We start from the raw sequence: 61,961 nt of genomic DNA, 5'->3' as shown, positions 1-61,961 counted from the left end.
ATGTGCCCAATATATGCAGCCAGGGGGTATATGTGCCCAGTCTATGCAGCCAGGGGGTAGGAAGAGTGCAGAGAGGAGAGGCAGGGTGGCAAGGTAGTACTTTTACCTCTCCTGACGGAAGCGGCGATCCTCTTCTTGCGTCAAAATGGCGTCCGGGTGGCGGTGATGGGCGATCCGGGGGCAGCGGCGGTGACAGGCGATCCGGGCAGAAGCGGCGCGGGCAGAAGCGGTGCAGGTGTCCTCTTTGGCGGGCTTCCTCTCCAGGCAGCGGCGGTGACGGGATCTGGGTGGCAGCGGCGGTGAGCAGAGGCGGAGGCAGCGGCGGTGAGCAGAGGCAGCGGCGGTGATGAGGGCTCCGGGCACTCTCCAGGCATCAGCGGCTCCTCTTCCCACAACAGCGGTGGCTGACACTTGTGGCGTCTAGTATAGACGTCACATGCGGTGTCAGCCAACCAGGGAAGAGGAGCGAGGTGGGTGGGAAGCAGAGGAGGGGTGGGTGGGTTAGGAGGAGGGGAGATCAGGAATAAATTATAGGTAGGAGAGCCCCAGGCATTCCAGCCCCCGGCGACGGCGACAATAAGTCCAATGCAGCGTTATGCTGCAAAATAAAAGCAGTCATATTTCTAAAAAAATGGAAATACACTCAGAACAGTTGCTGTTGAAATTTTATTTTTATGGTGACAATACCGCTTTAAAGGATACCCGAAGTGACATGATGAGATAGACATGTGTATGTACATTGCCTACACACAAATAACTAGGCTGTGTTCCTTTTTCTCTTTCTCTGCCTGAAAGAGTGAAACATCAGGTGTGCAGGTCCAGGTCGGGACCGAGTCGGACTGGGTCAGACTACAGCATAACCCTCATTGGTAAGAAATTAAAGCCATAAAACACTTTCCTGTCAGTAAACAGCTTTTCAGAGCAGTAAAGAGATAAAAAGGATCAATAATTCACAATTCAATTCAATAATTCAATTCTAGCATACTTCAATGAAGGTGTCATTGAGCAGAGACAATAAAACAGTAAAAACCTGATAACTAGATTGAAATATAAAGTAAAACATTTGGATATCTAAAAAAAAGTCATTTTTAGGAGAAGGACGATAGATACAATTGTTATTCTCATCAGTTTATTTTCACCTCGGATGTCCTTTAAAGTGTATACGAGGTGACATGTGACATAATGAGATAAACATGTGTATGTACAGTGCTAAGCATATTAATAACCAGGCTGTTTTACTTCTTTTATTTTGCTGCCTGAAAGAGTTAATTTTCAGACATGCAAGTTACAGCTTCTCTCTTGTGGTACCTTTGTCAGGAATATAGTAAACCTCACTGATAAGCAAATTACAGCCATGAAAGTTTTCCTGGCGGAACACAACTTTTGAGGGCTGAAGAGAGATAGAAAAAGGTCAATAGTTCATGTATTTTAACTCTGGGACATGTAAGAGTCTACAACCCTAGGAACAAAAAGCTCATCTGCCAAGCTTTTGTATTGCCCTCAGTCACTTCTCAGTCGCCTTTTTTTCAAGCTAAATAAGCCCAGTTTGTCCATCATTTCTTGGTAAGTGAGATCTTCCATCCCTCTCCTAAGTCCTTCTCCAAGTCTGATGTTCCCAGCCATATGCCATTTATTTTATATGATGATCTACCATTGGTACGTCCAAGGTGCATGACTTTACATTTATCAACATTAAATTTCATCTGCCATGTGCCTGCCCATATGGCCATGCTGTGAAGGTCCTGTTGTAATATGTCACTATCCGTCTTAGTGTTAATAATTCTGCATAATTTTGTATCATCTGCAAAGATGGCTACATTACTCTGTATTATATCTACTAAATCATTAATAAATAAATTGAAAAGAATTGGACCAAGTACTGACCCCTGCGGTACCCCACTGCTAACAGTTTCCCATTTTGAGTATGTTTAAAGTATTCAAAGTATTCCACCTAAGGATGAGCAGAAATTACAACTATGCATAATTATGCACCGTAATTCGCATTTACGCATCGAAATTTAGGGGGAAAGCGTAATTAATTTTGTATGCATTTGTTCGTATTTGTAATTACGCATAATTTCGTGCCGAATATAGCAGTGAATAGCAAAGCCCCCATAAATGCTATTGCTACATATGTTAAGGAAGATAGTGGGTACAAGTACAAAAAAACATTTTCAAAAAGACCTTGTAGTTTTGGAGAACATTGATTTTAAAAATACAAAGAAAAGTGTATTTTAAACTTATTTTCTTGAGTTTAAAAACTATTTTTCTGTGCATTTTTAAAATTGATTTTCTCAAAAACTACAAGTTTTTTGGGAAAAACACTCGAACCCACTATTCTCCTTAATATATGTAGCAATTTTGGTAGCAATAGCATGTATGGGAGCTTTGATATTCACCGCCAAAGTTAGCACATAATTACACATAAATGAATGCGTAATTACGAATGTTTCTACAAGTCAATTGAATTATCAATTCATTATTACGTATAGGCATAAATGTGAAAATGTACGCATAATCGTAATTAGATCTGAACCGAGCAAAAAATTATTTAAAATAAACACATGACGTACCTACAAATAAATATTACATACAGTACTTACCTCGTTGTCAGTTCCTCTCAGATGTTCACCATTTTCTTCTAACAATAATTCCTTCCAGTTCTGACTAGATCTAGTGGGAACTGGAAGCCTTAGGACCCTTTCCACTTTATCAGTTGCTAGCAATTATAACTAAAAGGACAACTGATGTACAATGTAATGTGTAAGTTTCCCTATGGCTCAAGTGGGTAATATTACAGGCTAATGGAGTGCTGACCCAAGGCTGTTATGGGGTCATCACCATTTTTGAAATGGAGGGCAGAGAATTTAATTGATCACAGCGGGCAAACTAGACACGGGGAGGAGAAAGAGATTGATGAGTAGACTACTTAGTAGGTAAGTATGATGTGTGTATGTTTATTTTAATGTTTCTTTTTTAGTTCAGGTTTGCGTTATAGCGGAACTTTAACCCTAGATTAAACTTCATCCTTTACCTTTTCTTGAATAGTGCATCAGGGACATCCATATGGCTAATATTGTGCTGAAACCCATCCCACAATAGAATGTCTGGACCATGGCCCTGACAGATTCCTTTCTGTGAACCTTGTTGCATTGTGGGAAATTTCATTGTGGCCAAGCATGCAGCTGCTCCCTCTGTGTAGATAGATAGATAGATAGATAGATAGATAGATAGATAGATAGATAGATAGATAGATAATGGCAGTTGGTTCTGTAAAGATGCTGTCCTGCAGGGACACAGGGGATCAAACAACATGAACGAATTACACAGTGGGTATATTTTCTTGATCTATCTTCTATTTTTTAAGTTATGACCTTGCAGTGTCTTGCTTTATTTTTCCCCCCTACTACTATCTTTTGGTAAATTTTTTCTCTAACTACTTTCGGATGACGCTAATTGAAATCTACGCCCTGTTTTGAGGCTAATCTGGCTGGCAGGATATAGATTTCAACTCACTGCTGCTGCACTCATCCGCCATTTTTGTTGCTCCCGCCGATCTTGCCACTATCTCCCCGCCGTCACCCGTCTCAGCTCACTCTTACTGCAAGTCTCTATGACTGCAGAGCCCTGTTAGCCCGTCAGGAGCCGATTTCATTGGCTCCTGCCCGTGTCTATCGATGTAAGCAACTCCCATTGGCTTACATTGATAGACACAGTCAGGAGCCAATGAAAGCGGCTCCTGACCTGCGCACAGGAACTCTGCCATCATAGAGACGGCAGAGTGGGTGGCCAAGGTTCCCGACGTGGGGGCAGTTACGGCGGGTATGTGCGACGATTCGTCGGAATTCTGTATTTTCTGTACCAGTGGTCTCTGGTCCTTAAAGAGATACTAAAGCAAAAAAAAAAAAAATATGATATAATGAATTGTATGTGTAGTACGGATAATTACTAGACATTAGTAGCAAAGAAAATATTCTCATATTTTTATTTTCCATGATATAGTTTTTTTTATAACATTGCATCATTCTCTAATATTTGCAGTTTACACACTACTCAGCATCCTAAATGATTTTACAGAGCAGGCCAGTGATTTTTTTAACTGTTCTCTGCAGGAAAAAAAACAATACAGTGCTAGACACTTGAGATAATAAGTTTCAGAAGACAGCTCTCTGCGACTTTGAAAGTCATGGAGCTCAATGGCTCTTTTGCATAGATAACAACTGGAGTTTCTTAACTTTTCCTGTACGGGAAACAATATTAGACTTATGTCTCTGCTCCTAATGTTGTATTTCTTAGCTGTACTACACATACAGAACATGATATCATAATTTTTTTTCACTTCAGTGTCTCTTTAAGGGGGCAGAGACCGCTGGTACTTAAAGCGGAATATAACCCTGCATTTCAACTTTGCTCTAAAACATTATTTACAGTATATTATATGCAACCAGCATTTTTTTTTTACTAGACCAGCATTGGAAGGGTTACACAGGGCTTTAAAGTCCCTAGAGATTTCTGCAACCGAATCCGAACTTGAGTTAGATACTTTTTGTTTACAAATATGTGTTTATTATGACTCATCTCTCTCACTGAGAAGGAGCTTGGAGGACAGCCAAAGAGATGTATCTATTGATAAACAGTTACACACTAACTAAATAGAATGTAACCATCTGAATGTCTGCACGGAACTTAAAACCTCTGTGTTTAACCCTTCCAATGCTGGTCTAGTAAAAAAAAAATGCTTTTTGCATATAATATGCTGTAAATAATGTTTTAGAGCAAAGTTGAAATGCAGGGTTATATTCCGCTTTAAGTGGTTTAATTTGAATTTTCACCACTCATCTGCAATTATGAGAGATGACAGGTTGATAGACATCAGTAATATGGGTACCAGATCAGACACAATGCACCTGTTCATATTCACTTTTTCTTCTAAGTTTTCTCCTTGCTAATATCTTCCCATTATAAAATAAAAATGCCCTTTAAAGCCACCAGCAAACAAATAAACACTACAATCATTGTGATTAGTAGTAGTAGTTTGTTCTCCTACTTTTTGGTACTTTTTCAATCGCGGACTGCAAAAGTTAATTTATTTTAAACAGAAAATGAAAAATTATCTCCTAGAAAAAAATGTTTGGGAGAAAAAGTGAATTGGATCATTATGCAGACATCTGCACATGTATTTACTCCAAATGTGGAAAAAGGTCCTTGTAAAATGACTTGCAGTTAATTTTCAGTGTATGCTTTCATGTACTTTTTTTTACTACACTTATTACCACACTTATTTCATGATATCCTGTTTTAGTTTCAGTTCACTAAAATGTAATTCAGTTCAAAAAAGTTATTTGATCCTAAGCTACATCTCATAGAAGCTTCCTGAGTGAGGTCAGTGTCAATCTTACTAGTTCTCTTACTTGCCATTGGGAAATTCTGAGGTTCAGCTAGAGCTGCAACAAGTCTCTGAGACGAGGGGGGTAAAAGACTTTATACTTACCTGTGGCTTCCTCCTGCCCCATGACCACTGTTGCCTCCCTCGCCATCCCCCTGGGTGCCTCCATTCGCCTGCTATCGGCCCTGGTCAGGTCACGCATGCCCAGAAGACCCCGATGGCAAGTGAACGGAGGTACACAGGAGGACGGCAATGGAGGAAACAGTGGTCGTGGGGCTGGAGCCCTTGTAAGTATGAATTATCTTAAACCTTCCCCCCTCCCCCGTCTCAGCTTAGCTTTAAGTCTATGAAGGTGAATCATTCTTAAAGGAAACATAAACTGAGAGGGATATGGATGTTTCCTTTTAAACAATACCAGTTGCCTGTCAGTCCAGCAGATCTCTTTAGCTTCAGTAGAGGCAGAATCACACACCTGAAACAAGCATGCAGCTAATCTAGTCTGACTTCAGTCAGAGCACCTGATCTGCATGCTTGTTAAGGGGTTGTGGCTGAAAGTATTAGAAACACAGGATCAGCAGGAAAGTCAGGCAACTGGTATTATTTTAAAAGAAAAAAATCCATATCCTTCTCAGTTTCGGTTCTCTTTAAGTCTTGCCTGTAGTTAAGCGTGAGCAAAAGTCTTTTATAAATTATATTTTTGTTTTTACACCAATGCATATGCTGCATTACTTGCACAAAAAAGTAACAACACTATTGTATATTGTATTACAGAAAAAGCTTATCATCCATTTACTGATTGCTGTACTTCATGTGTTTTAAAGAGGAACTGTAACCAAGGATTGAACTTCATCCCAATCAGTAGCTGAAACCCTCTTTCCCATGAGAAATCTTTTCCTTTTCTCAAACAGATCATGAGGGGGCTCTGTATGGCTGATATTGTGGTGAAACCCCTCCCACAATGTGATGTCAGGACCTAGGTCCTGACAGTTTCCTGTCTGTGAATCTTGTTGCATTGTGGGAAATAACAGCTTTTTCCAACTGCCAAGCAACCAGCATCTCCCTCTGTGCATGTGTATATATAAAAAAACCTTTAGCCTATCGCAATGTTGGTGGGTGTGGTTATAAATAATGGCAGTTGGTGCTGTCTATTTTTTTTATGTCTGTCAGTAGTAAAGATGATGACATGCAACCGATTGTGGATCAAATAACATGAACAAATTACATGGTGAATATCAATCAAATTTCTTGTTCTCTCTACTATTGTTTAACTTCTCACTTTGCAATGTATTGATTTTTTTCCCCTTTTTGCTAAAGTTCCTCTTTAAAGAGGAGCTGTTAGGTATAAGGTCTCAGGGAAAATAAACACATATATCAGTAGCTAAAGATTGGCTGTACTTACATTACATATGCATTTCACTGTCCATGTTTGTACTTCACATAATTTTTATATAGTATTTGCAGAGAATGATGCTCCTGACAGCTCATGGCAGGTTCCATGTTTGTCTGTCTCCTATGAAGCCAAATGTGTCGTCATGTCCTGCCTGCTTCCTGATGATTCCACTCTCACAAACGCTGGTAATGAATAACACTACTGTGCAGTGAATATTAATTAGCCATGTGGCTAGGAACAATAGCGGACTCCTGCAGTGTACTCTGCCCGAGATTTATTAGTGCTGTGAGCTAGACTGTTACATGCTGTTGAAACTTGAGCCTCACTAGCAGCCAGGGGAGGGCCCCAGAATGCTTTGCAGTATCTGTTATTCGGCTTGCGTCCTCCTGAGGAGCCTGGGAATACGGAGCCTTGCTGTCAGCAAACATCTAAAGTCAGAGGGATTTTTAACTGCAGTATTGCCTTTTTGGCTTCCTTCTAAACTGTTTAACACAGGAGAATAGAGGTTTAAATTAGCTTTTGCAGCCTGACAGTTACTCTTTAAGCCATGGTATAATTGTTGTAACCCTCTAAAAGAGGGTCACAAGATTTTGCTAATGCTTTTCTATGTGTGTGGTGACTAAGATTTAAGGCTAAATTTCACCTTGGATGTTAGCTTGTGGAACTAAAACGGCGCATGAGAGAGGAACTGAATCGCTGAGACGGTCGCATCAGACTGGTTGCTAGGCGACCCTGTCCACAGAGCAGTGGGACTTTCCAGAAGCCCCGCGCGGCGTGTCAAAAAAAACTACAGCGCAGGCGTGGAGGGGCAGAGCACGCGAGACCTAGCTGGAGGGAACTGGGTGTAGCCAGTTTAGAGCGCGCCAGAGTGTGAGTCAGAGAGGCGCGCTGAGAGAGCGGGAGAGGAGGCAAAGGGAAGAACGGGCGAAGCAGTCACCCCACGAGGTTGAGGGGACCCGGCGGCACTACAGAGGCTACAGCAGAGTGAGGAGGACAGCGGCAGCCAGGCCCGACGGTGACCGGAGGCAAGAGGCAGCATGTACAGACTAAATCCGAGCTATCCCGGAAAGAAAGAGACTCTGGAAACCCAGATGAGTATAGGCCTTAGAGCCAATTACAAGCCACAGTGTGTGTTCAGATAGAGGCCAGTGTTCAGTGGAGGTTTGCTGAGATAGAGAGATAGCAACCCAGAGTACTGAAGAGGCATATGCTGATCAAAGTGGTGTTACTAGAGACTGTCTGTGTGAGAAAGTTTTAAAGATGCAGAGACATTGTGATGATAATTCAGTTGTTCAAGATAGAGCTGCCAGCTAAAGTAAAGGAATCTGCTGCTGACTATATGAAGTATATTAAGTGTGTAGGCCTTGCTGTCATCAAAGACATTATCAGCCTCCATTAAGTTCCCCACAGAGCTGACACAGCCAACTGCTCGCCGTAATCCTGATTTAAAGACATTGTTACTGTCAGCCCGTTTCCAGTCAAGAGTTTAAAGTTCATGTGCTCTTCAGCTGGTGTTCGGAAGTGTTACTATATTAGAAGTAAACCAAAGGGTGATTTATGTGTGTTACTAAGTGCACGTTCTCAGAGAAGAGAAAAGATAACAAAGGCCATGAGAATAAAGAGAACCTGACAGTGAGAGATAATTGAGTCTGCAACTTGTCAGCATTAAAGAAGATAAGTGAAGGAGGCGTTTCATTGCATCTATTGTTGCTAAAGTGAACTGCAGTGAAAGGTGAAGTGACGCCTGACAAAGATACAGAGTCAACCAAGTTGGATTGGTTTTGCAACGTCACAAAATTAGAGCTTATTCAGCCTAAAAGTTTAAAGTGCATATAAAGAGAGTTATACTGTAGGAGGGTGATATTGGTGGTATAGCTGGGTGCATTGGTCACTTTTGTGCTTTATTTTCCTTATTTTTATTTTTCTAACCCTTTTTGAATATTTGCTTTATATTTTGTTTTGTTTGTTATTTTGGGAGGCCCTATTTAAACAGGTGGTACTTAAAAGTAGAGTGATATAGTACAAAGGGTAAAGAGTCTGAGAGGTGTCCGGTGGTTTCCCCTCAGCTGGGGCCGAGTGCTAATGGATAAATCAGGTTACATTGTTACCTTTATTCACAGTGGCACTTACAGTATATAGAGGCAAAATGCATGTTTTCCTATGAATAGCCAGCTGGCAGCAAATACAGTCCATAATATAGGGTGGTAGATTTACAAAACTTATTAAATGTACCTGTGGTGAAAAAAGGGTCAAGTAAGATATTAACAATATTAAAGGGATAGTCCAGAGGCTTCCCCCATCCTCTTGACCTTGCTGGTCCAATGTTGGGTCTGTATGAACAAATTCTATAAACCTTGTTGAATAAGTTCTCACAGCTGCGCAAAGTACAAGCAGCTTTGTGCTATTGCGCAGATGTTCGCTTTAGTTACGCGTAAGCAGTGTAGCTGCGCTTGTACAAGAATGAGAGTGCAGCTGCAAAAAAAAAAGAGGGTTCCAGCAAGCAGCATGCAAAATCTTAATGCAAAATTTCGGGGAAAGTCATAATTAATTTTTGTCTGTAATTGTGATCATTCGTAATTTTTTTTGCACAATTTTGTGCCAACTTTAGCTTTTAATAGCAAAGTCCCCATACATGCAATTGCCACCAAACTTGCTACATATGTTAAAAAATGCCAGATGCGAATAAAGCTAGAGAAACGGTGGGATCAGGCATATACTGCACGGTGGCAGCATGGTGGCGTAGTGGCTAGCGCTCTCACCTTGCAGTGGTGGGTCCCCGGTTCGAATCCCAGCCAGGTCAACATCTGCAAGGAGTTTGTATGTTCTCCCCGTGTCTGTGTGGGTTTCCTCCGGGTACTCCGGTTTCCTCCCACATCCCAAAAACATACAGATAAGTTAATTGACTTCCCCCTAAATTTACCCTAGACTACAATACATACACTACACAATACATACAAAGACATAGGACTATGGTAGGGATTAGATTGTGAGCTCTTCAGAGGGACAGTTAAGTGACAAGACAATATACTCTGTACAGCGCTGCAGAAGATGTAAGCGCTATATAAATACTAAATAATAATAATAATAATATACTGTCACCTGCCCTGATGCCCACCGCTCCCCCTGTTCTCCTCTCTGGCCCCCATCATACCTAAAAGACCCCCGGGATCCTCTTCCATGTCGTCAGAGTCAGGCTTATTGCACAAGCGCTTGCCAGGAGTGCACTGTGCAAGCATGCATGTGACGTCATTACCTCGCGCTCATGATGTCATACACATGCGCAGTGCGCTCCCGGACACTGGCGCACACTGTATGCCTGCACCCCCCTTTAGCCCTGTTTCTCTACCTTTATTCACATCTGGTATTCTTTAAGGAGAATAGCGGGCACAAGGCAAAAAAACCTTATAGTTTTTGAGAAAATTGATTTTAAATATGCAAAAGAAAAATGGTTTTTGAACTGTCATTTTTCTTTAAAAAACATTTTTTGTCTTTGTATATTTAATTTCAATTTTCTCAAAAACTACAAGGTTTTTTTTGAAAAAGTCTTCTTTTTTTTTCTTGTACCCGTAACATGTGTAGCATGTATTGGGGCTTTGCTATTCCCTGCTAAAGTCTGCATGAAATTACGCAAAAATTATGTGAAAATTACACAGAAATTATGAATGATTACAAAAAAATCTATTGAATTTACAAATCGCAATTACAGACTGGCATGATTGTGAAAATGTATGCAAAATTTTGCATGTTTGTAATTAGCTGATTACAATTATCACAAAAAAAAAATGTAAGAGGAAAAGACATGTGAAAGTTACTCAGGAACAACTTATTTTGAGTAATTGATTTTGCATGGAAAGTGCAGAGGAGATATTTTATACATTAGGTGAAAAATATGTACTGTATAAGGAGTAAATTTGTGAGATAAGTTTTGTGAATCAGCCCTACAGAAACTCTCAGTCTCAAGTATACTGTATAAATATACAAAACTCCACAGTAACAGCCCCCAGAACCACAGTATTGGTGATATGCCGGGGTCGGGCTTCGAGCGGATTGTGCTGACGGTCCTGGAACAACCAATATTTAAAGAAAGAGGCGGCACACCACTGGCTACAAACGAATGCTTGAATTGTGGAACAGACACTACATGTTACGGACCATGCAGGACCTTCCTCAGGTCTATAACTCTCAACCTCAAGGTTTGATTGCAGTTTGTGTTGCACAGTGGTTTTCCAAAAAGGACCATATTCTGTTCTGCTGTGTTCTTAAGATTGTGGTGCGAAGGCAGCGTAATGTCTGTAAGGATGCACTGTGTTCAACATTTCTGTACCAAAATATGATGGTAACTAAGATGATCCTTTCTTTACAGATATAGAAACATGGAGCTAAACCAGCTAAACGAGTGCTTAGGTATGTACTTTATATGCTTGTATGTATGCCAGTAGGCTCTTTCACACTACAGGCAGCGGTAAAAGGCTAAAACCATGCGTTTTGGCTGCAGGCGTTTTGAAGGCGTTTTAACGCCAACACATTACTATCAATTGTAATGAAAAACGCCGCGGTCAGCCCTAAAAAAGCTCCTGGGAGTTTCAAAACTCAACGCTCCAAAACGCAGCATTAAGTGTGAAAGGTAAAATGAAAGTCTATGGACGTTCATTTTACTTTGGAAAACACCAACTATGGCCGTGGCGTTAAAAGCCCTCTAGTGTGAAAGGGCCCTTATTTAGGGATGGTCAATGAGATCCAATTAATTCCAAGTTGATGTAGGATTATGAAAATTCTGTAGATGTATGCAGATTCTGTAGATTCTGTAGATTTATGCAGCTTAAATAAATTGGACCAATCAAATTCCACCTCCATGGAGTTTTGTGTCTTTACTAAAAAAAAAACGTCAGTCTTTAGAGCAGCAAATGAGACGCAGCAATAAAAACTAATCACAGATTATTCAGAGTTTTCACTATCACAAGTCCAAAAAAGGGGGTCACACATACAGTAATGAATGACAGCGCTCCTCTTCTAAGAATCTTTGGATCTGCAAAATTCAAACACATAGTGCATTACTGCAGGATAAGCAATTGAACAAGCACCCCAGGTGGTAGGTGATGCACGCATGATTCACACAGCAATATTAACCGCTCACCCATCCAGCGCACTTACATAATCACTGTGGTAAATCGGGCTAATAAGCCCAGCGGTTTCACTCCCTCTGGTGGTGTTGGCGTCCCGTTCCTCCACCGCGGTGTGTCCACTGTCCGCTGTTAGATTAGATGATCCTGACCGGCCAGCAAGCACTTCTACAACCAGTGACGTCAGACACACCTGGCTCCGCCCTACGCATTTCATCCGTGCGGACTCATCAGGTTGCGGAAGTGCTTGCCGGTCGGGATCATCTAATCTATTAGCGGACATGCCACGGTGGAGGAACGGGACGCCGACACCACCAGAGGGAGTGAAACCGCTGGGCTTATCAGCCCGATAGGCGCTTTTACCACAGTGATTACGTAAGTGTGCTGGATGGCGCAGGCTGACTATTGTTGATTTTATAGAGTTGCGCTATGAGCGATTTTATTGTTCTATTTTACATGGATACTGGATTAAAACCTTTTGACTACTTGTGATGGAAAGCTGCTGATGCCTGGTTATTTTGACATCATACGATAGACCCACCTGGATCTGAGGTGGATATGATCTGGTGAGCGGTTAATATTGCGGGAGAGTCTGCTGTGTGGATACACTGGGCTTGATTCACAAAACGGTGCTAACTGTTAGCACGCTGTGAAAAGTGCTTCGCGAAATTTCACGTGATAACGGTTATCGCTAGCGTTGCGATTTCGCGTGAAAAATGCAAATGAGAATTTTTGCGCGCAAAATACGGTTTCCCGCAAAAACACGCATTTTTGCGCGAAAAGCAGTGCTAACAGCCGTGCTAACAGTTAGCACTGTTTCGTGAATCAAGACCACTGTGTGAATCACGCGTGCATTACCTACCACCTGGGGTGCTTGTTCAATTGCTTATCTTGCAGTAATGCACTATGTGCAGTATCTTTGAATTTTGCAGATCCAAAGATTCTTAGAAGAGGAGCGCTGTCGTTCATTACTGAATATATTTTTAATTCGGCACCTGCTGCAGGCATTAGTGCACATATGCAAACATTGTAACGCCTGCTGCAATTGATAGATTTAACGCACTGCTGCACTATTTTAGCCTAACACACCATGTCATACCTCAACGCAACATGTGCACTCTGAATGGCGCATAGGTTTTTCATTGTATTGCTCTGTTCTGAGATATATATGTTTATAATGCATGACCATAACATCACACTGTGAACCTGGCCGTAGGTGTTGTGAGATCTCTGTCCTGTTGAAGTGGTGGTCAGGTCACTACTGGTAATTTGAGTTTTAAGGTGGTGTATGCAATTTTATGCAATATTTAATATTCAGATTTGAATAAACCATATTAATTTCTGAAAATAAAGCTCTTTTTTTATATTTTGAACTTTTTAATCTTGACAGAAATCATCGCGTTGGTTCTGTACTATTGGTGGTGGCCGAACAATGCAACTTTAAATTCATGTGAGTGAGATTTCCCTAACAGGGACACCATCAAGAATTTCAATCTGCCTTAAAGAGACACCAAAGCGAAACAAATTATGATATAATGATTTGTATGTGTAGTACAGCTAACAAATAAAACATTAGGAGCAGAGACATAAGTCTAATATTGTTTCTAGTACAGGAAGAGTTAAGAAACTCCAGTTGTTATCTATGCAAAAGAGCCATTGAGCTCCACAACTTTCAAAGTTGCAGTGAGCTCTGTCTTCTGAAGCTTGTTATCTCAACTATCAGTCACTTTATTTTCTTTTTCTCTCCAGGGGACAGTTCAAAAGTTCACTGGCCTGCTCTGTAAAATCATTTAGAATGCTGAGTAGTGTGTAAACTGCAAATATTAGAGATTGATGCAATGTTATAAAAAAAAAACTATATAACTGAAAATAAAAATATGAGAATATTTTCTTTGCTACTAATGTTCTAGTAATTATCTGTACTACACAACCAATTCATTATATCATAATTTTTTTTCGCTTCAGTGTCTCTTTAAGGTGGCCACTAATGATACAATTTGCTGAACGATCGATTACGAATGGTTCTTCGTATGAAAGATCATAAATGATCCTTTGGGACCACTAATGGACAAAAATCTCCTAACCAATCCGATCAGATGGATGGGTTTGAACCGAAATTTGGATTGATTTCATTAATCTGATTGCATTTATTAGGACATTTTTGTCCATTAGTGGTCCCAAGCGATCATTTATGATCATTCACATGAAGATTCGGCCGTGATCGATCGTTCAGCAAATAGTATCATTAGTGGCCACCTTTACTCTGGAAATTAAAATCATATTTATTGCTGTGTATGTCTCTGTCTCTCTAGTGGAATTTATTTATTTCTTGCTGTCCTGTGTGACCCAAAATAAAAGATTTGGCTGGAATTGTAATCTCCTGAGTGGAGAAGCTCATTCAGATTCCACAGAATTGAAATTTCCGCATTTCCGATCGGAATTCTGAAAACAGAAATCGGAAAATCCGTTTAACCACAACTTGGCAATTTTAGCCCAGTCAAAGAACTCAGAAACATTTCACCAATCAGAGAATGCAGATTTTTTCAGCAAAAATCAGATCACTTAGGTTATTTTAGAATAATCACATGACTGATTTTTTGTTTTTTTCCGATATCCGTTACACATAGTACAAACGTTCATGGCTTGATAAAGGAGCAAGTCCATCGCTCCGAAACGTCGTTTGTACTATGTGTACCCTGTGACAGTCTGTAATAAAACGTAAAAGAGCTATTGTTGGTGCCGGCTTCACTTCTTTCCTTCTCTGATGATTTATAAAATACTCGAAAATCGTCAAAAACTGAAAATCTGGCATCGGAAAAACAGAAAATCAGAAATTGTCATTGACAGAAATCGGAATTTCTGCAGAATCTGAAGTGAGCATTTCCAACCATCCTGATTCCCTACTCCTGAGTAGATTTGGTCAATGAGATGCAAATAATTCTGATAGAATGTATGGAAATGATATGCAGCATGCAAGCCCACATAATTAGCATATCAAAGACCATCTCTACTCCTGATCATACATGCTAAATTGTATTAAAGGGAACCAGAGAGGATCAAGAAAAGGTTTTATACATACCTGGGGCTTCCTCCAGCCCCATACGCACGGATCGCTCCCACGCCGCCTTTCTCTGCTGCCTGGAGCCGCCGGTACCGGGTCCCGTCATTGCCGCGAGTCGGCCAGTCGGCCGGCGGACGCGGACGATTCTCCGCATCACACGGAGCTCCCTCTATATATGTACGCATGAGACTGCCTACTGGAGGGAGCCCCTGTGATGCGGACAATTGGCCATGTCCGCCGGAAGGGACGGCCCGGTATCGGCGGTTCCAGGAAGCGGAGGATGGCAGCGTGGGAGCGATCCAGGCTTATGGGGCTGGAAGAAGCCCCAGGTATGTATGAAATCCTTTTCTATTTTAATAAACCATTCCTCTCTGGTTCCCTTTAAAGGAACGGCGCTATCACGAAAAATTATAACATTTTAAATACATGTAAACACATACAAATAGGAAGTACATTTTTTTCCAGAGTAATATGAGCCATAAATCACTTGCAACACTTACAGTAGTTTGTAGAAATCTGACTAGTCCATCTCTTCATGGGGGATTCTCAGCATGACCTTTGTTCTTTAGAAAGACACTGCTTGAAAAGGATTTATACAAAGACGCTGGCCAGCCTCCCTTCACACTTCTTTGGCAGTTGGACGGAGTAACTGCCATTTGAAAACAAAGAAAACCCAGAGAATCACCCATAAGGAGATCGGCTAGTCCAAAACTCGTCGGTTTGGTCAGATTTCTACTGCCTATTGTAAGTGACAGTTATTTTCCACAATCGTCACTGCACTAATGGTTTCCACTAGATGTGCTGGAATCGTCTCTGGAGTCTCAAGACACTGCAATTTAACTCCTTAAGATTCGCACCATCTAAAATTCTTTATTAAGTTTCGTTTTTTTAAAAAGGTTACATCATCATAAAAGTCATATGTAGGTATCTGTAAGATGACGCACAGGCGTTTCGGGCTGTCTCAGTCCTTTCTCAAATCATGACAGACCCACATTGAAGAGCAAACCAACACAGAACACTTATAAAGCTTCAAGGAGGACCACATAGGGAACTAATCATTTACATATATACATATTCATATAGTGTCATCCACCAATCACTATTGACCACCTAGTCATTAAGTCTCAGAACTCCACAAATGTTATTAATTCATTCAAAGGCAATCTATGTAAAATAAGGGGGAATTATAGATTGCACACTCGCCAAAAAAGGTTTCACCACATGAAATACAACGGGAAAACCAAAAAGTAAAACCTAGCTCATTGTGTCCAATAAAAATTCAGCCTACAGCGTCCGCATAAGGACTGAATTCCCCCATCCAATCAGGAGGCGCAGCCAGGGGCGCCTCTAGCCAGCGAGAAAATCTGTGGCACCCCCGACCCCATGGCGCCCCCACCATAAAAATAATCTTAATGCGGCAGTATTTCACCGGGAAATAATTGTAATGCGGCATTGTTTCACCAGAAATTACTAATTGCGGCAGCATTTCACCAGAAAATACATGTAAGTAAGAAAATACATGTAAGGAAGAAGGCACATGGGAGGGGGGGGGGGAGCATATGGAGGCACAAGGGTAAGAAGAAGTCACAAAGGAGGACAGAATGAGGCACACAGGGGGACAGAGTGAGGCACAATGGGGGACAAAAGGAGGCACAATTGGGGGCAGAATAAGGTACAAAGGACAGAGAAGGCACAGGAGGACAGAAGGAGGTACACAGAGTGGCAGAAAGAGGTACAGTAGGACAGAAGAAGGCATGAGGGCCAGAAGGAGGCACAAAAGCTGACAGGAGGCACACGGGGACAGAAGGAGGCACAAAGTGGGGGAGAAGGAGACACAAAGTGGGGAAGGAGGCGGCACAATGGGGACAGATTGAGACACAAAGGGGGACAAAAGGAGGCACAGGAGGAAAGAAGGAGACACAGGGGGATTGAAGGTGGCACACAGGGGACAAAAGGAGGCACAATGGGGGACAGACAAGAGCACAAATGGGGGCAGAAGGAAGCACAGGGAGACAATAGGAGGCACAAAGGGGGACAGAAGGAGACACAAAAGGGGGACAGAAGATGGCAGAGGAGGATGTAAGGAGGCACAGGGAGACAGAAGAAGCCAGAGGGGGACAGAAGCGAGGACAGAGGAAGGCGCAGGGGACAGAAGTGGCACATGGGGACTGAAGAGACAAAGGGAGGCACAGGAGGACAGAAGGAGGCAGATTGGGAGTGAAGGAGGAAACGGGGCAGAGGTAGCACCAGGGGACAAATAAAGGCAAAGGGGACATAAGGAGGCAAATAGGGACAGAAGGAGGCACAAAGGGAGACAGAAGGACAGACGGGATCAGACATGGCACAAGGGACTGACAGAGGCACAAGGAGACAGGAGGCAGAAAAGGGACAGAAAAAGGCACAAAGAAGAAAGAAGCTGCCTGCAACTTGCGCTAAATAGATGCAGCAGAAGCAAGTAATAGAACACTCACGGGGTGGAGCTTATACCAGGGTAGGGCTTAATTTGGAGGCGGGGCTTAATCCAGCAAGATGGCACCCCCCAGGACCAATGGCACTCCAGGCAATGGCCTGTACTGCCTATGCCTAGAGGCGCCCTGGGCGCAGCCGTTCCCCACACTATCCACACAGCATAATGCACAGGGCGCTGACCAATAGAAAAGGAGCCCGCAAGGTTATGAGGAGGAATCACCGCCAATAGAAAAAGCGCCGACAACGTCCGCCGCACAGCAAGCAGAGGGACGCGTGATCGGACTTCTCCACATCACGTGTCCCCACTGTCCAATCGCATAGCCACCTACACAGTCCACTGAAAAACCTCAGCCAATGCTTGCCGCTGGGTGGTGAGGCGGGAGTCACGTGATTGGACCTCTCCGTGTCACGTGCTCCCGCCATCCAATCAAGGCATAGCCCACATTATCATCCAAACCAGGGCGGAAGGGCATAGCGGTCTGTATAGAAAAAACAACACGGACACGTGGTGGAACACCATGGGCTCGATTCACAAAGTGGTGCTAACCCAGTTAGAGACTTTAGGCGGGATAACCATTGCACCACGCTGGTGAAAAGCCAGTTTAGGCATGATAAGTTTAGGCATGATACGTTTAGATAAGTTTAGATCGCGTGCAAATTCCCGCACGCAAAGCAGCGCCATTAAACTCTATGCGAAGTGCACTAGACTTTGCTAGCGCAAAACTTTTGATCAGCTGTGCACTGGTGCTTAAACTTATCACGCCTAAACTTATCACACCTAAACTTATCATGCCTAAACTGAGTTTAGGCGTGATAAAGGGCTTTTCACCAGCGTGCTAACTGTTAGCACCGCTTTGTGAATCAGGCCCCATGTGTCCCAGTAAGCGAAATCATACGGCAGAAATAAAAATAAACACCGCATATGCAAATTAGTCATGTGCTTCTGCGAGAAACGGACTGCTAGGGATGCTCGCTGGATTCCGCAGAATTCTGAATTCTGCGATTCCGGACGGAATTAGGTCAATTCCGGTTCCGACCGGAGGAGGAGGAAGAGAGAGAGAGAGAGAGAGAGAGAGAGAGATTTTTCCGACGGAATCCGGAATTCCGCGGAATTTAGTATAAATCCGGCGGAATTTTCATAGCGACGGAATTTAACACTGACGGAATCCGTGATTTCCGGCGGAACGGAATTTGCTGTTTCCGATCATCCCTACGGACTGCACCTCTATCCCTTAGCCATACATTGACAGGAGACATATGAGTGGCAAGATCTAAAGTCGCAGTGACAAGATATTTGTCACAAAGCCTCAAATAAGCCAAAAGGCAATTCTTTACCAGTCACATGCCTCCCATATCAAAAATCATCCCTGTGGAAAAGAGAAAGCAACATCACTATGGAGTTTTACTGAGTCTTCAAATTAAAGTTGTTAGATCATAATCCCTATTAAGACCTTCAGGTTCTAACTGTCAAGTTTGTTTATCCAGTAATTCTCCCTTAATGATAAAAGTTTCTCCCTATTCTCCACCGTATCCATGGAGAGGGGAGAATAGGGAGAATTTTTTATCATTAAGGGAGAATTATTGGATAAACAAACTTGACACTTTAGAACCTAAAGGTCAAAAATCAGGTGTGGTTATAACCAAAAATGGGTGTGGCCATAACCGGATGAGGGCGGAGCTAACTGTAATTGCAAGTGAACCCGGGGTGAGAGTGATATGGAGGCTGCCATATTTATTTCCTTTTAAACAATACTAGTTACCTGGCAGCCCTGCTGATCTAGTTGACTGCAGTAGTGAACTGAATTACACCAGAAACAAGCATGCAGCTAATCTTGTCAGTTCTGACAATATTGTCAGAAACCTCTGACCTGCTGCATGTTTGTTCAGGGTCTATGGTTGAAAGAATTAGAGGCAGAGGACCAGCACGGCAGCCAGGCAACTGGTATTGCTTAAAAGGAGATAAATATGGCAGCCTCAATATTATTCTCACCTTGGGTTCCCTTTAAAAGTGAAATGCAAAGACAGTGGGCCCAAGTTTTGGTGACCCTTTCCCCCGAATATTCACATAATTGTGCAGGTTTTCTCAATAAAATACACATAATGTGAACATATTTGCCCAGAAAATACGTTCAATCATGTCAGCAAATTTGACCAGAAAACATGTGTAATCATGTCGTCAGATTTGACCAGAAAATACGTTCAATCATGTGGCAGATTTGACCAGAAAATATGTGGAATCATGTGGCAGATTTGCCCAGAAAATACATGCAATCATGTCGGCAGATTTGCCCAGAAAATACGTGGAATCATGTGGCAGATTTGACCAGAAAATGCATGCAATCATGTGGAAGATTTGACCAGAAAATACGTGCAATCATGTGGAAGATTTGACCTGAAAATACGTGCAATCCTGTGGAAGATTTGACCTGAAAATACATGCAATCATGTCAGCAGATTTGCCCAGAAAATACATGCAATCATGTAGCAGACCTGGCCAGAACATACACGATACACCTGGCTGCTAATATAAATAAATTTAAAAAAAAACATTTACTCACCTACAGCACAGCAGACCTCCTGTCCGGGCCTCCGTCCGGGCGCACAGCTCCCACGATCCTCTGCAGCCAGCAACTGAAACTCCCGCGCTGAGAGCAGGGATACGGGAAGATGGCGCCCGCAGCCCTGCACTGCGGACTCGAAGTCTCCAGAGCAGGGCTTCGGACGCCATTTTACCTTAGCCCTGCTCTGCTCCTGCTGGAGCTACTGGCTCCTGCTGTGGTGAACTGACACGTCGTCTATTAGATGCCGAAATTCAGTTCACGCTGGAGGGTGCTTTGGGGGTGCTTGGAGAATTTTTTCAGCACCCAAAGCACCCCCCTGGCGCCGCCACTGGAAAGTGGGGACACGTGATGCGGAGCAGTCCGATCACACGTCCCTCTGCTTGCTCTGCATCGGACGTTGTCGGAGCTTTTTCTATTGGAGGTGATTCCTCCTCATAGCCTTGCTGGCTTCTTTTCTATTGGTCGGCGCCCTGTGCATTATGCTGTGTGGATAGAGTGGGGAACGGCTGCGCCTCCTGATTGGATGGGGGAGTTCAGTCCTTATGCGGACGCTGTAGGCTGAATTTTTATTGGACACGATGAGCTAGGTTTTTCTTTTTGGTTTTCCGTTGTATTACATATGGTGAAACCTTTTTGGTGAGTGTGCAATCTATAATTCCCCCTTATTTTACATAGATTGCCTTTGTGGGAATGAATTAGTGACATTTGAGGAGTTCTGAGACTAAATGACTAGGTTGTCAATAGTCCTTCTGTCCTCCTGTGCCTTCTCTGTCCTTTGTACCTTATTCTGCCCCCCATTGTGCCTCCTTTTGTCCCCCATTGTGCCTCATTCTGTCCCCCTGTGTGCCTCATTCTGTCCTCCTTTGTGAGTTCTTCTGACCCTCGTGCCTCCATATGCCCCACAGACTCCCGCCCCCCCCCCCCCCCCCCGATGCCGCATTATAATTATTTCCTGGTGAAACGCTGCCGCATTAAGATTATTCTCATGGTGTGTGTGTGTGTGTGTGGGGGGGGGGGGGTGTGCCATGGCGTCGGGGGGTGCCACAGGTTTTCTCGCCTGGAGTGATAAAGTGGCTAAAGGCGCCCTGCTTCTATGAACTCACCATACTCCTAACAGAATACCTTGGGGTGTCTTCTTTCTAAAATGGGGTCATTAGTGGGGTTCCTATACTGCCCTGGCATTTTAGGGGCCCTAAACCGTGAGGAGTAGTCTTGAAACAAAAATGACCTGTGAAATCCTAAAGGTACTCATTGGACTTTGGGACCCTTAGCGCAGTTAGGGTGCAAAAAAGTGCCACACATGTGGTATCGCTGTACTCAGGAGAAGTAGTATAATGTGCTTTGGGGTGTATTTTTACACATACCCATGCTGAGTGGGAGAAATCTCTCTGTAAATGGACAAATGTGTCGGTACCACATGTGTGGCACTTTTTTACACCCTAAGTGCGCTAAGGGGCCCAAAGTCCAATGAGTACCTTTAAGATTTCACAGGCAATTTTGCGACATTTGGTTTCAAGACTACTCCTCACGGTTTAGGGCCCCTAAAATGCCAGGGCAGTATAGGAACCCCACAAATGACCCCATTCTAGAAAGAAGACACCCAAAGGTATTCAGTTAGGAGTATGGTGAGTTCATAGAAGATTTTATTTTTTGTCACAAGTTAGCGGAAAATGACACTTTGTGAAAAAAACAATTAAAATCAATTTCCGCTAACTTGTGACAAAAAATAAAATCTTCTATGAACTCACCATACTCCTAACAGAATACCTTGGGGTGTCTTCTTTCTAAAATGGGATCATTAGTGGGGTTCCTATACTGCCCTGGCATTTTAGGGGCCCTAAACCGTGAGGAGTAGTCTTGAAACCAAATGTCGCAAAATTGAAACAAAAATGACCTGTGAAATCCTAAAGGTACTCATTGGACTTTGGGCCCCTTAGCGCAGTTAAGGTAGCCATACACTGGTCGATTTGCCATCAGATTCGACCAACAGATAGATCCCTCTCTGATCGAATCTGATCAGAGAGGGATCGTATGGCTACCTTTACTGCAAACAGATTGTGAACCGATTTCAGCCTGAAACCGTTCACAATCTGTTGTGGTGGTGGTTCTGCCGCCGCACCCCCCGCCCGCATGCCCGCATACACGCATACATCACCTGCTCCGCCGGCGCGACTCCAGTCCCCAGGTCTCCGCTGTCTTCTCCGCTCTGGTCTCCAGGTCCGGCATGCTTTACTTCTTCCTGCCCGGCAGGAAGTTTAAACAGTAGAGCGCCCTCTACTGTTTAAACTTCCTGCCGGGCAGGAGGAACTGAAGCATGCCGGAGACTAGAGCGGAGAAGAAGCAGCAGTGACAGCGGGGGCAGTCGCGCCGGCGGAGCAGGTAATGTATTGCCTCTCTATTGCGTCGGTCGTCGGGCACTGGAACACCGCTAGCGACGCGCTCCCTACCCGCGGGTGATCGATGGTAATTTTTCACACGGAGTGATCGACGGGATCGGACGAAATGGATCGAAATTCGGCGTGTAGCGCGAACGATTGGCAGCAGATTCGATCCCAGTGATCGAATCTGCTGTCGAAACGGCGGCAAATCGGGCCAGTGTATGGCCAGCTTTAGGGTGCAAAAAAGTGCCACACATGTGGTATCGCCGTACTCAGAAGAAGTAGTATAATGTGTTTTGGGGTGTATTTTTACACATACCCATGCTGAGTGGGAGAAATCTCTCTGTAAATGGACAATTGTGTGTAAAAAAAAAAATCAAAAATTGTCATTTACAGAGATATTTCTCCCACCCAGCATTGGTATGTGTAAAAATACACCCCAAAACACATTATACTACTTCACCTGAGTACGGCAATACCACATGTGTGGCACTTTTTTGCAGCCTAACTGCGCAATGACCCCCTTTAGGCTTTATAGGGGTGCTTACAATTAGGCACCCCCCAAAATGCAAGAACAGTAAACACACCCCACAAATTACCCCATTTTGGAAAGTAGACACTTCAAGGTATTCAGAGAGGAGCATAGTGAGTCTGTGGCAGATTTCATTTTTTTTTTGTCGCAAGTTAGCAGAAATGGAAACTTTTTTTTTTTCTTTTTTGTCACAAAGTGTCATTTTCCGCTAACTTGTGACAAAAAATAAAATCTTCTATGAACTCACCATGCCTCTCAGTGAATATTTTGGGATGTCTTCTTTCCAAAATGGGGTCATTTGGGGGGTATTTATACTATCCTGGAATTCTAGCCCCTCATGAAACATGACAGGTGGTCAGAAAAGTCATAGATGCTTCAAAATGGGAAAATTCACTTTTTGCACCATAGTTTGTAAACGCTATAACTTTTACCCAAACCAATCAATATAAGCTGAATGTTTTTTTTTTAATAAAAACATGTTTGTCCACATTTTTCGTGCTGCATGTATACAGAAATTTTACTTTATTTGAAAAATGTCAGCACAGAAAGTTAAAAAAATCATATTTTTGACAAAATTCATGTCTTTTTTGATGAATATAATAAAAAGTAAAAATCGCAGCAGCAATCAAATAGCACCAAAAGAAAGCTTTATTAGTGACAAGAAAAGGAGGAAAAATTCATTTAGGTGGTAGGTTGTATGAGCGAGCAATAAACCGTGAAAGCTGCAGTGGTCTGAATGGAAAAAAAGGGTCTGGTCCTTAAAGAGACTCCGTAACAAAAATTGCATCCTGTTTTTTATCATCCTACAAGTTCAAAAAGCTATTCTAATGTGTACTGGCTTACTGCAGCACTTTATACTATCACTGTCTCTGTAATAAATCAATGTATATTTCCCCTGTCAGACTTGTCGGCCTGTGTCTGGAAGGCTGCCAAGTTCTTCAGTGTTGTGGTTCTGCTATGAACTCCCCCTTCCAGGCCCCTTTATGCACACTGCCTGTGTGTTATTTAGGATTAGAGCAGCTTCTCTCTTCTCTCTTATCTTTTACAAGCTGGATAAATCGTCCTCTGAGCTGGCTGGGCTTTCACATACTGAAGAATTACAGACAAGGGCAAAGCTGTTTGCAGGAAGAAACAAGCAGCCTGAAACTTCAGTGCATGAGAACAGAGGGAAAGAAACACACAAATGATCTCTTGAGATTCAAAAGGAAGGCTGTATACAGCCTGCTTGTGTATGGATGTATTTTCTATGTGTGGACATACTGTACATCAACCTACTTCCTGTTTTGGTGGCCATTTTGTTTGTTTATAAACAAACTTTTAAAAACTGTTTTTAACCACTTTTAATGCGGTGAGGAGTGGCGAAATTGTGTCAGAGGGTAATAGGAGATGTCCCCTAACGCACTGGTATGTTTACTTTTGTGCGATTTTAACAATACAGATTCTCTTTAAGGGGGGTAAAGCCCACGGTCCTCAAGTGGTTAATAAAGAATTTTAGATGGTGCGAATCTTAAGGAGTTATATTGTAAGTGACATTAACATAGGAGAAAAGTAATTTGTGGTTCATTTTACTCTGGAAGAAACTTACTTTTCATTTGCATGTATTTACACGTATTTAAAATTTTATGGTATTCGCAATAGTGGAACAATTTTCCTTTATTTGTCACCCTACCATTATTTTGCTCTACTTTCTCAGTAGAGAGCAGTGGGAGAGCCATGTTCACTTTCTTTTAAAAAAAATGCTTGTTACTTGGCTGCTATGCTGACTGTCTGGCTAGAATAGTCCCCTTGAGCAAGTATGCAGATCAGTTGCTCTGACTTTCCTTATCTTCATTCTTGTTAAAAAAACATAACCTATAGAGCAGGGCAAGCCCATTTAGTAGATTGTGATCTACCGGTAGATCACAAATGACTTCTGGGTAGATCCCACACCACCCACCTGAGTGATGTACGTATTGTACTCTCTCTCTTTGGATGAGCTTAGTGCGATATGCTGTCCTGCAATTTTGCACAGCAGTGTAGAGGATTGTATGACGTTGCAAGGTGGGGAGTCATACATTTTGAAGCACAATGTGCTACTTACTGCTGATTACAATTTTGCCGGACACTGAATATGGTATTGTAAGAATGATATTGTGCCTCTATTTGGTCAAGCACTGTTCTATTGGGCTTATTGAGGAGGACTCTATGAAATGCATCTAATTGACTGGGGGCTTGTGGTAATCACTGATGGACTGCTGCTGTCAGGGGCGTAACTAGGCCCCACCGGGCCCCCCTGCAGAATTTCAGAGCGGCCCCCCCTCCCTCCCTGGGGCCGTTTTGTGGGGGCTGGAGGGGTGGCAGCATGAGGGGAAAGCCTTGACCACAGTCGGCGGGGAGAGGGGAAGTTCCCCCCCTCTCCCTCACCTCTGGGCTCTCCCCTCTGCACTCCCCTCCAGCTTAAGTTACAGTGTGGACAGCGGGCAGCGGCAGGCAGATACATACCTTCCGTGTGTTCCACCGCATATTCCTCGCTCTAGTGTCTGACGTCACTTCCGGAAGTGACGTCACTCCCGGAAGTGACAACAGACGCTAGAGTGAGGAGTATGCGGTGAAACGCATGGAAGGTATGTATCTGCCCACCGCTGCCCACACTGTAACTTAAGCTGGAGAAGAGCGCAGAGGGGAGAGCCCCGAGGTGAGGGGGAGGGGGGGGGACTTCCCCTCTCCCCGCCGACTGTGGCCAAGGCTTTCCCCTCATGCTGCCACCCCTCCAGCCCCCACAAAACGGCCTCGAGCGGCTTGTGGTAATCACTGATGGACTGCCACTGTGCATGTGCTGCAGTTGTGGCTTGTGGTAATCACTGATGGACTGCCACTGTGCATGTGCTGCAGTTGCGACTTGTGGTAATCACTGATGGACTGCCACTGTGCATGTGCCGCAGTTGCGACTTGTGGTAATCACTGATGGAACAGTGATCTAGAAAAGATACATAGAGCGCTCCATAGTGTAAAATCATCAAACGATTTAATATGCGCAAGTTAAAACACACTTACAAGATCACAGATGCAATGAAGCTCATAAATAGCCTGCAGGCTATTTATGAGCTTCATTGCATCTATGATCTTGTAAGTGTGTTTTAACTTGCGCATATTAAATCGTTTGATGATTTTACACTATGGAGCGCTCTATGTATCTTTTCTAGATCACTGTTTCTTGCTGTTTACCCTATTGGAGAGCGGCTCCTTGATCACCATCTGATATTTTATGCGGTGTGGACTGTCTATTGGAGCGCTAGACACACATTTTTTCTTTTTTTGGTAATCACTGATGGACTGCCACTGTGCATGTACTGCAGTTGCGGCTTGTGGTAATCACTGATGGACTGCCCCTGTGCAGGTGCTGCAGTTGTGGCTTGTAGTTATCACTGATGGACTGTTGTGGCTTGTAGTAATCACTGATGTTATGGCTAGTAGTAATCACTGATGGACTGCCGCTGTGCATGTGCTGCAGTTGTGGATTAAGGTAATCACTGCTGGACTGCCACTGTGCATGTGCTGCAGTTGTGGATTAAGGTAATCACTGCTGGACTGCCGCTGTGCATGTGCTGCAGTTGTGGATTGAGCTAATCACTGAAGGACTGCTGCTGTGCATGTGCTGTAGTTGTGGCTTGTAGTAATCACTGATGGACTGCCGCTGTGCATGTGCTGCAGTTGTGGATTGAGGTAATCACTGCTGGACTGCCACTGTGCATGTGCTGCAGTTGTGGATTGAGGTTATCACTGCTGGACTGCCACTGTGCATGTGCTGCAGTTGTGGATTGAGGTAATCACTGAAGGACTGCTGCTGTGCATGTGCTGCAGTTGTGGCATGTGGTAATCACTGATGGACTGCCGCTGTGCATGTGCTGCAGTTGTGGATTGAGGTAATCACTGCTGGACTGCTGCTGTGCATGTGCTTTAGTTGTGGCATGTGGTAATCACTGAAGGACTGCCGCTGTGCATGTGCTGCAGTTGTGGATTGAGGTAATCACTGCTGGACTGCCACTGTGCATGTGCTGCAGTTGTGGATTGAGGTAATCACTGCTGGACTGCTGCTGTGCATGTGCTTTAGTTGTGGCATGTGGTAATCACTGATGGACTGCTGCTTCTCATTCTACCCAGTAGATTATTTTTAATTCATAATTTTCTAAGTAGCAAGCTGGAAAAGTGTGGACACTTCGGATATAGAGAGTCAGCATTACAGTCCAGAAAACAGGAGGCTAATCTACGCACTTGGTGAGCAGTTCAACATTCTGAAGCATAGCCAATCCAGCGATATATCTTGTGATCAACTGATTCAATCAATTTCGGCAAAAAATGATCAGACATGATCAAAAATGATCAAACAATCAACAAGGCTGACACCACCAAACGTAAAACAATGCTCTTTTATTTCAGAACATCATTAAAATGACATTCAGCCAGTGTAGAAATAGAGTAAATGTGGCCATGGCCATATTTCTGCTGGCTTAAAACTGATTCTGATTCTGATATTTGTCTTATAAATAGCAGCCATTCACTCTTGTCACCCTGCAACAGATCAGCTGGACGGACCCATTGCAGTAAGTGGGCTGCACCCTCATTGTCTGGCAGCAGATGGGAACTGAGCCTTGGCAAGACAATACAGTCTAATATTCACAATCTTGTCATGATAATAACTAGATTGTGAGCTCCTGAGTGACAGTCACATCATACAATTAGAAAATCCAATTGTACACCAATTTGATATATACGATCGGTTGTCCCGAAAAATTAAAAGCTTTTTTTTGTTTTCAATTGAGAAATCTGATCGAATTTCCATTTTTTTCCAATTTTTTGAGATTAGACATGTTGCAAAATTCAGACCAATTTTATCAAGAATTGTATGGGGTGTGATGGATTGTGAAATTGTATTCAACCAAAATTGTACGTAACTATTCAGTACATTTTTCTCTTGATTTATCTAATCAACCAATTTTTTCGGAGTTTACAATCTTTTATCTTTAAATTGTGCCAATCTCAAAAATACACGTGTGATGTCTCGAAAATTCTGGTTAAAACTGATCAATTGGAAAACTGGATCTGAATGCTCGAACTGAATCAAAATAAAAATTGTATGGTGTGTGGCCACCTTTAGGCTGTGTTCCCACCTAAGCTGAGAACAGATATGCGTCAACTGAAAAAATTTGGCATGCTGCGGGAGCTGTTGACCAGCTTCTACACTGCAACCATTGAGTCCATCCTTTGTTCTTCAGTCATTGTCTGGTATGCCAGTGCGACGGCCAGTGACAAATATAAGCTGCAGAGAGTCATTACCGATGCGGAGCGGATAATCGGATCTCCGCTGCTACCTCTCGATCTCCTCCGCGCTGCTAGGATGAAGGCGAGGGCCACCAGGATCTCTCCCAGTCCCACCATGGCAGTCACTACTTTGACCTTCTCCCATTGGGTCGCCGCTATAGAACTACCCCATCCAAAACCACCAGGCGCAGGAACTCCTTCTTCCCCCAAGCAGTCCGGATGCTAAACTAGGGAAGTACTCATTTGTGGTCAAGAAACCTCTCAGCCGCTCACTTGATGCTCACACCACACGGGACAATACGGCCACGCAGCCAGCTTTTTAAAGCTTTTGATACTTTTTGAACTAAATGACTCTATGCAGGACTCACAGGCTTTCTCATACTGTTGAGCTGCTGGTAAATGTCTATGTACTTTTGCACACCTGTTAATGTATGTCTCGTCCACGTATCTGTTTGCCTGTCTTTTTACTTGCCTATGCCATGTGAACCACAAACAATTCCGAGTACGACTTCCGTCGCACTTGGCGAATAAAACTGATTCTGATTCTGATATTTGTCTTATAAATAGCAGCCATTCACTCTTGTCACCCTGCAACAGATCAGCTGGACGGACCCATTGCAGTAAGTGGGCTGCACCCTCATTGTCTGGCAGCAGATGGGAACTGAGCCTTGGCAAGACAATACAGTCTAATATTCACAATCTTGTCATGATAATAACTAGATTGTGAGCTCCTGAGTGACAGTCAGTGACATGACCATATACATTATGTAAAGCACTGCAGACAATGTCAGCGCTATAAAAATATCCAATAATAAAACAAATAAAGGCATAGCTCCCAACTGTCCCCTTTTCAGAGGAACAGTCCCTCTTTGGGAACTGATCCCTCTTTCCCTCTTTCTTCCTCAATTGTCCCTCTTTCTGGACTGATTTACAGATTTATGTAATATATGTAATTTTTCTACTGAAAAGTGTTTTTAATTGGTTCAAAACGTTATTCCCACCATTTGAATTGATATATTTCTTATTTTTAAATGTTAAAATGAAGAAAAACTAATGATGAGAGGAAAGACCAATGTGGTTTGAATGATAAAACAACATCTTTGGCTTCTAAGTTTTTTGTGGTATCATGATGATGGGCATGATGGGGGCGTGGTTAGAGGTGTGGCAGGGAAATGTCTTATTATAGTGTTTCTCTTTCTTATCTCAAAAAGTAGGACGGAATGATAAAGGGCAACATTTAACTTTTTGATATTTACATTCCAGGTGCCAAAATACTTTTATTTATAGTCTGGATCGGATTAAGCATAGCTATGATTGTAATGGGTAAGTGGGTAAATCTTTTTTTTTCTTACAGATTATTTCTGGTTATTGTTAAAGTGTACCAGTGCAGAAATAAGTAAAAAGTTTAATACATACCTGGGGCTTCCTCCAGCCCCATCTGCCTGGATCGCTCCCACGCAGCCGTCCTCCGATATCTGCAGCTTCGAGAACCGGTTCCCGTCACTTACGTCAGTTGGAGCCAGTCTACGCAGAAGTGCGTCCTCTATGTATCTCTCCAGCGGCTGCTGGAGAGATACGCAAACAGCACATTTCTCTTACGCTAGACTGGCTCCGACTGACGGAAGTAACGGGACCCAATACCAAAGCTACAGGCAGCGGAGGACGGCGGCGTGGGAGCGATGCGAGCGGATGGGGCTGGAGGAAGCCCCAGGTATGTAGAAAACGTTTTACTTATTTCAGCTCTGAGTCACTTTAAGTGATGTATATGCAAAACGTCCAATACTATAAACTGTCTGCTTCTAATAAACAAAATACCTAAATTAGAATTAAGGGGAATTTGTTTTTCTTAATTTTGGAGTAGAGAAAGCTGAGAACTTGTGTTAGGTTTTCAAAGTTGTCTGTGTTCCTGTTGGTGATATTTTCTTTTTTCTTATGTCCTGCTCTGTCCTTGTAACAAAAAAAAAATGAACATAGTACAGGAAGAGGTGATTGTGCTTGGTAATCAGGTTAGGACTGGTATGACTTTGGGGGTGGGGAGGGGGAGGGCATACATGGGGTGATTAGGAAAGAGAAGTGCTAAAAAATAAATAAAATAGGTGGCACCATGAGTGTCAAATATAATGTGACAAGGTTCTAGTGGCTGAGATTTTTAGTGGGTCCCAGTCCACTTCCTGCCTTTCAGTGCCCACGTTGTGTCTGATCTTATCCCGGATTGTATTACAGCTTCCTGGTTTACTCCACAGTATTTCCACAACTTTGTAATACTTCTAACCACTGACAAAGGCAGGGATCACTTCTGAGAGACTGTGGACCCCATGACTGCTGGGAGATGCTGGCAGCCATCCATAACTGCCAGCTGATACTGGGGATCACCTATGGCTACTGGCCACCCATGACTGCTGTTCAAGGTGAGGGTATCCCAGTACCCCCAGTAAGTGATTAAGATGTAGGTGCTCTATAAGTGCTGCCAGTCCACACTGTCACTCACGTGGCAATTGCTCCTGAGTGGCTTCCTCTCTAAGAAGCATTTCCTCTGAACTTGATCTTCTCAGCTGCCCCTCCCCAAAACTGTTGTGCAATCAGTAAGGGAGAGGAAAGAATTGGGAGGCTGTGTCCTCGATAGCTGCCGCTTAGCAAGGAGGAAGCCACATAAGAGCAACAGCTGAATTAGTAAAAGAGTGGCCCTATCAGCATATGTAAGCTACGGAAGCAGCAAATTTGGACGCCCATTAGTGGCGGATGTTTGGGGGCTTCCGTAGGGACCCAATGTATTATCGGTAAAGAGGGGAAATTTGGGAAGGAAGAGTTTTAGTAGGATTATTGTGCTCCTTCACCTCTTCTTCAACAAGTAGAAAAGGTGGTCACTGTGGGGATACCACAGTCACCTATATGACAAGGAGAGACCAGGAGCCAAATGGTGCAGTATTGTGGGGTATCAGATGTTAGATTGTAGTACAAGAATATTTATACTCACAAAGGTGGGTTGCAGTCCCTGTAACCACCATATATTTTCAACGGAAAAATAACCGTTCCCGCTCGGTATTCCAGGTCCTACTGGAACTGGATGGTCGCACTCCTGGTTGGTCCTTCTTGGTTGTAAAAAACACGACACCCGGAAGGTGAACACCTCCGAGGAGATGTAATGTATAGTACTGGGGGTGGAGGTGCCCAAAAATAGGTAATGTGATGAAACAAAAATATGGTGGAGGGAGCGTGTCTTTACCACTCAAGATGAAAGAACCCAACCCACAGGGTTAATGTAAAAAGATTAAATTATTTATTCAGCACGAATAAAAGGACAATGTGTTTCACAGGTCTCAGCCCGCTTCTTCAGGTCAATACAAGTGCCTTTAAAATATGGTCACAAGCATGGACGCCAGAAATCTTGTGCTTGTGACCATATTTTAAAGAGAACCAGAGATGAAGCACCCTCTTGTATTTTACCTTATAAATCAGTGGGAACATGACAGTAAACACCTAATCTGCCCTTTGTTTCATTGTTCTCTGTGTAATCTGACTGTTATCACCTCTGATAAGAATCCCCGACTGAGCACTCCGTCTAGCTTTGCTACAGAAAGATTATAGCTAAGTCTGTCTTCTGTGGTGTTATTTCAAGCCCACGCCTGCCCCCTTGTGGCTCTGCTATAATGACTCAGCAATAATCATTCCCAGCAAAGCCAGATTTAATTGCTCAGTCTGGGATTCTTGTGACTGCTGATAACAGACACTTTTAACAGTGAGGATGAAACAGAGAGCATGGTAAGTGTTTTCTCTAATGTTCTTACTGATATACATGGTAAAATACACAAGGGTGCTTCGTCTCTGGTTCCCTTTAAAGGCACTTGTATTGACCTGAAGAAGTGGGCTGAGACCCGTGAAACGCGTTGTCCTTTTAATCGTGCTGAATAAATAATTTAATCTTTTTACATTAACCCTGTGGTTTGGGTTCTTCCACTATATTTTTGTTTTATCACATTACCTATTTTTGGGCGCCTCCACCCCCAGTTCTTCTTCAACAAGTTTTACTTAGATAAATTAAAGGCCACAAAGGATTAACAGCAAGATAAGAGGGTGTCAGTGCCCCAACATGTAACTGAATTTATATCTGCATAGTCAATTATAATTTAGAACAGTGCCATGGAAAGGGATGGTGCTATATAAATTAATAACAGTAATAATGTGCATACAGTACAACACTTATCATTCTTGACGTTAAGAATGCTGAATACATTTTGCATAATGATCAACATGGTTAAGGTGGTGAATTAACTGCCTATCAACTGCTCCCGTCCACCGGGCGTACATGGAATTTCCAGGGCTGTGGAGTCGGAGTTGGGGTTGGAGAGTCGAGGCAATTTTGGGCACCTGGAGTTGGAGTTGGAGTCGGAGTAGTTGATTTCATAATCTGAGGAGGCAGAGTTGGGAGTCGGATGATTTTTGTACAAAATCCACAGCCCTGTTAAGTATTAGACTAAGGAGTCGGAGTCAAGGAGTCGGAGTTGGAACCATTTTGGGTACCCGGAGTTGGAGTTGGAGTCGGAGTTGTGGTTTCATAAACTGAGGAGTCAGAGTCAGAGTTGGAGTTGGAAGATTTTTGTACCGACTCCACAGCCCTGGGAATTTCAGTGGCGGGTTATTTTGTCGCATGGTGAGCCAAATGATGACCCATCCTGCTGCTGCACAAATTCAGAGGGGGAGGGTATTAAATAGGGTATTAAATACCCGAATCCCCAAATTACCCATGCGCACGGCGCAGACAGTCTATAGCATTACTGCTATAGCCGCACAAAGCATTGTCACTATGGGCAATATGGCAGGCGCCAAAAAATAAATAAACACCTCCGGCTGGGCGCTTGCTAGTGTTCGGTACTGTCGCATTTGAGCACTGCAACTGCTGTGCTCAGACACGACATGAGATGGGTTTTTGCTGCCTTGTAATGCTGTATGTCAAATGTGACATGCATGGTTTTACCAAATGCTGCCATTCCCCTGCATGCAATTGCAGCCAAATAGCGCTTGTGACTCCTAAAAGTAGGATTCACCTGCATCTCATACATGGGAGAGCACCAGCAGTTAATAGACAATCTTGACCAGATTCTTTTCTTTCCTAGGTGTCATATATCAAGACAAATGCCCCGCCCAACCTTACATACCTATCTTCCTGATTGTGATGGCAGCCACACAGTTGGCATCTGTTGCTCTCTTGGGTCGGAGAGACTTGGAACTTGGTTCTGGGACATTTAGCAACATTCCAGTGTTAGAAACTTGCACCTTGGCTCTAGAATGTTTGCTTGGATTATTCAACTATGCATGGCTGATAGCAGGTAAATGTTGCAATTATGTCCTGTTGAGTTTCAGAAGGAAAATAATGTCTCAAAATAAATGTACAGAAGCTACAGCTTTTTTTTTTTTTTTTTTAGCAGGAACATTGTAGAGTTCTGATATGGACAACCGATAAGATTTTTTTGTTTGGGTTGCTGCTCAGACTGTTGCTTTGTGCATTTAGAAGGTGTTGCGCGTTGCTAGGATCCTATGCGATTCGGGGCACTTTTGGGCACTCCAGTCGGAAAATGGGTGTGTCCATGCACCAGAATGTGGGTGTGGTCATAGGTGGAGCCAAATTTACAAGAACTTAACAGCAGTCTAAGTAGGCCTGCCCATCAAAATGTTTGATGAAGCCCCCTCTTCATCAATACAAAAAAAAAAACAACACCATAAAATGCAGCATATGATATCACATAGATAGGCAGTGTCACTTAAACATAACTAAGCAGAATTACCTGGCTTCTGTACTGGCTGTTTCGCTGACCTGCTGCCAGATTGCCTGGCAGTCCCCCCATAGCATTTCCTTGACCTTCTAGTGGACACCCTCCCATGCTCACAGGGGCCTCCCATTGAGGCACCACAACTCCCAGCATGCCCCATAGAAGACCCACAGCTCAATGCATACCCCTATAAAGGCATCACAGCACCCAGCATGGGAACACAGCACCCAGTATGCCTACATAGAGGCATCACAGCACCTAGCATAACCCCGATTGATACACCACAGCTTCCAGCATGCCTGCCATTGAGGCACCACAGCTGACTCTGCCTAGGGGACATCTGGGGCACCCCAGAATAGATTGGGGGCATGTGCAACTGATCTTTGGGGATAGCAACGCCCCTGCGTAATTTTGTCCTCCTCCCGCATGTTGAAGGACTAAATTGGTGCAAAATGGACTGTCGTGGCAGGCATATTTTTGGTAGTTGTGCATTATGTAGATAGTGTAACTCGCGTGTTATACATGTGGCAAATACGCTGCTTGTATAACATGCGTTACTGGCTGACGTAACACTGACCAAGTCAGCGAGTAACGGACGTTATACAAGCAACATGTACTTTATGATGCGTGTATAATAGGAGTTACACTATTTATTTCATGAACGGGGACACTGAGGACCTGTTCAATTGAGAGATTTACCAGGAATTAATTTTTTATCTTACCTAAAATATATGGTAACATATTCAGCAAGTAACAACTACAAAATACTAAAAAAAAAGAGTAGGTGGAAAAGTAATGTCAGACATATTAAGGACATAGAGTACTTTCTATGAAGCAGTCCTTTTTGGTGAATGGCTACCTGTTACATATCGTCAGCTTCATAGACTCCAAAACAAAAAAGGATTTGGGTTAGTACCACCAATGTAGTAAAAATAGTAAAACGCTCTTTTATTCAAGTAAAGTAAAGTCCATAGCAGTATAAAAGTAAGCCAATTAATTCAGCATTGATAGTCCAAGGTGCAGAGACTGCAGGTCCTAGCACACCTCTATCCCCTTGCATGAGTGCTGCCCCATTGTCTATTCCATAGGCTGCAATACACATTGTGGCTATGGGGCGCCGGGGACCAGAATTTTTGGGACACAATCAGTGCACAGTAGTTGCGCTTAATCGTGTAACCGAATTGTTATTTCAGGCCTGGATTTACATCACAGGAGCCTATAGGCACACATGTCCCGTCACCCTGGACTTTGCCCTTCATAAACCTTCAAACCCCCATCCAACTGCACTGCAAGTGTGCTGGCTGGCTCAGCTGTCACTTTCCCCTTACTTCCCTTGCCCATAATAGGTAGCTACAGGTGCCACTTAATATTCGGTAGCCAGAAGTACCCTCCATATTAAGTAGCTAGAGGTGCCCCAAGTATTAGATAGCTAGAGGAACCTCAATACTAGTAGCTAGAGGGGCCCCTGACTGAAGGGAGATCTCGTCAGTGGAATGCTGAAAGGAGGGTGAATAACCTCACATTTACACTGTGATCAGGACTCTGCAAAGAGAAAGAGGCGCTCTGGGAGGGGAGTGAGCAGCCTTTGCATCTTCAGGTGCCTGTAGGCACGTGCCTATAGTGCCTTATGGTAAATCCGGCCCTGGGCTATTTGGTTGAGCGGCTCTAAATTCGGTACACATATAGTGGTAACAACAAGGGGGTAGGTGTAACGATCGGTGCAACACAGAGAGGATCTGATTACCGGTGATCTGCAGTATCACCGAGAATGCAGAATATACCCGATTATTGATGATCTGCAGTATCACCGATAATCAGATATATCTACTAACCTCTGGACACCTGAGAGAGAAGTGAGTGTTTGGGTGTAACAGTAACACTAGAGGACTGTACCTAAGGAGTAGGTACAGAGGCAGTAAGGAATACTGCACAGAAGTATGCTCCTTCTGTAAGCCTAGACTCTCCCGGGGGAGGAGCTAAGCAGAATGTGGGAAGGACGGAGCGTGAGTGACACCAATGAGTGGGTGTCACGAACAGATCTGGGAACTGCCTCTAACAGTAAGGCTAGTTCTCGAGGTCGGCCAAGCCAGGTCGTCAACACACAGACAGATAAAGTACAGAATCAGAAGGCAGATACGGAATCCAGGAACGAGCAGAGATTGGCAACAGGATATCAGAAATAGCAAGGTACAGAATCAGAGTTCAGGAGGATTAGTCAGGCAAGCAGAAGGTCATAACAAATAATACAGTTCAATATTCCTAACGCTAAGGTGTGAGCTCCGTGATCATCAACACCTTTGGAAACTATGCTAGAACACAGATACTGACAAGGTCTGAGTGCTACCACGTAGTGATCGCAACGCCAGACACCAGAGAAATGACCAGCATCCAGCATATATACATCAGCGCTTCCAGCGCCTCCCCTAAGTGCTGGACCAATGAAAAGTGGTGATAATGTCAGCTGACCAGCTTGGTCAGCTGACCTTCTTCTGGCTGTCATATAAACTCTGCCTCTCAGCGCGCACGCGCGTCATTCTGAACCTGTGTGGACTATCAGTCCCAGCCACACCAGTCACGCTTTGCAATGTCTCTGCTGGCCTGCACGCGGGGTGAGACGCACCGCTATCTGCACATGTGGTGGCCTCCCCGCGCCTGGTCAGACTGTCAGCAGCTGGCCTGTGCGCGCAAACCGCCGCGTCAGACGCGACGGTTTCTCCGCGTTCCGCTATGCCAGCCGCTGAAACAGCCGCCTCATCCTGCGTCCATGCAGCGGTTTTTCCGCATTTCTTCACAGTAGGTTAGTGTTAGGTAAGTAGAGAGGAAGTTAGTTTTATGAGTGGAGACTGGAGGTTAGTGTTAGGCAAAAACAGGGGGGAGTTTAGTGAGAGAAGAGGGAGTAAAATAAAAAGTATTCTCAAGAAGAAGATTCGGTAGTATCATGTGCCAAAAACAATATGAGTTGACAATGAATGCATGCTATTATCCAGCCTGCTTGGGGTTTTAAAAGTATTTTTGATAAAGTGTGAAAATATCTCCTATGCAAAACTTTGGAGAAATGTAAACTTGAGGGGGAAGTGGGGAAGTGGACTTGTATTTACCGGGTCCTTCTTCCAGCCCTTGTAGTCTTTCAGATCCCTTGGTGTCCTCCAGGTCCACTCTGCTGTTCCGTTGTAGAGTCCAAGTAGCGGATGGGTTGCACACTACAGCCTATGCACTGTCCAGCCACACATCTCCTTCATTGCACTCCCATTGCCTGCTTGGAGCATTTTTGTGTGTGCAGTTATAAGTCTATAATATGTATGCATGTGCACAATGCTGAGGGCCCCAGGAGACAGTGCATGTGATGTGGTGTGTGACTTTAATTGGTCTGACAGCAAATCGAGAGCAAGGACAGCATAGCTAGACTACTTAGTAGGCTTCAAAGTGTGGCTAGGCAGATTAGTGAAAAGGAGGTCATGAGGTCACTCCCTACCGGAATGAGGTAAAGTATTATGTTCAGTGTTGCTTACACATTTTTGTATTGAAAATGGCATTTTCGATTTCAAGAACATTTTCTATGGTGAAAATTTGAGAAACATGAAAAATCTTTATTTTTACTGTGTTTTTTTTTATTTTTACACTGATTATGTTCCATAGCTCCTGACTGTCCCTCTTTTGGAGGGACAGTCCCTCTGTCCCTCTTTCTTCCTCTTTTGTCTCTCTTTCAGGACTGATGTCCAGGTCTATGTAAATATATGCCTTTTTCTGCCAAAAATGTGTTTAATTGACTCTATACTTTATTCCCCTCCTTTAAACTGGTATATTTATTTTCAAATGTTAATGTGAAGGAAAATGAACCAGGATAGAAAGGGCCAGTGTGGTTTTAATTATAAATCAACATATTTTTCTTATGAAATCTTTATAGTATGCGTGACTAGGGGTGTGCTAGGGGTGTGGTTATGGGTGTGGCTTAAGTGTCCTTCTTTCCTATCTCACAAAGTTGGGAGGTATGATGTTCTTCTGCAACTGCCTCTGCTCTGCAAAATCTAGGGGGTACCATAGGAAAAAAGTAGAGTTTGGGACTTGGGATTGTACGCAAAGAACCTCCGCTGCTACTGCTCTGCACCCCACGACCAGGCCCCTTAGCCCCCAAGCCCACCCACAATGGCGGGGGTCTCGGAGCCTCGGAGAGGTTTCTCCTCAGCTTGAAGGCCACTATCTATTCTCTGTCCTCATAGTTTAGCTCAAATTCACATCACCAGACATGCCCAGTTGCTTCATGGCTGTTCAGGCCTCAAAGACCACATAAAATTCTCCTCTCTGCACTCTGTTGGTGTAGAGAGGATTTTATGTGAACTTCGATGCTATCACTGATGTTAAAAACAAGCATAAATTGTAGGAAAGATTTTTTTCTATCATTGTAAATTATCTATTCGTGTTTTCCTGTATTCCAGCTACATCATGTCAATTTTGATGCTCCTGGTCAATATTACTTTAAAACATATCTATAAAATAAAAATTGAGGCCCCACTCTCAGCGTCAGCAGCTCAGCTTGTTACACAGCCAATCACCAGATACAAATGGGATCACACGGGCAGAAGTGCATGGAATCTGAGGTTTGAGAATTTGCATAGGAAATTTTATGACCATAGTATCAGCTGTAGACATTAAAATTGGTGATTTAACCTTTCTTTTTGTATAGTTCAGGTATTTTATTGTAAATTAACATTCTTTTTTTTCAATTTTTAAGGCAACTTTTGGATCTGGGGATATAGGTTTGAGGCATTCTGTCAGATGGAGCTTTATTGGTTCGCCGTTTCAATTCTGATAATTCGATATTGTGTTTTAAGCTCATTCCTTTATTGTCGATATTGTAAATGCTGTTCTCCAAGAGCGACTTACGAAAGGTAATATTACTGAAATGTGTTATTGTTGAAGGAGCTCTGAAGTGAGAGAAATATGGAACAGATTTCTCTCACTTCATGTCCTAGAACAGAGGTCAGGAACTTTTTTGGCTGAGAGAGCCATAAACACCACATATTTTAAAATGTATTTCCGTGAGAGCCATACAATATGTTTCAAACTGGGACAGTGCGCATACGCAGCAGAAGACTCATGTCCCTGTAGCCATGGTGATGTGTATACAGTTGATCCGCTGAGCAGCGGAAGTGTCAGACACGTCTTTAGCTTCTCTTGGGTTTCAGCAACATCAGCAATTTCCCCGAGAGCCAGACAGGAGAAATACTGACGAACAGCTTGTACAATTAGCTAGCTGACTTGGGGGTTGATTCACTTTGCAGGACGAGATCAAGTGACAGGCAGCCTATTGGGCCAATCAAAGTACCGGATATCATCCTACAAAGTCAATGGACCTGACAGGGTCCAGAGTGGGACAATTGGAGCAGCTGTTCATTTTGGGGGAGCGCGAGTAAGTTAGTAGTGCACGCTACAGCAGTAGCGTGCCTACTTTGAAAATTTTACTTGCTCTGCCACACTAAGCTGCGCTGCTTGAGCAGTGTAGCTTAGTGAATCAACCCCTACTGATTTGTCTGTGAGCCAGATGTAGCCATCAAAAGAGCCACATCTGGCTCACGAGCCACAGGTTCCCTACCCCTGGCCTAGAACATTGGTGGCAAACCTATGGCACGTGTGCCAGAGGCAGCACTCAGAGCCCTCTCTGTGGGCACACATGCTTTCTCCCCAGCTAGTGGTGTAGGGATCAGATGAGAAAGGGGTCCGCAGCAGACCCCTCTTGCTACCTATACTGGGGGGCACATCTGGCTACTTATACTGGGTGCTTATCTTGCTACTAGTGATGCTCAAATACCCCTTTTTAAAATTCGAGTTTGGTCGAATTCGAATAGTAAATTATTCGAGGTCAGTCGAATATTCGAGTCGAATAATTTTTACTATTCGATTCGACCTCGGACTTCGAGCTCACTATTCGAGTCGGTATTCGAGCTCACTATTCGAGCTGACTATTCGAATTGGCCTTAAATAGCTTCCAACACTTGTTTTGAGGGTGAATGATGCAAGAAACATCTTTTTTTCCAAGTAACAACAGCAAGTGATTATGTGGGGATGTTCCTTTAAAAAAAAAGGTGGAAAGAGAAGTTGTGTCCTTAATTTTGTTCAGTAGTGTTACTGTATATACTTGTTCTTCTTCTTCTTTATCTTTCTTCTTCTTCTTCTAGATCTTCTTCTTCTATATCTTCTTCTTCTTCTTCTATATTGTCTTCTTCTTCTTCTTCTTCTTCTTCATCATCTTCTTCTTCTTCTTCTTCATCATCTTCTTCTTCTTCATCTTCTTCATCTTCTTCTTCTTCTTCATCTTCATCTTCTTCTTCTTCTTCATCTTCATCTTCTTCATCTTCTTCTTCTTCATCTTCTTCTTCTTCTTCATCTTCTTCTTCTTCTTCTTCATCTTCTTCATCTTCTTCTTCTTCTTCTTCTTCATCTTCTTCATCTTCTTCTTCTTCTTCTTCTTCTTCTTCTTCATCTTCTTCATCTTCTTCTTCTTCTTCTTCTTCATCTTCTTCTTCTTCTTCTTCTTCATCTTCTTCTTCTTCTTCATCTTCATCTTCTTCTTCTTCATCTTCTTCTTCTTCATCTTCTTCATCTTTTTCTTCTTTTTCATCTTCTTCATCATCTTCTTCATCTTCTTCTTCATCTTCTTCTTCATCTTCATCTTCTCCTTCTCCTTCTTTTTCAATATCGTCTTCTTCTTCTTCACGTATTTCTCTTTTCAATTTTTTTTTTAAAGAAATGCAGCTATTTTTGAGCGTAACAAATAGCTGGTGGGCGCACGCATGTTGGAAGCGCCATTGTATGTGCTCCCTGGCAGTGGAAACACAAAGACAGCAGGAGGTAAATTCAGCAGCAGGAGGAGGAGGATGAGTGTGTGGCAGCAGGCAGTCAATGAGGCAGGCAGCTCGCCGTGACATAATAGCCCTGGTACCTAGCGGTGATACCAGGGCTGTAAATAAACACAACAGGAGGTCCCAGACAGCGGTCGTGCAGCCCACATTGTGTCCAATACACAACTGGGACAACACAGTTTTCAACCCGGGCACCTCAGAAAAATTAAACCTTTTTTTTTTTTTTTTTAATGGTTTGTTTGGTTTTGGTTTTGCAACCAATATAGCTATTGTTTGACGTAATAGCTGGTGGCAGAGTGGCAGCAGAAGGTAATTCTGTGTACCCTGGCAGTGGGAAACACAAACAGACAGCAACAGCAGCAGGAGGAATGGAGGAGTAATGTGAGCAGCTATTGTTTGACGTAATAGCTGGTGGCAGAGTGGCAGCAGAAGGTAAATCATCTGTGTACCCTGGCAGTGGGAAACACAGACAGACAGCAGCAGCAGCAGCAGGAGGAGGTATGGAGGAGCAGTGTGAGTGTGGCAGCAGGTAGGCAGCGTGACATAATAGCCCTGGTACCTAGCGGTGATACCAGGGCTGTAAATAAACACAACAGGAGGTCCCAGACAGCGGTCGTGCAGCCCACATTGTGTCCAATACACAACTGGGACAACACAGTTTTCAACCCGGGCACCTCAGAAAAATTAAACCTTTTTTTTTTTTTAATGGTTTGTTTGGTTTTGGTTTTGCAACCAATATAGCTATTGTTTGACGTAATAGCTGGTGGCAGAGTGGCAGCAGAAGAAGGTAATTCTGTGTACCCTGGCAGTGGGAAACACAGACAGACAGCAACAGCAGCAGGAGGAATGGAGGAGTAGGCGAGCAGCTATTGTTTGACGTAATAGCTGGTGGCAGAGTGGCAGCAGAAGGTAAATCATCTGTGTAGTGTACCCTGGCAGTGGGAAACACAGACAGACAGCAGCAGCAGCAGCAGGAGGAGGTATGGAGGAGCAGTGTGAGTGTGGCAGCAGGTAGGCAGCGTGACATAATAGCCCTGGTACCTAGCGGTGATACCAGGGCTGTAAATAAACACAACAGGAGGTCCCAGACAGCGGTCGTGCAGCCCACATCGTGTCCAATACACAACTGGGACAACACAGTTTTCAACCCGGGCACCTCAGAAAAATTAAACCTTTTTTTTTTTTATGGTTTTTTGGTTTTTGGTTTTACAACCAATATAGCTATTGTTTGACGTAATAGCTGGTGGCAGAGTGGCAGCAGAAGAAGGTAATTCTGTGTACCCTGGCAGTGGGAAACACAGACAGACAGCAGCAGCAGGAGGAGGAATGGAGGAGTAGGCGAGCAGCTATTGTTTGACGTAATAGCTGGTGGCAGAGTGGCAGCAGAAGAAGGTAATTCTGTGTACCCTGGCAGTGGGAAACACAGACAGACAGCAGCAGCAGGAGGAGGAATGGAGGAGTAGGCGAGCAGCTATTGTTTGACGTAATAGCTGGTGGCAGAGTGGCAGCAGAAGGTAAATCATCTGTGTACCCTGGCAGTGGGAAACACAGACAGACAGCAGCAGCAGGAGGAGGAATGGAGGAGTAGGCGAGCAGCTATTGTTTGACGTAATAGCTGGTGGCAGAGTGGCAGCAGAAGGTAAATCATCTGTGTACCCTGGCAGTGGGAAACACAGACAGACAGCAGCAGCAGGAGGAGGAGGAATGGAGGAGTAGGCGAGCAGCTATTGTTTGACGTAATAGCTGGTGGCAGAGTGGCAGCAGAAGGTAAATCATCTGTGTACCCTGGCAGTGGGAAACACAGACAGACAGCAGCAGCAGCAGCAGGAGGAGGTATGGAGGAGCAGTGTGAGTGTGGCAGCAGGTAGGCAGCGTGACATAATAGCCCTGGTACCTAGCGGTGATACCAGGGCTGTAAATAAACACAACAGGAGGTCCCAGACAGCGGTCGTGCAGCCCACATTGTGTCCAATACACAACTGGAACAACACAGTTTTCAACCCGGGCACCTCAGAAAAATTAAACCTTTTTTTTTTTTAATGGTTTGTTTGGTTTTGGTTTTGCAACCAATATAGCTATTGTTTGACGTAATAGCTGGTGGCAGAGTGGCAGCAGAAGAAGGTAATTCTGTGTACCCTGGCAGTGGGAAACACAGACAGACAGCAGAAGGGCAGTACACAGCAGCCCACTGTAGGTGTAAAATGTGTGGCTGCAGGCGACGTAATAGTCAAAGTGAACCAGGCTGGCTTAGTGAGCAGGAGCCAGGAGGTGGTAAAGGGTGGTAAAGCACATTAACGATGATTCCGGCAGCCAGTTCATGTCCCCCTCTCGCCGACAACAGGGGCCAGGAACTCGCCTTCCACCCACGCCTGGTTCATCTTGAGAAACGTCAGTCTGTCCACAGACTTGTGAGACAGACGTGAGCGTTTCTCGGTGACCACGCCACCAGCTGCACTGAAGCAGCGCTCGGACAGCACGCTGGAAGGGGGGCAGGACAGCACTTCCAGGGCGCACTGCGCCAGCTCGCTCCAGATCTCCATGCGCTTGACCCAATACTCCATGGGATCAACAGGGGCATCGCTGTCAAGCCCGCTGTACGACCCCATGTAGTCAGCCACCATGCGGGTCAGGCGCTGGCTGTGACCGGAGGAGGATGCTGCTGCATGCATCTCCTCTCTAGTCACTGCTGCCGGAGCCTCTACAGTCCTGTAGAGCTCGTGGCTGAGAGACAGCAGGTCTGTGGGGCGCTTGCTGCTGCTGGATGCAGGCACCTGCTGCTGCCTCTGTGCTGGCTGCTGGACAGTGGGGGTGGAAGGCTGGGGGAAGGCTTCCTCCAAGCGCTCAACAAGGGCCTGCTGCAAGCTCCTTATTTGTTGCGCTGGGTCTCCTCCTGCAGGCGGCAGGAACTGGCTCAACTTCCCCTTGAGGCGTGGGTCCAACATCATGCTGATCCAGATGTCCTCCCTCTGCTTCATCTGGATCACCCTGGGGTCCCTGCGCAGGCACGTCAGCATGTGCGCTGCCATTGGGAAGAGGCGGGCCACGTCTGCTGGCACATCGACGTCAGTGCTGTCCTCATCCTCCTCCTCTGCCGCCTCATCCTCTCTCCACCCCCGCACCAACTCAGCTGCGCTGTGCTGATCCCCCTCATCAGCAGCCAGGTCAGGGACCTCCACCAAGTCCTCCTCCTCCTCCCCCTCAGAGGTGGACTGCGCAGCTGGTTGCCGCTCCTGCTGGTCCAAGGCTGCCGCTCCCTGTTCCAGCAAAGCATCGAGGGCCCTGTTCAGCAGAGAAACCAGGGGCACCCACTCGCAGACCATAGCATGGTCCCTGCTCACCATGTTTGTGGCCTGCAGTAAGGGAGCCAGCACTAAGCACACCTGCTGCATGTGCCTCCAGTCATCATCGGGGACGATGGACGGGATGTTGCTGGTCTTGTCCCTTCTCTGAGCTGCGGAAACAGTGGCCAGGGCAAGGTACTGTTTGACAGCGTGCCTCTGTTCAACCAGACGCTCCAACATCGCCAGGGTGGAGTTCCAGCGAGTCGGAACGTCAAGGATCAGCCGATGGCGTGGCAGATCCAGCTCCTTTTGCACGTCTTCCAGGCTCGCACAGGCTGCAGCCGAGCGCCGGAAGTGACGCACAACATTCCTTGCCGTTTCCAGCAGTTCGCCCATCCCCTGGTAGGTGCGCAGGAACTTCTGCACCACCAGGTTCAGCACGTGGGCAAGACAGGGGATGTGGGTCAGGTTTCCCCTGTCTATTGCGGCAATCAGATTGGCCCCATTGTCGGCCACCACCTCTCCGACTCTGAGGCCTCTGGGGGTCAGCCAAATCCTCTCCTGCTCCTGGAGTTTGGCCAACACATGGGTTGCCGTCAGCTTGGTCTTCCCAAGGCTGACCAAGTGCAGCAGCGCTTGGCAGTGGCGGGCCTTCACGCTGCTGCTGAGGCGGGGGGTTTGGCCAGGTGTGCCGGAGGATGGCAGAGGATCGGAGGAACCTGCTGCAGTTCCCCTGACCCTGCGGGGTGGCACCACCCACTGTGTTGCTGCTGCTGCTGTGCCCGCTGCTGCTCTCCCATCCTCACCCCCTTCCACCAAGCTGACCCAGTGGACAGTGAAGGACAGGTAGCGGCCTGTCCCGAAGCGGCTGCTCCAGGAGTCCATGGTGACGTGGACCCTTTCACCAACCGCGTGCTCCAGCCCTCGCTCCACATTGGCCATCACAAAGCAGTGCAGTGCAGGAATGGCCTTGCGGGCAAAGAAGTGTCTGCTGGGGAGCTGCCAGTCTGGGGCTGCGCAAGCAAGCAGCGCACGAATGTCGCTCCCCTCCTGCACGAGCGTGTACGGCAGGAGTTGGGAGCACATGGCCCGTGCCAGCAAGCCGTTCAGCTGCCGCACGCGACGGCTGCTGGGAGGCAGAGCCCTAACCACCCCCTGGAAGGACTCGCTCAAAAGGCTCTGGCGTGGCCTTTTGCTGACACGGGAATCAGCAGACACAGCAGAGGAGGCCACTGAGGACTGGCTGCCAGAACAGGCCTCAGTGTCGGCGGCAGGAGTTGCAGAGGGGGGAGGAGCAGTGCGTTTCCGCACTCCTGCTGGTGCTGCTGGAGGAGCAGGAGGGCGGGTGGCTGCTGTTGCTGCTGCTGCTGAAGGCTGTGCAGTGATGGGTGTGGTGCCACTGCCAGCAGCAGATGCCTTCAGCCTCTGGAACTCCTCATGCTGGTGGAAATGTTTAGCCGCAAGGTGGTTGATGAGCGAGCTGGTGCTGAACTTTAAGGGGTCTGCACCTCTGCTCAACTTCCGCTGACAGTGGTTGCAAGTGGCGTACTTGCTGTACACAGTGGGCATGGTGAAAAACCGCCAGATTGGTGACAGAAACTTCCCCCTACGGCATGGAAGCGCTGCTGCCTGTCTCCCTGTGGTGGTTGGGGGGGGGGGGCTTGGGTGCGGCTGGTGGTGGTACTGGCTGATGCTGCTGCTGCTGCTGCTGAGCCTGAGACACCAGCAGGCTGTGGGACGCTGCCAATGCTTGCAATGATGCGCCTCCTTGCAAGGCCCACAAGCGCATCCTCCTCCTCCTCCTCAGAGCTGCTGAGGACGACATCCCCTGGAGGTGGTGGCACCCAGTCTCTGTCTGTCACCGGGTCATCATCATCCTCCCCCTCCTGAAACATGTCCTGCTGGGATGAGGACCCCCCAAACTCCTCTCCTGATGCATGGATGGGCTGCTTGACTGTCGCCACAGTCTTGCTGTCCAATCCCTCATCCCCCAAAGTGCCCATCAGCATCTCCTCCTCAAGATCGCCAACAACAGCAGACAATTTACTCATGATGCCTGGGGTCAAAAGACTGCTGAATGACAGGTCGGCGAGTGACGGTGAACTGGCCTCCTCCCCAGACCCTGCTGGGCGGCTGCTGCGAACAGGGGTGGTGGTGGTGGTGGTGGTGGTGGTGAGGGTGGAGGCCTCGGATGCAGAGCTGATGGCGGGCTGCTCATCCTCCGTCATCAGTTGCACCACAGTGTCTGCATCCTTTTCCTCAATGGGACGTTTCCGACCCGGCTGGAGGAAAATGGGAGCAGGTGCTACATGCTGCTGCTGCTGTGTCTCTGCAGCGTGAGTTGCAGATGCTCCTGCTGGGCGGCGCCCAAGGCGTCCACGGCCAGTGGCTATGGGAGGAATGTTAGCCACTGACGCTGCTGCTGCTGCTGCGGAACTGTGCATGGTGGCGCGCCCGCGGCCGCGGCTTGCCACAATGCTGCTCCCTCTCCTCCTGATTCCCTTGCTGCCCTTCCCCTTGCCCAAACCGCGCTGGCTGCCACTTCCAGACATCTTCAATGTTTTGGGCGTATAGACAAAAGTTTTTTAAAAGGGCGGGTGAAAAGTGGGGTACTTTAATGGAGTGGGTTGGTTGGTGAGGTGACTGAGTGAGTGTCCCCTAGTACAGTAAGTAAGTAGTAACAGTCAGGAAGTACAACTAGCAGTTACAATAATCAGTAGTAATCACAAGTAAATTTAGTGTGTGTACACTCAGACAGTGAGTGCATGCACGCAGGAGCTAGTAGCCTATGAACACAGTGACTGAGTGTCCTAGACTCCTAGTACAGTAAGAGTAAGTAGTAACAGTAAGTAGAACTAACTAATTACAATAATCAATCAGCGATCAGAAGGAAATGGAGTGTGGGTGGTGTGTGTACACTCAGACAGTGAGTGCACGCACGCAGGAGCTAGTAGCCTATGAACACAGTGACTGAGTGTCCTAGACTCCTAGTACAGTAAGAGTAAGTAGTAACAGTAAGTAGAACTAACTAATTACAATAATCAATCAGCGATCAGAAGGAAATGGAGTGTGGGTGGTGTGTGTACACGCAGACAGTGAGTGCACGCACGCAGGAGCTAGTAGCCTATGAACACAGTGACTGAGTGTCCTAGACTCCTAGTACAGTAAGAGTAAGTAGTAACAGTAAGTAGAACTAACTAATTACAATAATCAATCAGCGATCAGAAGGAAATGGAGTGTGGGTGTGTGTACACTCAGACAGTGAGTGCACGCACGCAGGAGCTAGTAGCCTATGAACACAGTGACTGAGTGTCCTAGACTCCTAGTACAGTAAGAGTAAGTAGTAACAGTAAGTAGAACTAACTAATTACAATAATCAATCAGCGATCAGAAGGAAATGGAGTGTGGGTGTGTGTACACTCAGACAGTGAGTGCACGCACGCAGGAGCTAGTAGCCTATGAACACAGTGACTGAGTGTCCTAGACTCCTAGTACAGTAAGAGTAAGTAGTAACAGTAAGTAGAACTAACTAATTACAATAATCAATCAGCGATCAGAAGGAAATGGAGTGTGGGTGGTGTGTGTACACTCAGACAGTGAGTGCACGCACGCAGGAGCTAGTAGCCTATGAACACAGTGACTGAGTGTCCTAGACTCCTAGTACAGTAAGAGTAAGTAGTAACAGTAAGTAGAACTAACTAATTACAATAATCAATCAGCGATCAGAAGGAAATGGAGTGTGGGTGTGTGTACACTCAGACAGTGAGTGCACGCACGCAGGAGCTAGTAGCCTATAAACACAGTGACTGAGTGTCCTAGACTCCTAGTACAGTAAGAGTAAGTAGTAACAGTAAGTAGAACTAACTAATTACAATAATCAATCAGCGATCAGAAGGAAATGGAGTGTGGGTGGTGTGTGTACACTCAGACAGTGAGTGCACGCACGCAGGAGCTAGTAGCCTATGAACACAGTGACTGAGTGTCCTAGACTCCTAGTACAGTAAGAGTAAGTAGTAACAGTAAGTAGAACTAACTAATTACAATAATCAATCAGCGATCAGAAGGAAATGGAGTGTGGGTGGTGTGTGTACACTCAGACAGTGAGTGCACGCACGCAGGAGCTAGTAGCCTATGGACAGTGACTGAGTGTCCTAGACTCCTAGTACAGTAAGAGTAAGTAGTAACAGTAAGTACAACTAACTAATTACGATAATCAATCAGCGATCAGAAGGAAATGGAGTGTGGGTGTGTGTACACTCAGACAGTGAGTGCACGCACGCAGGAGCTAGTAGCCTATGGACAGTGACTGAGTGTCCTAGACTCCTAGTACAGTAAGAGTAAGTAGTAACAGTAAGTACAACTAACTAATTACGATAATCAATCAGCGATCAGAAGGAAATAGAGTGTGTGTTGTGTGTGTACACTCAGACAGTGAGTGCAGTGCGCACACGCAGGAGCTAGTAGCCTATATGAACAGTGACAGTGAGTGTCCCTACGGGTACAGTAAGAGTAAGTAGTAAGTAAGTACAACTAACTAACAATAATCTATCAGTAATCAGAAGGAAATAGAGTGTGTGTACACACAGACAGTGAGTGAGTGCACACACGCAGGAGCTAGCTAGTAGCCTATAAACAGTGACAGTCAGTGAGTGTCCTACTCCTAGTACAGTATAACTACAATACTATTAGTAAAGGACAGCAGAAATACTGGTATAGATGAGAGAAATAAACAGAGGACAGCTGCCCACAGAGGCAAGGCCCCCCTGAGGCCTAAACCTGTAAGCTTGCAGCAGCTGCCTGTCTCTAATGTAACACACAAGCTACTAACTAAAATACAATGTCTAAATAACTAACAACAATATAGGTGTGTATAGGAGGTGTATGTGAGCAAAAACGCTAGGTAAATGACCACAATAGAGCTCTTGCTAAGCCAAAGCACAAAGGAGCAACTCTCTCTCTGTACAAGTCTCAGGCAAGCACGGAGAAACGGAACATGGCGGCCGCTATTTATAGGGTAGGGGCTGGCCAGGGTCCCCCTCTGTGATTGGCTGCTGTCAGAGGGCCTGGGAGCCCTCTGATTGGCTCTAAGGACATCAATCTGGGCTATGACGCTATTCGAGCTCGGTACCGAGCTCGAATAGCGCCAGGTTGCTCGAATAGCTCGAATAGTGAATGGGCTATTCGAGTGTACTCGGATAGCCCATTCGAATAGCTCCAGCTATTCGGAGCTCGAATACCGAGCTCGAATAGCTGAAAAAGAGCTCGAATATTCGAGCTACTCGAATATTCGAGCTCTGCTGAGCACCACTGCTTGCTACATACACTGTAGAGCTATGCATACAGTATGTCAAAAAAGGCCGCAGGAAAAAAGGGCATGGTGTATAGCCGAAGTTTTAAGATATTATCTATTACAATATTTTTATTGTTTCTTCATCTTTATCTGACATACTGTAGAATAATAAATATGTTAAAATAACTGTAATAAAATCACAAAATATTGTCTATAACAACGAAAACGAAAAATATTGTTACAGTCGTAATAAGCATAGTAAAACGTGGTAGAAGTGAACGGTGGTCCGCACAATGGCCCATATGCAATTTACTTTTTCTCCTGAGTTTTCTCCTAGATCATTTTTCATCTTCTCTTTAAAATATGTTTTCAGCACTATGCAATTGAAAAAAGTACTCAAAAAACTTGAAAAGTATTATCAAATTTATTTAGAGTATTTTCTTGCTTGCTGCTTGGTGGTTTAAAAGCCATCCTATTGACATGTTTAAAATTATCACCAAGGAGAAATCTCAGGTGAGAAAGTGAATTGCATATGGCCCAATGTCATTAGAAGATAAAAATGCTTTATTAAATTAGGCACATCTCAAGCTAACATCCAAACACCACATGCTGACATGTTTCGGATGTAACACTGTCCTTAATCATATTAATCATAGCCTATAGGCCTATAGGCTATGGTTAAGGACAGGGTTACATCCGAAACATGTCAGCACGTGGTGTTCGGATGTTTGCTTGAGATGTGCCTAATTTAATAAAGCATTTTTATCTTCTAACGACATTGTGTGGACCACCCTTCACTTCTTCCATGATTGGCTCTCTGGGTCCGAACAACCTGGATCTTGCACCGTCGGAAGATTGAGGTTTGAGCAGAATTCCACCCTCAATGTAAGCATAGTAAAACATTGGTAAATATTACCATTGTTTTACTACAACTACACCTAACCCTACTCTCACACAGAACCCTCCCTCTACCAATGCCTAACCCTAAACCAGTGGTGCCTAACAGGGATGCTCGGATGTGCCTCATCCACGAATTCGGCAATCCGTGTGGTTGCAAAAAAAAATCCGCATTCGGCCCCGCCGCATGCGGATTTTCGTCCGCGTCCACGCAACCACGCGGATTTTTTCCCGTAAATGGCGTAATCACGCGTGGATTCACGCCCGGAGGCGGATTTTCTTTTAACGTTAATAACAAAGCCCCCATACATGCTACAGTCCCCCAAATAGCATGGATTATCGAGGTGATAAGGGGCAACATAACTTCAACATAAAAAATTCCCCCAAAAATTTTTTTTCTAGAGAAAATGGATTTTAAAGTGAAATCAACACTTTAAATGGGGCTATTAATTGGTAATAAGTGGTTTTAAAAAGGGATATACGCGTTAAGCAGTCAAAGAGGTGAAGGCGAGTTCCAATGGCACTTGGCGGCGAAGGTACCGCTGGAGGAGGATGAGTGGCTGACGGCAAAAAGGCTCCAGAGAGGTTTTTGTAATTTTTTTTTTGTTTTTTTTGCAGCAATTAGCAATGACATCGCAGCAGAGTTGTCAGTGGACACGGGCAGTGTGAACGCAGAGTGCAGTGGTGGTAGCGACTGAGTCAGGAGAAGGACTATGCGGGCGGTCAGTTCAGCAGCACAGAAGGACCACGGCAACATACTGGTGGTAGTAGTAGCAGCACAGCGTCATAGTGCTGGCCAAAAAATTAAATGCACCCGGTGACCCGGGCAGTGTGAACGCAGAGTGTAGTAGCGACTGAGTCAGGAGGACAAAGCGGGCGGTCAGTTCAGCAGCAGCAGCACAGTAGTAGTAGCACAGCGTCATAGTGCTGGCCAAAAAATTAAATGCACCCGGCGACCCGGGCAGTGTGAACGCAGAGTGTAGTAGCGACTGAGTCAGGAGGACAAAGCGGGCGGTCAGTTCAGCAGCAGCAGCACAGTAGTAGTAGCACAGCGTCATAGTGCTGTCCAAAACATTAAATGCACCCGGCGACCCGGGCAGTGTGAACGCAGAGTGTAGTAGCGACTGAGTCAGGAGGACAAAGCGGGCGGTCAGTTCAGCAGCAGCAGCACAGTAGTAGTAGCACAGCGTCATAGTGCTGGCCAAAAAATTTAATGCACCCGGCGACCCGGGCAGTGTGAACGCAGAGTGTAGTAGCGACTGAGTCAGGAGGACAAAGCGGGCGGTCAGTTCAGCAGCTCAGAAGGAGGACCATGGCAACTTACTGGTAGTAGTACCATAACACCAAAAAATTAACCAAGGTAGGCACTAGGCAGGTAGTAAATGTCTTTATAAAGGCAGGCATAGTTAACAACAGCACATGCAGCAGCCACTTCATGTCCCCCTGTGTCCGACAATAGGGGCCAGGAACTCACCTTCCACCCAAGCCTGGTTGATTTTCAGGAAGGTGAGTTTGTCCATAGAGGCATGGGAAAGCCGAGAGCGCTTCTCTGTGACCACGCCACCGGCCGCACTAAAGCATCTCTCTGAGAGGACACTGGAAGGAGGGCAGGATAGGAGTTCCAGGGCGTACTGGGAAAGCTCGCTCCAGATGTCCAGTCTCTTGACCCAGTACAAGCATCAAGGTAATCCAGATGTCCTCCCTTGAACGCATCTGGATCACCCGGGGGTCCCTGCGAAGGCAGCGCAACATGTGCACAGCCATGGGAAACAAGTGGGCCCTGCCAGCAAGATCTTCCTCGTCCTCGCCATTGTCCCATAACGCATGCCTGTCCTCTTCCTGTGCCATGTCGTTGTCCTCCTCAAACAGCCATCCACGTACAACGCCTGCTGCACTCTGCTCCTCCTCCTCCTCCTCATTCAGGAGGACCCACTGGCACACAGAGGCCCGCTCCTCACTGACCATCTTGGTTGCCTCCAGGAAGGGACTCAGCACCAGGCATACTTGCTGCATCAGTGTCCACTGAGTGGCAGTAATCATGGGGACTTGCTGGTTGCTGGGGACACTTGGGTCTAGCATGTAGGCCCTAAGAGCCAGCCTGTGCTGACACAGCCGCTCCAACATGGCCAGAGTCGAATTCCAGCGAACTGGCATGTCGATGATCATCCGGTGTTGTGGCCTTCCATACTGCTGCTGTAAGGTGGACAAGAGTGCAGAGGCAGTGGCTGACAGGCGGAAAAAGCGTACCACCGCCCGGGCATCCTGAAGCAGCTCGCTCATCCCCTGGTAGGTGCGCAAGAAGCGCTGCACCACAAGATTGAGCACGTGGGCCAAGCAGGGGATGTGCTGGAGGTTTCCCTGCTGCACTGCTGCCACCAGGTTGGCCCCGTTATCGGCTGCCACATACCCCACTTCCAGGCCTCTGGGGGTCAGCCACCTCCGCTCCTGCTTCCTGATGGCGGCCAGGATGTTGGTGGCCGTAAGCCTCTCCTTCCCCAGGGTCACCAATTTTAAAAGGGCTTGGCAGTGCCGAGGCTTGGCGCTGCTGCTGCCGAGGCGGGCTTGCTTTCCGGGTGCTGAGGGAGTGTCGTGACAGGACCCTTCTGCATCCCCCCTGATCCCGCGTGGTGGCACCACTAGCTGGGCTGATGCGCTCTTGTCCTCCCTCCCTTCCATCAGTGTCACCCAGTGGGCCGTAAAGGACAGGTAGCGACCTGTCCCAAATCTGCTACTCCACGAGTCCATGGTCACGTGGACCCGCTTGCCCACAGAGTAGTCCAGGGAACGGGCCACGTTTTCCACCGCAAACTTGTGGAGTGCTGGGATCGCGCTCCTGCTGAAATAGTGGCGACTGGGGACTTGCCACTCGGGGATGCCAAATTGGAGCAGCGTCCGCATGGCGCTCCCCTCCTGCACCAGGGAGTAGGGAAGCAGCTGTGATGCCATGGCCCGGGCCAGCAAGCCATTTAGTTTGCGGATCCGCCTGTGGCTTGGAGGCAGAGGCTTGGTCAGACCCTGAAAGGTGTCGCTCAGCAGGGTCTGACGACGCTGGGATGCAGGGGAGACAGAGGAGAGAGACGAACACTGGCTGCCAGCCTCAATGTCTGTGTCCTGAGTAGCCGAGGTGGAAGAGCGCTTGCGTGCTACTGCTGCTGCTGCTGTGGGGGATTCACGACCCTGAGGGAGGGATGATGCTGCTGCGCTGGTGGGCCTTCTGCTCTCAGGAACCCCTGCCAGCAGTGCCTGCTTCCTCTTAAACTCAGCATACTCGCGGCAGTGGCGGCTTCTCAGGTGGCCCTGGAGGGATGAGGTACCCATCTTGCTCAGACTTTTCCCACGGCTCAATCTTTTGCTGCATAACCTGCACACAGCATACCTTTTGTCATCAGTACATTCCTCAAAGCAATCCCACACTGGTGACTTTAATTTACTGCGGCCCCCACTAGCAGAGGGTGCAGCGGAACAATGTGTGGTAGTAGTTGCCGGGGGTTGCATGGTGGTGGTGCCGGCTGAAGCAGTGTCCTGTCTACTTCCTCCACGCCCACTGCTGCCGATGCCCCTGCCCCTGCCTGACATATGGCGATATCCTTGCCTAGGCCGAGGTGACTCGTCATCCTGCTCTGCCTCTGACCATTCTTCCACGGACTCAGCAGGCTGCACATAGTTAGGGTCCACAACGTCATCATCATCAGCAGCATCATCATAATCCAGCTCTTCCTCTGACTCCCCCGCCTCCTCTTCTGTCCCTACATCCCCAGACACAGACCCCTCTTCTTCATCACCAGAACTCAACAACGCTTGTGATTGTGGCCCGATCTCAATCTCTGCCACATCAGTCCCCAGTAAGTCCTGAGCTTCTTGCATCAGCAGGTTCCCAGAAGCCGGACTGAGGGACAGAACGCTGTCATCCTGGGAGGGCTGCTGACCAGTGGGTGCTGGGGTGGATGTCACAACAAGCGTGGGACGTTGGCTGCTGCTGCTGCTTGGAGTGGTGCTCACAGTAGAGGTCTGGGAGGAAGTCATGATGTCCATGAGTACGTCAGGTTCCATTTGCTCAACCACCACACGGGGACCAGAAACTTTAAAATATTTGGACAATGGTGGCGCTGACTCGGCCTAGGCTTTGCTGCCCCCCTTTCTGCTGCATCACGACCACGTACAGCTGGGCGTCCTCTCCCTGGACGTGGAGCAGTCCCAGAAGTGGCTGAGGCAATTGAACTCCCTTTCCTCTCACCCCGCGAAACCCTGCCAGACATGTTGCTATTGCTAGTAATGAATCAATGGATGCAGTGGGCACAGTACAAGGTCACTGAAGGATGCAGTGGGCACAGCAGTGGGCACTGGATATACAACTAGGTCACTGAAGGATGCAGTGGGCACAGTACAAGGTCACTGAAGGATGCAGTGGGCACAGCAGTGGGCACTGGATATACAACTAGGTCACTGAAGGATGCAGTGGGCACAGTACAAGGTCACTGAAGGATGCAGTGGGCACAGTACAAGGTCACTGAAGGATGCAGTGGGCACAGCAGTGGCCACTGGATATACAACTAGGTCACTGAAGGATGCAGTGGGCACAGTACAAGGTCACTGAAGGATGCAGTGGGCACAGCAGTGGGCACTGGATATACAACTAGGTCACTGAAGGATGCAGTGGGCACAGCACAAGGTCACTGAAGGATGCAGTGGGCACAGCAGTGGGCACTGGATATACAACTAGGTCACTGAAGGATGCAGTGGGCACAGTACAAGGTCACTGAAGGATGCAGTGGGCACAGTACAAGGTCACTGAAGGATGCAGTGGGCACAGCAGTGGCCACTGGATATACAACTAGGTCACTGAAGGATGCAGTGGCCACAGTACAAGGTCACTGAAGGATGCACTGGGCACAGCAGTGGGCACTGGATATACAACTAGGTCACTGAAGGATGCAGTGGCCACAGTACAAGGTCACTGAAGGATGCAGTGGGCACAGTACAAGGTCACTGAAGGATGCAGTGGGCACAGCAGTGGCCACTGGATATACAACTAGGTCACTGAAGGATGCAGTGGCCACAGTACAAGGTCACTGAAGGATGCACTGGGCACAGCAGTGGGCACTGGATATACAACTAGGTCACTGAAGGATGCAGTGGCCACAGTACAAGGTCACTGAAGGATGCAGTGGGCACAGTACAAGGTCACTGAAGGATGCAGTGGGCACAGCAGTGGCCACTGGATATACAACTAGGTCACTGAAGGATGCAGTGGCCACAGTACAAGGTCACTGAAGGATGCAGTGGACACAGCAGTGGGCACTGGATATACAACTAGGTCACTGAAGGATGCAGTGGGCACACAAGGATGTCACACTGTGTAATGAGATGCTCATATGCCAGCGAGCGAGCGAGCAGTGGGCACTGGGCACGGCACAAGGTCAATGACAGAATGAATGAACAGCGCTGGCAGAGAGTGGCGGCGCCGGCGGTGTGACTGGCTGCCTGCAAATAGTACAAGTGTATAAACTGTCACTGGAATATACAAGTGAACACTGCAGCTGCACTAACCTGCCTGCCTGCACTCTACACACAGATAATCCCCACTCCCACTACACTGCAGCACTGAACCTGCCTGCACAGCACTACACACAGTTAAATAATCACTAGACTCCCACACTCCCACTACACTACACTGACTACAACTAACTACAGCAATCACTCACTGACTAGCTAACTGTGTACAGTATAAGAGCAGTGTTAGCAAAAAAAACGCTTTGTTTTTAACACAATAAATGCACTTGCTCAAACAACAATGGCCTGGAGATAATCCTCTCAGCACCACAGTCTAGCAAGGACAGAGCTTTTCCATCATGGCCGCCGCTTTATATTCAGGAGGGGAGGGCATAGCTCCCCTCCTGTGATTGGTTGCTAGGGCCTGGCTGGAGCACTCTGATTGGCCTGCAATGTGTCACTTCCGCATAGTTTGACGCATTTCCGCAAACCACGACTTCAGCGCCGGGTTTCACGAGCGTGAATGCGGATTTCTGTCCGCATTCACGCGTAGCCGAAGCAGATTTTCGTGGTTGAAAATCTATTCACGGCTTAGCGTGTCCGAGGCGGAATGCATCAAAATGGTCGTGAATCCACGCGTAAGCGTGATCACGACCTGGCGGTGAGCACCACTGGTGCCTAACCCTGAACCCCCCCCCCCCCCCCCTGGTGGTGCCTAACCCTAACCCCCCCCGGTGATGCCTAATCCTAAGACCCCATCTGGTGGTGCCTAACCATAAAACCTCCTTCCTGATGCCGAACCCTTTCTCTGCTGCAAATAACGTTAATACAAAAAGATATACATTTCTAAGATAATAAAACTGAAAATTATAATTTACAATGTCATAATTCTCAAAACAAATTTCAAAATGATATTTATTGAAACACTAATCTTTTATATATATATTTATATATTTTTTAAATGAAAAATTTCAGTTGGATGGTCATGGCGCCCGCTATTTATCAGGTGCCCAAATTTCTTCTTTGGCGCCCGATAGCTGATATTTTGCATTAGTGCCTCTGGGGCGCCCAAATAATCTATTAGCCCCAAGTGCCCAAATTTCCTTGATTCCCTTCTGGTTACCCCTACTGGGAGCATACCTAGGGCTTCCTAATACTGGTAGTACCTCTGGTTATGTACACTGGGGTACTACCTAATATTTGGGAGTACCTATACATCAGTATTTGGTTTAAACTGCCATGTTGGCACTTTGCGACTAATAAGCGGGTTTTGGGTTTCAGTTTGGGCACTCAGCCTCTGAAAAGTTCACCATCACTGTCCTAGAACGAGTATGCAGACAGGTGTTCTTACCTTGTGCACTACTGGATGCCTGGTAAGCAGCTCCTCAGGTCTCAAACTACCTGACCACTTTGGCGGTGCCCTGTCTCAGCTGGATTGCTCATATAGCTTGCGTAGCATCAGAAATGAAAAAAGAGACGGCACACTAATGGCTGCAATAAACTTGCTGTGTATTAGCGAACAAGACACTACATGTTACGGAGGACTAACCTCCTTCATCAGGTGTAAAACCTGGCTGCATTTTGCTTCAGGTGTGTGGCTTAGAATATATTGAAGCCAAAACATCAGCATAGCAGGTAGTCTGAATGGCATTTTTAGGAAGGGGATAAAATGACAGCCAACATACTCCTTCCATCTTCAGGTCTCCTTCATCCTCATATCTGGTCATTTCTAATCATTGTTTCGGACCTGCACATACGCAAATGCACCTCTTTGTTTTCAGTGTCCTATATTTATTGAGTTCAGTTATTGATACAGTGATTAGTTTATAGTGACTCTAACATTTCAGAATAAATGTTTTAAACACTGACAAAATATTCAAGAAAAATGTGCTTTCCTAGTTTTTACAACCGGTACAATTATCATATTTGCTTTTGTGCACAAGTATTATTATTCATTTAGAAATTATAAGTTCCCAAAGTTCAGTTTATTTACTTTGAAAGCTGCTGATGCATTTTATTCATAACTGTTGTAATTATATTGTAAATGCAGCCAGTAGTGATTTCTGAGCAGTGATTCAGTTCAGGACTCATTAGCAGAAGTTTCTGCACAGCCAGAGAATGCTTTCTTAATTGTATGAAGTGAATAATGTAAACACAAGATAAGGTTATACCAGTTTGGATGTGGCTGTCCCCTGCAGGAAAAAAAAGTCAGTCCTGTGATTTTTGCCTTTTGAATGTTGTTTTACTAAAAAAAAAAAAATTATGTTAGTATACTGTATTATATGCTGTAAATAATATTTTAGAGTAAAGAAGAAATGCTGGATTTCATTCCATTTTAAAGCGAACCTATACATGCGTTGGTTACAGCACATGTGCTGGGTCAGGTCTACAGCCATGAGTTTAACAAAAATAGGGAGGAGGAGGTACAATGTTTACATAAAAAATGTATAATTACCTAGTAAGTGCATTTTGGTCTGCCCGTCATATAACTTCAGTTGTCCTTTAAGAGACTACCATAAAGCAACCAGCTGACATGGCTGTCTCCACTCACTCCATCAACTGTTTGTTGATTCATATACAGTTTGATGTTACTATTCTTTACTTTGTGTCAGTTTTGTAATATTCTACCATGCTTGTGTTTCAGAATGGAATAAAAAATGGACAACGTGAAGTCACATTGATGAAACCAGATCACTCGAGTTGCACACTTAACAGATTATCTGTGTAGCACTTCATAACCTAAATTCTTTCTACAAATAAATGTAAATACTGTTGTTATCATACTTGTTCTATGTACTAGATATATTTCTTACATTCTGTTTTGGTTATTCTTTGAAATACATACTGTACGCTCACTGTCATGGCCCAGATGATAGACTTGAGAGCATACCTACGTTGCCGTGCGACTATTGCGGCAACCTGCGGGGACGTGCAGCGAACCAGAATTCATAGTAAGTCCGTGGCAATGCACATGTTTTTAAACGACCGCCGCTGTAATGCCTGGCAAATCTTTTGCTTTCTTTCAGCCACTATACCCCAATCTGGTGCCGTAGCTCTGAGCTCGGTCCACGTCTTCACCTATAGACAAGCCCCCACTTGAACAGGACACTGAATATATCTCCTGACTTCGGTTACCCCCAGGTCTTAATGTCCAAGGAATAACGGCTGAGGCCGAGAAAGCCGGAGTACCACCAGAGCAAACAAGACTATGCAACTGGGTGATATTAGGTAGTAGAGCAGAATGCTTTTGTGGAGGAGGTTACGCAGATCACACCAGGAGTTATGAACGAGAGAGCATCTTTTTTTGGCAGTTGGACCCATCTGTAAACAGCTGTTATTTCCCACAATGCAATGAGGTTCACAGACAGGAAACTGTCAGGACCATGGACCTGACATCCCACTGTGGGAGGGGCTCCAGCACAATATTAGCCATACAGAGCCCCCTGATGATCCGTTTGTGAAAAGGAAAAGATTTCTTATGTGAAAGGGGGTATCAGCTACTGATTGGGATGAAGTTCAGTTCTTGGTCACGGTTTCTCTTTAAGTATTGGGTGGCTATGCAGAGAGAGAAACGGATGACTGCAGGGTTATGTTGGAGTGTCATGGTGCAGTGGCACAGCCAAGGCAGTTGGTTGGGGAGGACAATAAAGAGTTTATTGAATGGTCAAGTTAGCTAACAGATTGATCCTAGGTAAACATGATTCAAACTTGGAATTAGGCCTGCTGATCAATGACCATTGAGTTCACTAAAGGCGTAAAAAAAATCTGTTATGCTGGAGAAAATATGTTAATGGATTGTGAAATTATTACTTACAAAATTTAAATCATTATTTCAAGGCATCCATGTAATAAAGGTGCCTGGAAAAAAAGAGCCCAGGGGATTGCTGCTAGTAGAATATCGGTAACATTACTACTGAATTCCGTTAGTAAAATATTGGTAATCTTAACTGATATTTTACTATGACTTAACCTTCCTGGCGGTAAGACCGAGCTGAGCTCGGGCTATGCCGCGCAGGAGGATTTCTCAGGCCCAGCTTGGCCGATTTGCTCTCTTTTTTTTTTTTTGCAACACGCAGCTAGCACTTTGCTAGCTGCGTGTGCATTCCGATCGCCGCCGCTCTGCGCTCGATCGCCGCTGTTCGCCGTGCCGTGCCGCCCCCCAGACCCTGTGCGCTGGCCAATCAGTGCCAGGCAGCGCTGAGGGGTGGATCGGGACTCCCTTAGACGTCGCGACGTCCATGACGTCGGTGACGTCATCCCGCCCCATCGCCATGGCGATGGGGGAAGCCCTTCAGGAAATCCCGTTCTTTGCACGGGATTTCCTGATCAAAGATCGCCTGAGGCGATCGAAGCGGGCGGGGGGATGCCGATGTACAGCGGCTATCATGTAGCGAGCCCTAGGCTCGCTACATGATTTTTTAAAAAAAAAATTAAATATAGTGCTGCGCTGCCCCCTGGCAGTTTCTAATAGACCGCCAGGGAGGTTAAAGGACACATTCAAGGAGGAGGAGAATAAAAAAATCCACTTACTTGGGGCTTCCTCCAGCCCATGCCAGCTGTCCTGTGCCCACACCGCAGCTCCTCTCCACTCTGGTGGTCCAGGGTCCCTGTGGCGCAAGATGCCGACTGCGTCTCCACGAGCGACTCTCAGAGTGGCACTGACGTCATCTGGACTGTACTGCGCAAGCGCAGTAGTTCTGCGCCTGTGCGGAACAGCTCAGATGACGTCAGTGCGACTCACTGAGCCGCACAGTGGAACTCAGGAAGATGCAGGCAGATGCCGACCTGGCGAGGTCGCCATCTGCACTGGAGGGGACTGGGGGCTGCCAGGGGCTGGCGGAAGCCCGCGGTAAGTGGATTTTTTTTTGTTCCTCGGACCTTCCCTTTAACCTAACCCTACTTTCACATAGAGCCCTAGAACGCTCCCTTTACCCGTACCCAACCCTTAGCCCTCCCTCTACCCATACGCAACTCTTATGCCTCCCTCTCCAATGCCTAACCCTTAACTGCAACCTCGGGCAGTGCCTATCTCTTAACCCCGCCCTTTTCCTTACCCTCCCTCCCGCCGGAAAGCCATGATTTGCGGCAATGTGAGGAAATTTGGGTGGTCGGAGAGGAGCGTTAAAATGGGATTCGCCAAGTCAATTTGCGTAGTTTGAAGACTTGGCGCTCAAATTTCCTTGCATTGCCCCAAATTGTGGCTTTTATAATGGGCACTTTTACGACTTTGTTTTCAAGAACCATATCTTCCATAAATGACATCATACAAAAATAAGCATGACAATATTAGCCATGAAGTGAGCAGACATTAAACAAGAAAGGTTGGTAGAATCCAATACTTTCTTCCGGTAGATGTGTCATATTCTAAAGAAATGTAGAAACATCTAAAGATAATTCCATCCTAGTGGAATTTGATGGAAAGAATAGTTTACATTGGGAGATATAACTGGTTGTATAAATATGCCATGTTATTTTTAGAGATGGCTCGAACCTTCGGTTTTCGGTTTGCAAACCTCAAACGCGAACTTCCGCAAAAGTTTGGTTTGCATGAACTTTCGCGGACTGCAATAGACTTCAATGGGGAGGCGAACTTTGAAAACTACAAACATTTATGCTGGCCACAAAAGTGATTGAAAAGATGATTCAAGGGGTCTAACACCTGAGTTTTTGCATGGCGGAGTGGGATACACGCCAAAAGTCCCCGGGAAAAATCTGGATTTGACGCACAGCAGCGTTTTAAGGGCAGAAATCACATTGCATGCTAAATTGGAGGCCTAAAGTACTTTAAAACATCTTGCATGTGTATACATCAATCAGGTAGTGTAAATAGTGTACTGCTTCACACTGACACACCAAACTTACTGTGTAACGCACCGCTGTTTGTGTAGCGACAGCCCTGCTGGACTGGTGTGCACCATGGCGCGAGTGCAGGCGATGGCGGTTTTCGCTGAGGTAGCTGAATGACTGAACAACAGAGACTGAGTGACCAGCTGATAGAATTTGGTCGGTTCACAATGAAGCAACGACCTTATCATCTATCTTCTTGGGTCAGGTGTGCCCCCCTCACTCATATAGCCGGCGATCATTGCTTCATTGTGATACGCAATCCACTTCACCGCGGCAAGGTGACGATCATAAAGGGAAATTGACACATGTACATGCCTTTTGCTTTGTTGTTGCAGCTGC

The 61,961-nt window shown here is 45.7% G+C and overlaps 1 protein-coding gene across 3 annotated transcripts; it reads left to right on the top strand.

The window, feature by feature from the left end:
* The first annotated feature begins 2,799 nt into the window (after positions 1 to 2,799).
* LOC137558046 (transmembrane protein 272-like) lies at positions 2,800 to 58,553 on the top strand. 3 transcript variants are annotated; one of them, XM_068271712.1, is made up of 7 exons: positions 2,800 to 2,936; positions 11,140 to 11,180; positions 13,287 to 13,346; positions 29,459 to 29,518; positions 33,307 to 33,519; positions 38,690 to 38,846; positions 58,420 to 58,553. In XM_068271712.1, exons 1-7 carry the CDS (start codon positions 2,917 to 2,919, stop codon positions 58,427 to 58,429), a joined length of 561 nt encoding a protein of 186 aa, XP_068127813.1. In that variant the 5' UTR covers positions 2,800 to 2,916; the 3' UTR covers positions 58,430 to 58,553. The 3 variants fall into 3 exon arrangements, with proteins under 3 accessions (XP_068127813.1, XP_068127814.1, XP_068127815.1); XM_068271713.1 differs by lacking the exon at positions 38,690 to 38,846; XM_068271714.1 differs by lacking the exons at positions 38,690 to 38,846; positions 58,420 to 58,553 and adding an exon at positions 38,394 to 38,470.
* Positions 58,554 to 61,961: the final 3,408 nt, after the last annotated feature.

This window comes from Hyperolius riggenbachi, chromosome 1 (genome assembly GCF_040937935.1).
Source record: "Hyperolius riggenbachi isolate aHypRig1 chromosome 1, aHypRig1.pri, whole genome shotgun sequence".
In the NCBI taxonomy this organism is placed as follows: domain Eukaryota; kingdom Metazoa; phylum Chordata; class Amphibia; order Anura; family Hyperoliidae; genus Hyperolius; species Hyperolius riggenbachi.
Note: the sequence above shows the minus strand (reverse complement) of the source record. Positions and strands in the feature narration are given on the sequence as shown.

Bases quoted from the DNA above. Each gene is read 5' to 3' on its own strand.
- LOC137558046 (XM_068271712.1), top strand. From the start codon at position 2,917: ATGAGTAGACTACTTAGTAG. The intron at 13,347-29,458 runs GTGAGTGAGATT...TTTACATTCCAG, and splicing joins CAATGCAACTTTAAATTCAT to GTGCCAAAATACTTTTATTT. The intron at 29,519-33,306 runs GTAAGTGGGTAA...TTTCTTTCCTAG, and splicing joins CATAGCTATGATTGTAATGG to GTGTCATATATCAAGACAAA.